At 39.7% G+C, this 72089-nt stretch overlaps 1 protein-coding gene across 1 annotated transcript; it reads left to right on the top strand.

Annotated features, from left to right (window-relative positions):
- The first annotated feature begins 32564 nt into the window (after positions 1 to 32564).
- Positions 32565 to 67721, top strand: ARL8B (ARF like GTPase 8B). Its single transcript, XM_088134324.1, has 7 exons — positions 32565 to 32844; positions 53537 to 53617; positions 56626 to 56699; positions 59570 to 59663; positions 62957 to 63024; positions 63732 to 63802; positions 65477 to 67721. Exons 1-7 carry the CDS (start codon positions 32722 to 32724, stop codon positions 65524 to 65526), a joined length of 561 nt encoding a protein of 186 aa, XP_087990450.1. The 5' UTR covers positions 32565 to 32721; the 3' UTR covers positions 65527 to 67721.
- The last annotated feature ends 4368 nt before the right edge of the window (positions 67722 to 72089 follow it).

The raw sequence follows: 72089 nt of genomic DNA, 5'->3' as shown, positions 1-72089 counted from the left end.
AATAAATAATCTAGACAAGCAAAAACATGTAGTTCTTCACATGGTGTAAATCTAAACTATTAGACTTACCGCCACAAGCCACCAGCATAAATGGCTTTGCAGTAGGCCAATGAGCTTCCAGTTACTTCCTTTCAAAGAGAACCCCATCCGGAATGGTTTTCCTGGGCTTTCTTATTGCTTGAAGAAGGTACTAATAATTCTAGCTTCAAATGTATTTGAACCATTTTGGTATAAAAATATTGTTAGTTTTGATTTGTTCTAGAGTTCTAAAATATTTGGCGGTACTGTAGGTTGCAGTATTAGTTTAAACCTTTTTGCTACAAAAGGAGATTTCTGTTTTTGAAAAAATGAAAGTCTATCACTTATACTAAGATGCTATTGAAAAACAATTTAAAAAATCATAGAGTTGAAAGGGACCACCTTTCAGGGTAGGATTCACTAGCACATCTCTGCAAGATGACCATCCGGTCTCTGTTTGAAGACGTCTAGCAGGAAAACTCACCGTATCATGTGGCAGCCTCTTTCATCGGTTGACAGCTCATACTGTCAGGAACTTCTGCCTGGTGTCTAGCTTGACATTCCTTTCTTATAGTTTTAATATAGTTTAACCCACTGGCTCTGGTCCTGTCCTCTGGGACAACATAAAATAAATCCACTCCCTTTTCTTTGTGACAACCCTTCAGATATCTGAAGACTGTGGTCATATCTGCCTTTAGTTGTCCTTTTTGCAGACTAATCATACCCAAATCCTTTAATAATTCCACATAGTTTCCAGATCCTTCATCTTGGTAGTCCTCCTCTGAACTTGCTTCAACTAATCACTGATCTTCTAATCTGTGATACCCAGAACTGGATACGGTATTCCAAGTAAGGCCTGAGTCAGGCAGAGTAAAGTAGAAAAATTACCTCCCATGGATCTAGACTCTGTGCTCCTATTAATGTAATCCAAGATAACATCTGCCTTTTTAGCAGCTGCATCACACAGCTGACTTGTATTTAACTTGAGATCATCAAGGCCATTCATATCCCTTTCATATGGACTACTGATAAGCCAGATCCTCTTCATTTTATACTTGTGTCTTATATTTTTCTTTCCTACATGGAGAACTTTCATTTCTCTCTATTAACTTCCATCTTATTCATTTTAGCCCACTGCTGAAGCCTGTCTAGATTTTTTTAATCTTCTCTCTTGCTTCTAAAGTAATAGTAACCCCTATCAAGTTTGTATCCTCTGCAAACCTTATAATTGTACCCTTAATTTCCTTATCCAAAATATTGATGAAAATGTTGAATAGTACAGGGCCAGGACAAAGTTCTGTGGCACTCCACTCAATACTTCACAAGCTGAAGTGGAACCTTTAATGAGCACTCTTGGGGTGTGGTCATTCAGCCAATTGCAAGACCATCTAACAGTAGTATCACCTAGCCCATAGTTTACCATTTTATTTTTGGTATCTCTCACAAGCCTCAACTCATTCTGAGCTTTAGCTTTTCTGACCGTTTCTGGACATTACCTTGTATTGTTCTTTGGCTACATTCCCCTCCTTCCATTCCCGTATATATCTCTTTTTGTCTTCTGTGTTTTAGGGAGCTTTGCTTGTGTCCACGCTGGTCCCTTTAGATTTCTCCCATTTTTCTTTCTTGGGTTGACTGTTTCTGACTTCAGTATCTCATTTCATAGAGTTTCCTATCCTCCTTGGGCACTTTCTTCCTTCAGGATTTCAAGCCATTGGATTTGACCTACTTTCCCTCAGAGTTCTTTAAAATCTGCTATTTCAAAAGTCCAGTATGCAGGTCTCAATGCCTTCTCCTCTGGATTTCACAAATTCAAGGATAACTCTATCACTTTCCCCTAGGGTGCGAGTCACTAAACTTGCTAATCTTGTTATAAAAAATGTTGCCTCTCTTGAATGTCACTCTGAACCCAAGACCACTATGCCTACTTCTCAGAATGAGATCGGACTTATTATCCAGCAAGAATGGCTCAGTACTGAAGGTTTTCCAAACTGACAGACAGTGGTCTTTTCCATCACATGCCACCTATTCCTTTTCTTTTTTTAGCTGAATGCCATGGAGTAAATCCATGACCTTCTGCGTGCAAATGATGTCTTAGTACACTAAGATCTCTCCCTCCCTCCCTCCCTCTTTCTTTCTTTCTTTCTTTCTTTCTTTCTTTCTTTCTTTCTTTCTTTCTTTCTTTCTTTCTTTCTTTCTTTCTTTCTCAGGGAGGTTCTCATTGTTGCTTTCATTTTCTCATTTCCTCCTTTCTCATCTCAGTTACCTATTCCAAACTGCATGCCTTAAATGCAGATAATTTTGTTCCTATTAAAATCAGTAGCACTGGCCATGATCATCTGCTAATTCTTACCCATTTCTCTTTGCCAGAGTCAGTGCTAAGGGTCAGCATTTGGGGGAACTTAATTAGTTGTATACCCCAGCTGAGGCAGCCCTGCTTAATCCTGACAAGACCCCCAGGAAATGTGTTAGATTTGTTTCCTGCCTTTTTTTTTTTTTCAGGTAGGAAAGGAGGGATGGAGATCTCGCTTTATTTTTTTTTAATCATCACAGAATCAACCCTGTGTCTGTGTGACAGAGAGAGTGGCCCAGTGAGTTTCCCAGGCAAGTGGACCTGAACCTGGTTTCTACAATCTTACTGCAACAACTTAACCACTACAATGTACTAGATTCTTCCACTGTCTATGCACCTGCTGTCTACAAATCTACATGTAGCAACAAAATCAAGGAGAATGACCAATAGCCTCCAGTGATTTTGTCCTTACCTTCTAGAGGGCCAGTATAGACCAGGCATAGACAGGTAGAAAGTGTAGGCAGTATTAAGAAATGGTCTTGCTCCAAGGAAAATATGCTGAGAGTACTCCTCTGTTTAGTGCCTTGATATTCTCAAGAATAAATAAGTAACAATAGGTGCTAGCTGCAATACAATAATGATATCAGAACTTCTTATCAGTAATTGCTTTGATATGAGAGACCACAAAGATTTACATTTTGGCAGAGCCAGAACAGAGTGGTACAACCATTCTTCTTGATCTCTCAGTGGCTTTTTATACCATTGATCACAATATTCTTCTGGGTTGGCTATAGGGTTTGGGAGTTGTGCTGGTTCTTCTTTATTGTAGCCAGTTTCAGTTAGAGTTGACAGGCAGCAAGAAGTCCAGCCTGAACCCCCTGATTTTTGAGGTGTCTTAGGGCTTGACACTCTTGCTTCTCTTGCTTAACATTCACATGAAACTGCTAAGTGAGGTCACCTGTTGACATGGGACCATAGGTATGCTGATGATACTCAACTCTATATCTTGACCCCTGGTTGACCAAGTGATACTGTTGAGGTGACATATCAGTGCCTGAAGGCTGGGGAAGAACAGATTCAACCTTTATCCTTACAAGACTCATCGGCTAGGGGTGATGATACTTCTGCTCCCGATAATCTTCCACATTTGATTCTGAATGGAGTTGCAGTTCTTTGTTCAGAGCTGGTGCCCAATTTGGATGTCCTCCTGGACTCCTACTCTATAAGAAAGTTGCAGCTGTGGTCAGGAGAGTTTTTGCACAAATTCATCAGATGCACCAGTTGTGCCCTTTCCTGGATCAGAAGTACCTTCTCTTGGTCACTCAGGCCTTGGTCACCTCAGATGTAGATTAACTGGTGCAGAATGCAGAGCACAAGCAGTTATTGGTGCACTTCAGTATGCCCTTATAGCACTTCTAGTTACCAGTGAGATTCCAGGTGCAATTGAAAGTCTGGTCATCACTTATAAAGCTGTTAATAGCATAGAACCTGGTTATCTGAGGAGCCACCTCTCTCCCATCATTTCTGCTTGCTCTGTAAGATTTGACAGTGTGGATACTTCATGTCCCATCCATTAAGCATTATTATCTAATGGGACTTAGGAAGTGTGCCTTTCTGTTGCAGCATTTGCCCTTTGGAATAGTACCCTCCTCCTAGAGTTTTGAGCACCCTGACTCTGGAAGCCTTAGGTGATCTTTAAAAACTTGCTTTCCCCCCAAGCTCTGGGATAGTTCAATCGTGTGCCCATTTTATGTATATTGCTTATTTTGGTTATAATATGTCTTTACCCCTGTTATGTAAGATTTCTTTTTTGTTCATTTTGTCTCCTTTTTAAGGTAGTATACAGTGGAACCTCGGGTTACGAATTTAATTCGTTCCGTGACTCTGGTCGCACCCCGAATTGGTCGGAACCCGAAGGAAATTTCCCCATAAGGTTCAATGTAATTACCGTTAATCCGTTCTGGCATGGAGGACAGGGAGGTGGCTATTGCTTGGAGGGAGAGTCCCCCTCCCTATGACCATGTGTCAGGGGCGGAAAATGGCCGTGGACCACGTGTCAGGGGCAGAAAATGGCCGCGGACCACGTGTCAGGGGCGGAAAATGGCTGCGGACCACGTGTCAGGGGTGGAAAAATGGCTGCGGACCACATGTCAGGGGTGGAAAAATGGCTGCGGACCACATGTCAGGGGTGGAAAAATGGCTGCGTATCCTGCTCGTACCCCGAGTTTGCAAATCGAGGTAAATTTTTGCGGCTGGAGCTGGTCATATCCCGAAAAGTTCGTTAACAGAGGCATTCGTAACCCAGAGGTACCACTGTATTAGTTTTTAACTGCATGCCATCCAGAGTCATCTTGAGTTCAGGCAGCTTTATAAACTAAAATTATAAATAAATATAAATAAAGAAATGATATAAATAATGGTGGCCTAAGTCACAATGATGGACAAATATCAGTCTTCATCTAAAGAGCCTGATGAGTCTGATTAGCAAGCTTGTCAAACACAGTATGGTCCTGAAATGGATATGTACTGGTTACCTGGAAGTCCTATTTCAAGGGGCCATTTATGCTTTGAGTCCAACTCCCTGCTCCATGCAGGAATTTAAACTATCTCCAACAAATACAGTAGCTATCCAGCTTCTCCTTGAACACATCCAGTTGAAGATGAGCCAATCACTTCTCCAGGTAATTCATTTCACTGGCAAGCTCTTTTTACTTTTTAGGAATTGTTTTTCTAGTATTCAATTGGAATTTACTTTTTTGAAACTTAAATCTGTTCTTTTGTGTCCTGCCATCTGGAATGAGAAGGGTTTTGATATTTTTTGTGATACTTTTTCAAGTATTTGAAGAGTGATACCTATTCCCCTCTCAGTTGTCTCTTCTCAAGGTTCCCATCCCTTCACTCTGATAATCATTTTTGGTTTCCTGATCATCCTTTTTGCTCTTCAGTGAACCTGTTCAAGGTTGCTAGATTGCTTAAAGTGTGTTATCCACAACTGGACCCCATACCTGAGGTGGAGTCTGAAATATAGAGAATAAATAGATTGATTACTTCCCATGTTTTAGAAATAATATGTCTGTTGATTAAGCCTAAAACTGTATTTACAATTTTGCAACTGCATTGGCCTTTTTCATGCTCATTGCTGACTCATATTCAGTTTTTAATCAAGTACTGTTCTTTGTGGCACCCATTTGATTCTTCCATGTATTTTAATGAGAAACTGTTAATGAGTACTCTGAGTACAATTTTCAAGCCAGCGATTTGTCTGTTTAATTGTCATTCCATCCATCCCTGCTAAACTACTTTGCTAATTAATGGAGCTCTTTGTCATATGCTTTGCTGAAATCAAGATATATTATATTTACAGCATTCCCATGATTTATTTTATTACCTGATCAAAATTAGATAAGGTTAGGCAAGTATGACTTGTTCTTGACACATCCATGCTGACTTCCAGAAATCACTGCATTATTTTAAAAGTGCTGTCAGATCAATCACTTTATGCTCTAGAATCTTCCCAGGTATTAGTGTCAGTTTGATTGGTCTATAGCTCCTTTGATTCTCCTCTTCCCTCTTTTTAAAAATAAGGACAACTGTTGCCCTTCTCTAATCATTTGATACTTCAACTGTTCTCCAGAATTTTTTAAAGAGAATACATAGTTAATATATGGAATTCATTTGGTCCTGGAGATTTAAATTTGCTGAATGTAAATATGTATTTTCTGACTGCATTTCTGTTAATCTCATGATTTAATTCTGCCCTTTCACACTTAGTGTTCAAAGTTACCAGTTGGAACATATACTCTCTTGTTGGAGAAAACTGAGCCAAAATAGGTGTTGAGAAGCTCTGCCTTTTCTTGGTTATGTATTACTGCTTTTCATCTTCTCTGAAATGCTGATCTACTGATTCTTTTATTTTGTGAAAGTTTTTTCTTTTTCTTAGCATCTTCCATCAACCTCTACTGGTTGCTAACTTCAGCAACAGAGTCTGGAGAGAGATGGAGGATGGGGCAGTGGGATAGATTGATGGATGGATAATTTCTTTTGCACAAGCATATGTCATTAAGTCTCCTGCATTATGGATTTTGTGGTTTGCATACTTTTATAAACAGTAAACGAAGCAGCCCACAGTCTGAATTCTGCTACCCTACCTCTTAATTTGTGCAATTTAATCTGCTCCATCTGTTAACAAGTCCTACAAGGCACTGAAATCTGGATGCTCAGGTACTACTGGAAAATGTTTTCCTACAACTTCACTGGCTTACTTACTTATTATTTATTACATGTTCTACCCAATTTCCTCCATGGCGTTCACAATGGCATTAAGTATGGTTCCTTGTTTTCTTCCCACTTTATCCTCATCAAAATCTAGAATGTGACTGAATGTTAGAAAATAACTTCTAACAGTAAGAGCAATTTGGCAGTGGAGCCAATTACCCAGAAAAATGGTGAGCTCTCCTTCACTGGCTATGTTTAAACAGGAGAGAAAAAAAATGTGATTAAGGTGTAGAGCATTTTACATGGGGTGCAAAACTTGGGTAGGATGATTTTTTTCCTTTCCCTCCTTGAAATATTAGGCCCCAGGATCATAAAATGAAAAGGAAATGTGAGAGATTCTGACTAGAAAAAAGGAAATAATTCTTTATACCACATATAATTAAATTATGGAATGTGCTCATACAAGATGTAATGATGGCTGCCAACTTAGATGGCTTTAAAAGGAAACAGGATAGAGGTGCAATTCAGGACTACTACTTATATTGGCTATATAGTTCTCTAGTATCCATTTTCCATGCCATTTGCAAAAAAATGTGAATGAATGAGAGTTGTTCTATTCATACCTTTAAGGATCTGGTTAACTGCAGACCAGAAGACTGGCCCAGACAAGTCCTTGATCAGATCAGAACAGCTGTTTGGGGGTTATTCTTGGGTGTGATCCTCAAACCAGCTGCTGAATTGTCTGCCTCACTCTGTCCTGGGACCTTTTTTCTTCACACCATTTTGCCAATGGGATTATCTTCCACCTAGGAAGCCTCTATATGAATATAGAGGCTTGCTGACATAAAAACAAGGGATCTTGTTTTCGATGTTTAATCAATTATTTCCTCCATATTTAAGAATCCCTATCAGCCCTCATCTTAGGATTCAGTACAAATGTGGGAAGAAATGTTTGGTTAATGCAAACATGAAATATTCGTCAGCAAGCAGAGCTGACACACTGGGAGCAACAACAGAGAACAAATTCTTTGACGTATGCCAATTAGTTTGGATTTCCAGTTAGCACATGCTCTGAAATGAAGATTCTTTGATGTTATGCAAATTAAACCCTCTGGTAGTTAACACAAAGAGTCTAGTTTCCTTTCTTTTTTGGGCTGTCCCTGTTAGTCAAAGGGTGAAGCAGAGGTCACATGGGGGATTTTAAGAATTGTTCTGATGGTTTTGATCTCTGTCTAATCCTCTGTATTGTAGCTAATTAGGCACAGCAGCTCCAAGGTGGACTTAGAAAACCAGGGTTTTTGATCAAGTCATGCCAGTCAAATGGAGCTTTCCGTCCAGTGAAATGAAGTGCTACTAATTAGTCTGTTACTAAATGCACTCATTGACTTCAGACTCTCAGCAGTGGGGAGATTTTCTCAATTTAGGTCACTCCATCTTGGGCAACCAGAGCTGAGAATAAATTATTTTGATGGTGGCTGACCTATGTCTTAAGAATGGGTTGCTACCTACCTTCCTGGAGAGGGGGCAATTTGAAGCACAACCTGAGTTGTGGGAAACTTATTGCATAGTGCTCCCCTAATACATCCCTCTTCCAGTAATTACACAAGTTGACAACAGTTTTAAAACATTACAGAAAGGGCTTTTTTAGCATTTCTTGTCAGCTAAACTGTAGTGAATTGTAACAATTTCATTCTGTTTTAAATTCTTGTCTTCAGTCTTCAATAATTTGGTTTAGCCATAGAAGCATGTACATTTTTTTAGAAAGCTATCAGACTTTGAATCTTAAAATACTCTGCATGAGGGAAAAGGAAAATTATAGAAATGCAGTTCTGGAGGAAAATGTAGACAGAGAAAAGATTCAATAATTTGCTATTCCATCTCCCCACCTCACTCCACCCACCCCAAGGTAGAAACTCCTTCAAACTGAGTGACTCCTGGTAGCTTCATGAAAATCTATAAATCCAGATTGTTTTCTTGGCAATCATAGAGATGTGGCAATATCCAGTTTTCACTACTACATTCAGGAAAGCATGGACAGGAGGGATCTGATTGGCTGCAGTAGAAACAGGCTATTGGGCTGATTAGGGCAGCATTTCTTGGGACATTCTTGGTTTGACCCCCAAAGCCATTGCCTGACTTGCCTGCTATACTCCATCCGGAGATCCATTTGCTTCACATCAGGAATTTATGGAGTCCAGAAAAATGTTATTTTGCTACTGGAAAAAAAGCAATGGCTTTGTGTCTGTGGAATAAAAATGGGTCATTTGTGGCTTCATGCATAATACACGAAGCTAGAATTTTGAAAATGGAGGGCAGAGGAGGCTGAAATAACAGGGTACCTGTTCAGGTAACTGTACATGGAGTTTTGCACACGTACTGGATGAGTTTGATGATATTGTAATTCTGAGGCTTCAAGATGGAGCTACCACTAAAGAAATGGCATAATCTGGTGCACTGTAGGCTGCTGTGGATTATTTCTGCATTGGAAATTGTGGTGTTGCAGAATGAGATAGCATGATGAGAAACGGGCATTGATTGACTACTGTACATTATAATCAATCTATTTCAATTAGCTTTGCCAGCCTGGGACCATCAGGATGAGCTGAGACACAATTCTAATCATCTGTTGGCACATCATCTAAAGGTCACCAAATGGCATTATATGTTTTTTCTTCCTCTTTGATGTACAAGTGATTGGGAAAACAAAATGACCTTAGAAAGATGGTGAGGTGCTAGACAGAAGGCCCATGATGCATTTTTAAATGCCCTGATGTGCTGGAAACCAAAGAAGGAAAGGTGTTCTTTAATATGTTCCTTAACCAATCCTGTCATAATCACCCTGTTGTAAATGTGTAGGATCCAGGTCTATGTACAATAGGTGGAAAAATGAAGAATTGGTAGCTGAAACTATGGCTTCCACACCTTCTATTGTAATGTTCCCAATGTGAAGAATTATAGGTGATTCAACACAAGCTTCATGGAGAAAATTGCCTATTTTTAGCTAGACAGATTATATATCGGGTGATCTGAAAGACTGTCTATGAGTCAGGATGAATAGGTCATTGTTGTGTAAGGCACCTACTTGTATGAAGCTTTGAATTTGGGTGCCAAATCTGGCCTATCCACTTCTTTCAGTCCATCTGCCCCCACTTATAATCCTGCTGTTAGACTGTATTGTCTTCCAAGCCATGTGGACTGTTGATGGGTTTGCTATGATTCAAGAGGTACAAGTGTACAGTAGTTGTGTAGTACAAGTAATACTCATTTCACCAGACATGGACATGCCCAGCCGATGCACCTTATAAGAGCCCAGAAGTTGCAGCATTTGTAAATGATTGTTCTTTCCCTGGAAATCAAAGGGGCTGAGGAGGATTACTGTTGTAATGCAAAGGCACTTGGGATAAAACCACAGTGCAGTGATGTGTTCTGGTGGTGCAATGAGCTGCCAAAGTTGATTGAATTCATGTTGTATTTGGGACAGGAGATGAAAACCATAGAACCACACAGGCTTTAGTTCTTTACAAGTGTGCTCTGCAAGGATATCCCTATGGGGAAAGGGGACAAAGAAGAGTTCCCCCCTTTTCTCCTTTCCCATACTCTTACTCTGAATGATATTTATTGTCTCTCCTATTGCTTTCACACATATTTCTCTAATTCTCTATGACACCCATGCATATATTCTATTTTTAGATACCCACATTTGTCCCATGGATAGAAATGCTTCCCTCCCATTTTGCAGATACACAAAATAAAATATGTTATCAAATTCATAAAAGAGAAAGAAAGAATGTAATAATTTGGCATTTCTTTGTAATAATTCTAAAGCACCATAAATATTGTATTGTTATCAATACTGTTTCACTGTCAGAGGCTTTTTAAAAAATGGTACAGCGTCAATGTAGCTTGGGAATTTTTGGGAATTTCCTTTTTGACATGAAGTGATAAAGAGGGGTATTTTGCTGCCCCAGGTTCTCTACTCCTACATGACCAATTTTTTAGTCTTCTTTTAGGTACTCAGAGGGAACCTTGGTCTATGACAATCTCTATATCATCATCATGTCTGAAGGTAGGTAGCACTAACGCTAATCTCATGGCTGGCTTCAGAACAGCTTGGAAAGATGAAGAAATTACCAAATGGAAGTGCCCCCTGGGTAGTTTATCACAAATTTTCCAAAACATTCTGAAATTCTGAGATTAGACCTTTGTTGAGTTTAACAGCAGGCCTCTGTGGACATTGATCTTATGGTACATGTGAATTGTGCTAAGCTGCTAATATATTTGGCACCCAAACTGTGTGAGGACTGCTGTTTTACAAGGAGAATAGTTTCCACTGAGGAGTGGACATTCTTCTTAGTCTGAGTTACAACAGAGATAACTTTCGTCATAGGAATTTGAAACAAAGTGATGGATAGATCTATGATCTAAGCAAGATAAGATACTGACCCAAGTCAACCCAACAGTAACAAAGAAGGTTTCAGTTGAGTACAACTACAATGAGTAGTTGTAAAATTGGCACTTGGGGATATTTTTGTGTTTGGGTTTATAAGGACAAGGTGGGACAAATATAGATCAGCATTACCTTCACTGGAGGTTATGTACGGAGGAAATGGGTGGTTGGGAGTCTTGGACATATAAAAAAGAGTGCAGTTTCTACAGGCACTCAAAGAGTCTTGGACATACAGTATAAGAAAACAGTGCAGTTTCTACAGGCTTTTTGGCTCTTGAGCCAACCTCTCCACGAACCAATGTTTTGGGGATAAATACAATAATTATTATGCATTTAAAACTTGAAAATCCCTGTTGCTTTTATTAAGTTTATTGCATCTACAGTGAACCCAACCACCCATTTCCTCCGTACATAACCTCCAGTGAAGGTAATGCTGATCTATATTTGTCCCACCTTGTCCTTATAAACCCAAACACAAAAATATTCCCAAGTGCCAATTTTACAACTACTCATTTTTTTGTGCATGGTGAAGCACTTCCCGTCATAAAAATATATTTTTTGAAATTACCATCAGAAGGAAATCTCTTCTTCTCCAAATGCCAGATCAACAAAGCCTGCGAAATGCCTGATTGGGAATAAAGGCACAGCTGATACTGAAACCCTAGGATGTGGGTTTAATAGGATCAGGAGGTCAAATGGGACAGTATGACAAAGACTAGTGATTTTGTCTGTTTTTACGTTCAAGAAGTGTAGTTTTTTACACATTAGTAGACAAAAATTGTCTTATAGCATATCTGCATAAATATTCCTATATAGTTATTCACTTTGATTCTTTTCCTCCTCCAGGAATTTCCACATGATTGCAAATGATTCTTCCCCTGCTTTACTGCTGTAATAACCCTGTACAAAAGGATAAGGAGAAAAATAGTTGTTGGGGCAAAGTGAACTTCAGGGCTAAATAGGAATTTTCATTATCCAAATCAAAGAATAAAACCTCTGTAACACCCTGGCTTTCAATATCTACATGTACATATCAAACTAAATCATAGAGCTGTTTGGCTTAGCCTGTTGTTTTAAACCAAACCAAGCCTTTGCCCCAATCTGAAATCATGGCATGTTCTTGGCATTCAGACTTGCATAAATAAGCATTGATGGGCTTGGGCTTGGGACAAGGAGAGAAATGACAAAGCACATGGCATGACATTGTGATGCAAACTCGACCCCTTCCATATTTGCATGTGACATCAGGACACTGATACAAAAAGGCAGAGCTTGGGTCATGACATCATGATTCACATTTTGGCATTTTGGCATCATTGTGGCTAGTGTGGACACCTATGTCTACATACTGTTTGAACTCCATTAGTTGAATGGCTTTTTTAAAGTAGCTTTTAGAAGGGGTTGCAGGAATGGGTTACAAAGCAGGGCTGTTTCAGCAACAGCATCTTTACTGTTCTGTCTTACTTTTTCATACACAGCACAAAAGAGCAAACAAAGATTGATAGGAGGTATAGCCTTCCCTACCTTTACCCTCCAATCTGCCTTCTGTATACCTACTTTTGAATTTTAGTTTGGATGTTCCCACTAGCCAGCAGCTACAACATATCTGCTGTGTTTTCTGGCCTAACAGTGATGGTTGAGTCTCTTACCAAAGATTAATGCTAAACATGGCTTAGAATGCTGGGCGAGCATGGTAAATGAACAAATACTTCATTTCTGAGATTTTGGAAGCAGCATATACGCTCATGAAATGTGTAAAGATAATGAGCTGTGCAGACCATTCTTTGCAAGCCATGATCTACCTCCACTTTTACATGCCTTTGCTTACCTGGTTAATAGATGATATAGTCAGTTTCTGAACGTGCTTGCTCCATTTTTAAGTCAAATGTTAAAATTACATTCATATTCAAATTGTCTGCACTTATTATACTATACGGAAAGCATTTGGAAATAACACATTCCAAACTGAAAGGCATTCAAGTTGGGCAAATTACATGTGATGGTGGCATACATTTGTGTCAGAATTTCATTTTTTTCTATAGAGGGCTGGGGTAGGAGAGTTCATAAAACCTTCCACTTTTCATTCTTGTTCCTAAAAAACTGCTTCTCTTCTACTGCTTTTATGTCTCAAAAAAGGAAGTAGTTCTTGCTGAGTGAAAAGGCTTTGTGAAGACAACAGAGAGAACAGGCAAAATAATGATTTTACTTAATTATTTGCTTCCATCCACTCATTATGTGAATTATTTTCATTCCCTGATTCTCATGGCAAAATTAGAACAATCCACGATTTGGTACATCAATTCTACCACAATAATATCTGTGAGGGCTCTTTAAGGATCTTATTTATTTATTTATTTCCAAATGTATACCTGCATGCTCATTGCAAGCCAGCCTGTGCCATTTTATAATATAACAACAGCATTAAACAAGAATGATTAATATCAATTAAAACAGCATCATAAGAATTAAAACATACATAAAATCCAAACTATGATAAAGCCAAAAAAATACTAAGAGTTAAGGAGTAAATGCTTGTTCATACATATAGATGTTTAGATTTCTCTTGAAAGCAGATATGAGAGTGAAGTCCATACCCACAGAAGGAGCAAGTTGCACAATATTGATGCCACCCTGGAGAATGCCATGGTCTAATTGTTTATAGCTGAGCTTCCTTTCTAGGTGGCACCTACACAATAAATCCATGAGGACGAACTACCATATTGTCCATAGATGCCATTAAGATAGGAGTGAAACCGAATCACAATTGTGCTTTTAACCTCATTTCCTTGTAGAGTCCAGGAGGATATCATAATGGATGGTATCAAAGCCACTGAGAGAGGAGACAAGACAAGCACCAGTCCCCTTGTTGCATTCCCTCCATAAATGATCAAAATCATATCGGTGCCATGTCTGAACTTGAAACTGGCCTGACATGGATCTGGATAATCAGGGTCATCAGTGGGTCATGCTCTTCTGAGAACCTTGTCCACAGAGTGAAGGGAAACCAGTAAAAACTACTATCTTCTCTAATTTCAATGTCAAATGACTTGGTAGATATAAGTGACTTTGAGAAAACATCTACAAAGCTGTTGCCAAGAACCAAAGGAGGCCTTTCACAACCCTTCTGGGCTGCATCAACCCTGGCATCACCTAGAATAGCTTGTTAGGGTGATTTTAGCAGACAAACCTCTTATGTTCCACTCTCAAAGCCAAGGTGTTATATATCTCAATGCACTGTAAGCTGTGCTTGATCATATTTGCTTTTGGATTTCTACCACCTATGTTGTTTGTGTGCCCATTTTGTACCGTACAGCTGTTTGGTTAAAAAAAGAACAAGATCTTGGAAGAGGTTTTATTACTCTAGGAGTAGCCATAGCTCAGAAGCCAAGGCACTGATTGAACAAATTTTTGCACTTTCCTACTGGTCAACCGGAGGGAGCATTTTTTGGCTTCTGGTGCCTCCATGGTTAGCAGAAGGGAAGACAATCCTTGTCAGTCACTGTAAGAACTGGGGAGTAGAAATAGTGATGATGTGGAAATGTCCACAGAGCAACATTCTTGCCACTTCTCCATTCAATAAACTCAACTTCTGAGGAACCATAAACTTTTTAAAAAGTTTTAGCTAGGCTGACAAGAACATTGACCACTGCCATTAGTGCGTTTTCATTACTGACAGGAAAAAATCCATCACAAGATCTTGCTCATATTTTCCTCTTCTTCTCCTTCAAAGCAATAGGAGTGAGCAATCAATTCTGCCAGAGATTTTCCCACAAAATCTCACCCTTTTTTCAAAAATTAAATGATCCTTCCTTTTGTTGGAAATTTGTCTGATCATTTATCCCTTGAGACAAATAGCAACTTCAGGAAGTAGTTTTCAATTTCAGTTAGGAAATAGCATAGGGTAAAATGGCATTGGATTTGAGGAGGGTATGGGTAGGGTTTCCCATAGTTGCTTTGAATGTCAATAAAACAAATCAAAGCCACACAGAACTTCATGCTAGATCCCATCATAGATTATTTGTGATTGGTGTGAATAAGGCTTGACTTAGTTCCCAGGCTGTTTAATCAAGGAGAAAATATTCATGGGTTCTTGGGAGTTTATTTTAATGATTGTGGGAGCTGTTTTAAAAAAGATATTATAGAGAAACCTGAGCAATTTACAATAAGAACTACCATGAAGTTACTTAAAACCTGTTACTTGACATTCTACCACAAAGGAAATGGATTTCATAAGTAATGACTTCATTGGAAAGGGCGGTGAAGTAAAATAACCATAAGCATAAATGGGATACTAAAAACTTTTGCCCCCGTATTTTTCTTGAATCTTGCAATGGGAAAAATTGTGAATGGGTGGGAACATTGTATTGATTAAGGAGAGTCCATGGTGGAACAGTGTTGCTCTGGCACTGTAGGTGCCCTCCTTAGGGTGAAAGCTGGGGGCTGGGAGAGGGGGTGGAAGCAGCAGCCTGTCACTCACCTTTGGATGAGGGTGTGCATCCCTAGGGAAATGGTGAGAACAGATGCAGAACGCAGATTGTGTATGGAGATGTCTGGATGCCTGGCTGTGGGTGGGTATTTGCTTGGAGGGTGCTGGCTTGGAAGCTGGAGTTGCTGAGTGCCAAGTGCATCCCAGGGACCCAGGCTAGCTCAGATGGGTTAGTGATTGGTTTGGAGGTAGATGGGGCCCCTGGGTCCAGTGATGAGCCAACACAGGTTGGGGAGGGGGAGGTTTTCAGGGGATAGGAGCATATAGAAACATTGTAGAGGGTGGTATGGTAGGAGGTAGGAGGTGGGGAGTTCTTGGGGATCATAGTGTCTAGTACCAATTCTGCATTCTTGCCCCCTGTTCTCTGCCCCAGTGCCTATACATTGGACCTTCCAGGCCAGGTTTTCGGGAATGCCAGGTCAGCCTGTAATAATACCTCATCCGTCATCTAATCATGGATGAGAGAGATGACCTGGTGTGTATTATCAGGATGAGTGCAGAGGGAGGGGCTGCCCACTTAGAAATATGCCCATCTGGATTTTGAGTGTGGCATCAACTTAGACACCAGAGCAGGGATATGGAGTAGCTTTAGTTACATGGGATACTCTGGTGGTTTTCAGATATGTTGCCCCACAGATAACAGATGTGAGACTCTGTTAAGTTGGGGTCTATGGATCAATTAAGATGATTGCTACTGTATCAGGCTCCCTGCTGTGTAACAGCTTCCCTGCCTGAACATCCTGACTCCTTGCCTGGACTGGTGGTGGAGCTTCTGGGGCTTATCTGCTTTGAATCTGGTCTCTGGGGAATAGTCAGAGGGATCTTGGGAGTTTATGGCCACCATGATAATGATGGACCTGATTCACATAACTGAGGGCCCGGCACATAGTGGTGGTCACACACTGGATCTGGTTTTCTGTTGGGACAATTGTGATGTGATCTGTACTTGTGGGAGATTACCATTACTTCTTTGACATAGTCAGATCACTTTCTGATTGCCATAGAACGGCTTCCTGCAATGTGGTCTTCATGGGGCTGTTCTTGAAGAACATCTGGAAGTTTCAGCAATGCCAGCAGTTATGGGTGTACTTCAGCATGCCCTGTTATACCTGAGCTTGCAAGCTGCACTGGTTTTCAGTGTGCTCCTGGGTGCAATTCAAGATGCTGGTTGTCACATGTAAAGCCCTTTATGGCCTGGGGCTGGGTTTTTCATGGGACGGCCTCTCCCTGGCTGTCTCTACCTGCCCCATTAGGTCCAATAGAAGGGGCATGCTCTGGCCCCATTTATCAGAGAATATCATCTGGCAGACCTAGGAAATGAGCTTCTTTTGTTGCAGCTACTGCCCTCTGGAACAGCATAACCCCCATGATCTGGTTGGTTCCAACAATGTTGGCATTCTGTAAAGCCTTAAAAACATGGCTATTCTCCTGGGCATGGGAGTTGGGTGGTTAATGGGGCCCATAACCACCCATCTCGTGGTTATTCTTGTCCTCTGTTGCCATTATATATCATCATCATCATCATCATCATCATCATCATCATCATCATCATCTCCTATGCAAGCTGCCCAGAGTTGTATAATTTTAAACAAACAAACAAACAAACAGAGTGCATAGTGTTCCCAACTGCAGTCCTTCTGGTCTCCAGTTGGTCTGGAAAAGACTTCTGCTTAATATATTTGAACTTGGCTACTAGGCAGTGTAGATATAGAGAGGAATGGCTTTTCTCTGCTGCTTCTGAACCTCAAAGGTTTACTTGCACAGGGCTAAGAAAGCTATAAGCAAATGCTAAGCCTGTTTGGTATAATTTAATTTCAATTATGAATGATTGATGATATGCCATCAAGTTGGTGTCAACTCTTAGCAACTACTTAGATAGACCTTCTCCAGGATGATCTGTCTCCAACCTGGCCCTTCAGGTCTCCCAAGGGTACACTCAATAGGGACACTGTATCTGGAGGGCAAAAATCCAGACAACCTCTAAATTGCAGAAAAGGGTTATAGTTTTCATATCTCTTTATCACTTTCTAGTGGCCATCCAGATTTTTGTGGATCAGATATGGTAGCCTTGAGGGGAGTCTCCCCAACATTTTGCAAGTCTGGAACAATTAAGGGTTGCAGAGAATAAGTGCGATTTGGTTTCTTTGTTGCTAATCTAGGCTAGGGTAACTATTCAGGTTTATTTTTTTCCTGCTTGCCTTTGCAGAATTACAAAACTCTCAGAGGTGTCTCAAAAATTTCAAAATGGCACAGAGAATATGGCTTTTAGATCAGTAATCATATGGAGCCATTTTACCAAACCTGTTTATATGAGCATCACGTCAGCATGAGATAAAATCTACAGAAAAGATTGAGATCTTTTCACAACCAATCCTGCCTTGTTTAAAAATGAAAAACTCCCACCTTGGTAACTACAATTTGATCTCCAGGCTTTGGTTCCCTGAGCCAGTTAGAGCCAGGTGAGGCATGGATGATATCATATATTAGGGTTGGGCAACCACTTTTCCTATGGGTCACCAAGACTTTAAGCATTGTGATTGATGATCTGCGTTGGTGGAGATAGGGAGACTGATCAGGGAGTAGATGTGCCAAGCCATTCATTGCGTATGGCAGACAGAATCAGACAAAGGAAAGAAAAAACACCAAACCAAACCACCAAACACAATTTCAGTGAATGACTGGCAATCCTGATGAAGTGTGGTGAGTCTACTTGGCAGCGTGCTCTGATAAGGCTAGATTAGCAAGTGTAGCTGTTATGCTCAGGTTTCTTGCATGCAAGCACATGCCGTGATTCTCCAACTCTGTGTTTATATGGTACCAACTTCCAATTGCTCTTCTTGGTATGCTGCTTGGGACAGAACTCACGCAATACCTGGACAACCAGAAAGTTATCTTTGATGATTTGTTGGACTCTGTTTTTTATAGATTCCAATCAGGAATAGGCCACAATCATTTGGTGTCTAGGACTTGATCCTGAATTCAGCAATATATAAATTTAATGAAGAAACGAAGTAAAGAGGGAAAATACAGAAAATGTATCCCAATTCAATAACTATTTCCTGGTTTTTAATAGAGAGGATTGCCTGAGGTGCCTAGCTGTATCCCCAGGACGGCCATTTCTCAGATTGTTCCAAAGATTGCAGGTAAAATGTCCGTGTGGCAGGTATGGACATGCTGTTTTTTGGCCTTATTTCAAAAGCTCCTTCCAAGGGACCAGTTCAGACTCCTAGCAAGAATCAGTGAGTCCATTATTCCCTAGCAGCACCCTGGGTGGGAAAAAAGGGACTGAGAGAAATGAACACAGAAGGGAGTGGCAAAGAGAGAGAGAAAGCGTGACAGAGAGAAGGATGGCAGAGAACAAAGAAGTGGCTTCAGCTTCTTTTGGCTTAGGCCCCACCCACAGCTCCACAGTTGTTGGGGCAATGGAGTCCTAATCAGGGAAAGGGACTTCCCACCTCTGCCGTAAGGAGTTTCGCCTGCACAAACCCTATACCCTTCAATTAAAAAATAATAATAAATAAAACACTGTACACTTCAAAGTAGCGTATACAAATCTTCAAAGCAACTACTAAATTGGAGATATCCTCCAAGCCATGTCTGACTTGGACAGTGTCAACTGGTTTTAATTTCTACACTTTTGTAATTGATGGGTTGTTCATATGTATTCAAATATTAATTTCTGACATGCTGGAGTATGGGAGGGAGGTTCAGTAAAGGAGGAAAAGTAGATGTGGATTTGGGAGACCTGTCAACTCAAAATGTGCTTTTTTGTGACGGGAGATGTAGGAAACTTCATTGTTTCACAAAACTCAAATGTTCTCTGGTGGATAATACTGCATGCTGATAACAGGGATTTACTGAATTTGTATACAACAATGGATTATAATCTTCAAACAGATTTATTTGTCAGCTGGAGAAGTTCAGTTTTCTTGTCTGACTGTCCAGACTTTGCAATGGACTCAGTTGTATCTGTGCTAAGACTGTCTTGCATCACATAGGTAAATTATTTTAGTACAAGTGGATTTTTGTTATTTCAAAATTCTGCAAGTTATTGTTTCAGGAAGCTCATCTTAATTCATGCTTGCAGGTATATAACTCTGTTGTATGCAGTTTCTGAATGCTAAGACAAAATTGAATTCTTCAAGGAGTATTTATGAGCAGCTCCACCATTGACTGAATCATCAACTGGATTACATGATCACTGTTCACAAATGAGGCTTCTCTCATTGTAAAGGTCATCCTGCTCCCAGGTACTTTGGAGAGAGGATTTTCCAAAATACTTGCTTAATTTGGAAAGTATATAGTTGCACTGTAATAATAGGTAGAAAAGTAGAAAAAGGGATTGTTTGCAAGTGACCAAAACAAATAAAACATAACCCATCTGAAACTGAAATGATCAGCCATGCTGATGGCTCCTTTCCTATTTATTAAAACTAATTTCTTTCCATTATGTGGAAACTAACAGGTAGTCCACTGCAGCAACAGGATACTTGTATATGTGTGTGTGTAAAAGTGTCTTATCTTCTTGTTTGTCATCTGGGGTCACCACCATCTCTTTTGCAGAGACATTAGTTTTAAAAATAATATCCTGGGTCCGGAAGTTGGAACTGAGCTGTCAACAAAGGGTCCCTGCTCTGTTCATTCATCATTTGTTACCAGCTATTGATCAGAGTTGTTGGCTTTGGATTATTATGTGAGCTGGGAGATAAGATTTGCTCAGGCACATGCTGGCTGCATTAGGCAGGACAGGAGGCCCCAGATCACGAGGAAACCACGTTTCCTGCTGGCGGTGGCCTGATTAGCTTGTGAACCACTTTATGGGGGAAAAGACTATTTTCATGGGATCACAGCCCCCTCTGCTGGATGAGGGGGAGACAGAAAGGGAGAGGCAGGAAGCCATAATGCAGCATCAGAAATTCCCTGGGAAAGGGAGCAGAGAGATGTAAATGTCCTTCAGGGTCTATGATTTAATGGATAAACAGTAATTTTTTCATGTTGCTAACATGCATCTAATATTCTCTTAAGACTGCAGTCTTTACAAGGTGGTTTCTAATGGGTAAGATACAATCCTATCAGTATTACAAAGTTCACAGTGTCATAACATTAATGTTAAACACATATCAAAATGAATAAGTAGGTATATATATATGTATATATATGAATACGTACTGGAAATAGCCGACACACACACACACACACACACACACACACACACACACACTTCCATTAAAAGCCAAACTGAAGCCGACACAACAGGAGATCTAACCACCACTGAGAAACCCGTATCTCAGTATCCCCAGCTAACAGACAAATGCTCTGACTGGTTTGAAAAACAGTAATTTTCAAAATATAGTAAGCATATTTTAAAATCTACGGACAATATATTATATAAATCAGAGGTGTACAAGCTGAAGCACGAAGGCTGTATGCAATCCCCTAACACCTCAGAGACATCTAAACGCTGTTATCAAATGGAATGTTTAATGTGACAGAATGGGAGCATGAATACTTCTTAGGGAAAAGGAATATAGTCCATGATTTCCATGGACTGTTGCAGGCCATATTTTTTTTTCCTAAATAGTTGATTGCTTTCTCCATATTTGCTGTTATTGTTTCATTCAGCAATAAAATAGATGAGATAAAAACAAAACAAGTTTAATGTTTTCAATTTAATTCCTTTGAATTATTTGCTTATTTTCTGCCACTGAAGATTGGTCCTTCTGTCTTCGAAGAAGTTTTAATTCTGAGGAATCTTGTACAACTGATAGTAAGTTTCATCTGAATATATTAGAATGTCTCTTTTCAAATCCGAGATGCATGTATAGTGAATCTCACAGCAAACAGCATAGGTAAGGCTTTCAGTGCAATAGGTGGGCTAAAACATTTTGAATTCAAAATATTTCAAGGCTGAAACAGCTATTTGAGATTCAAAGCAGGTGTTTTCAGTTTGAATGGGATTGTGTCAAACTTAGAATACTCACAGACTGGTCAGACCAAACAGCTTCCAACCTAAAACAACAGTTTCAAATTCAAAATGGAGCACTGCAAACTGAGACCATCTCAAATGTGAAACTTATAACTGCCTCCCAGCCTCTTTTTTGTTGAATAAGTCAGGGCTGAAAGTTGGAACCTCTGGGCAGTGGCAATTCTTCCTCAGTGACCCAGGTCTTTTGGTGTCAATGGATACCAAGTGCATGATGAATTTAACGTAAGTTTTCAAGATGCATGTTGATCCCTTTTGCGTGTGCTGTTGTGTCCTTGCTTGCTTGCTTATGTACCATCAAGTTGGTGTCACCTCTTAGTGACCACAAAGATAGATCTACCCCCAATCTGGTCCTTCAGATCTTCCAATGGTGCACCCATTACTGCTATAATTGAATTGCCTTTATTAAGTATCTGAGAATCACTGTATTAATTCCAGAGAAATGGTTGCAATGGTTTAACAAGAAGACATGTGAGCGCTTCAAACCGTCTGGTTTTTGTCAACTGTCTTAATGCAAGACTTTATGGAAACATAGAAGGCTGGCTTTAAACCAAGTCGGATTGGTAGCCCAGCATTGTCTGCACTAAGTGACACTTGTTCCCTAGGAAATTTCCCAGGAAATTTGAAGGGGCAGCAGAAACTGCCCCTTTTGCTTGCAAAGCAGTTACCCCACCATGGAGTTACGACAGTGGCGAAATGCGTAATTTGAGGCTGTGGCCTACTTTTAGGAATGTGCTCTTCACTGTGAGTGTTTCAGTATTTATATTATGGCCACATTAATAGCCCATAATGAACTAGAATGAAACCTAAAATGTGAGTAATTATAGGTCTTGGGGCCTATAAGACAGTAATCTGCTGAAGTTAAGCAGGTCTGTGTCTAGTCAGTACCAGAAACAAGAGATTGTCAAAGAACACAACTTATATATCTTTGAGTTCCATGATGGGGAAAAAAAGGAATACAAATGAATTTAAATAAATGAAACACTAAACACATTTTCCTCTAAATAGCCTGAGCAGCTGAACACAAGATCGACATGTAGACTATATTTCTGTATGCTGTAACATATCTTATTACTATTATAAGGTGATGCAAGAACTCTGTGGGTCAGGAAGGTGTACATTTTAATAATGAATACAGGATAACTGTTTTAGTCTTCTGCTAAAAGGAAATGTTGTAGCACCTGAAAAAACTGTATTAGTAACCATGAAAAATTAAATCAATGGAACTCCTTTCAGAATCACAGTTTCAAATATTACAAATACGGTATTAAAAATTCGGTTGCAGGCAGCTAAAGGTAAGTCTTGAAGTGTCTGTGAGTGCAGCAATTTCCTTAAGAGAAAATTAAACTTTTTGTCAAACTTAGAACACAGGTACCATCTGGTGGCCATAAGGAGAAGTTGTTTTAGAAATGCAGAAAATGCATGGCACTTCAGATAACTTCAGATGTGAAGCCAGTGTGGAAAGGAACCTCACTGTATTTGGGGTAGATATGCAATCTTATGTCAGGATCAAACTCTGGAGAAAGCTGTTCCTTTGTCTGGAGGCAAGGGAGATCACACACTGGACCTTGTGATTGGGAAGGAGGGCAGAAAAATTGGTGCTCTGGCCAGCAACCTCCCTCCCTCTGTGTTTTCTTCATTTCTTTCACATGGAGAAAGAAAACACCAGTGGCTGTGGGAGGAGAGGGGAAAAACACGACAGCGCCTTCATTTGAGAAGAGAGGGAGAAATCCCAGGGGCTGGGAGCTGGCACAAGGCAGGAGTTCCAGCCACTGGAAGTAATTGCTTGCTCTGCAGCTGCAAGGGAAATGCTGCAAAATCCTCTTTGCAGCGTTTGCTCTGGAGCAGTAGCTGAGTGTATACTTCCAGAGACCCATGCAAGCCCCATGGTGTCATCATGGGGACAAGAGGATGGTGTCAGAGCTTTTATGTGCCATAGCTTCAAGTCGTCATAGTTGCGTATGGCATATATTAGGTGACTTTGGGCTAGTTGTTATCTTTCAGCCAACTTACCTCACAGGAGTTTTGTTATGAGAAAATATGCCCCTATGCATAGAGAGAGAAGGACTAGATTTTTTTTAAAAAAGAGTTTTAAAAAGAGAAATCCATGCTAGATAACTTGTGCCATCAGCTTCTGAAGACACCTTCAATGGGAGATCTCTTCTAATTTATTATAGTTGTGGTTGTTGTTAACATCTGTTTTAATATTCTATATTTGTAAACTTCCTGAGTTCTCTCACAGAGAAAGAAAAGCATTTATACAAGCATAAAAATGTCCATATGTGCAGTGAGAGGTTTTATTTTTATTTTCCCAATTAGGCTACCCACGTACCCTATGCAAAACCATGGGGGACAAATGGCTTATGATCTCATCGCAGAAATGTCACAACTTACATAATAGCTACACTTGTGTGATGATATAGGTTCAGATATGAAACTGTCACCTATGTGACTTACATTCATTGTTATAATTATTGTTTCATAATCAGGACAAATTGCCTACTTTTAAAAGAGAAAAAATTCAGTGGGGGGAGAATACTGGACTTGGAACAGCCAAGTCTATATTTTCCTGCTATCATCCCCACAGTCCCTTACCACGAGTGGTGCTAGCTTGGGTTGATGGAGTCTGACTGCAGCATTTACTGTTGTTTTCTCAGCTATTTTAACATATACTTGCTAGGAACATCTGTGATATTTTTATCTCTAAAAAAGTTGATTCCATTTTAAACAAAATGCTAAACTTGCTGTATTTCAGTTCTGATAAAACAATCTGCATTATGCTTTTGAAAAATCTTTATCTCCAGCTTCTTTTCTAAATAAGATATCTGATCTCAGTGGTGCTTGAAGATCCTACCCCATTTGATTCAGCCTTTTAATTCAGCTGCTCTATTTTACTTGAAAGGGTGAGGGTTAGAGTTGGAGCCTGAAGCTTAACTGTAACCTTAGTTTTTTTTGGTTTTTTTCCCCTGAAATAATTTACCTTGCAAGTGGGAAGGTCATCAGAGAGTCATTGAGAATATAATAAAGGAAACAGACAAGTTCCTCCCCTGGCCAAGTCCTGTAATCTTTCTTTTTTGTTGTGGTGATGTGGAGCACTTTTAATACAGGAACATCTTTCTTTCAAGATAAATAAGTTATTATGGGTATCAGCCCACCTGCAGTTTTATGGCCCAAGCTTATCCATAGAGTATTGTTGAGCTCCATGTGGCTACTTCTCATCTTCCCATTTTGGTCTCTTCTTATCTTGAAACAAATGTTGTCTAACATAACACTGAGATGATGACAGTACAGGTAATCCTCACTTAACAAACACAATTGGGACCAGAATTTTTGTCGCTAAGCGATGTGGTCGTAAAGCAAGACATCACAAGACATTGCTTAGTGACCACTATCCTGACAATTCCCCTTGCTATTGTTAACTGAAAATCACAGGTCATTAAATGAAGGGGGGTCCCAGGTAGAGAGCATGGGGTACTGCAGGGGAGTGGGGGAGGCCCTAGGAGGCCCAGCGCAGGCTGTGTGCAAGTTGAGGGGTGCTGCAGTGTAGTGCAAAACCGCAGCTGCCCTGGAAGCCTCGGCCACCTCAGCAATGCTTACAACTCCCCCCACCAGCAACTCCCCCCACCAGCCTATCTCCCTCCCCATCTATGTCCTTTTGGCCACCTGCACAGTGGCACTCGGTGGCAGCAGCACTAGAGCTGGGGCTGAAGTAGAGGCCCAGGGCCTTCAGCAGTCTCAGCCAGCTGCCACCATCCCCAGGTCTCTATTTCAGCCCCCGCACCGCCTTTGCCATGGAGGAATGCTGCCTCAAGCCCCACACAGCAGCCACCCACCCCAGCACCATTGCACAAAGCCCCAGTTGCCTCTGCTGCCCTGCGCTCCACAGGCTCTGCTGCCCCCAGCTGACCTTCGCTGTTTTCCTCTCTCTACTGACAAGGCGCCTGGCCTAACCCTACTGTATGCGAGGCAGCTGCTGGTTGTCCCTGGCTGTCAGGCCTAGCCCAAAGAACTCCTGGAGCCCATGCAGGTTCAATCAGCAAGGTTTATTAGCCAGCGCCTGTTTACAGAAATCTTCTCAGACTGACCACTAGTTCCCAGGCACAGCTATTCACTATCTTCTGCAATGTTTAGGGATGCGCCAGTTTCCTCCGCTTATCTCCAGAGCGTTGCTCTGGAGACGAGAGCACCATTTTCACCCCCCTTCCTCCATTCCAGTCCATCACACAGGCCTTCTTCCTGAGGCCACTTGCGCCATTCTCCAATCCACTCGCACCATTCCTTCTCCAAACTACATACCAAATTTTCATGATCCTTTAGAAACCTTCTGGTCTTCCCCAGGTCTCACAAGAATGGGCATGCGATTTGGAGAATAAGGTCTTCTAACCACCACAAGAATGGGGGGCATGAATGGGGCATTGCGAGAACAGGGGTTTCCAAAGGATCGCAAGATCCACTTCAGACACACTGAGGGCGGTGAGAGCTGGCTGCTAAAGGCCCAGGCCTCTACTTCAGCCCCAGTCCTGGTGCTGCCACTGATGATTGCCACTGTGCAGGGCAGCCAAAAGGACATAGATTTTTGGGGGCGGGAGATAGGCAGGTGGGGGGAGCGCCCTTGCAGTTGTAAGTGTGGGTGGGCTGCCAAGTGCCTGAATTTTGGTCACGTGACTATGGAGGTGCTGCAATGACTGTAACTTTGAGCACAGGTTATAAGTCCATTTGTTCAGCACCATAGGAATTTCAAATGGCCACTGAACGAATGGTCGTTAAACAAGGACTACCTGTATAAACATCTTACATTCATGGATTATTTTTTGTAATGCACTGCTTCAACAAAGCAACCATAGTTGACTGAGTAATCTTTCTCTGACCAGGGCTTCTTCTCACAAAAATGGATTTGGGGTAGGTGGTGACTGGGGAAGCATGGGACCGTCATGGTGACATCACTGGAGAGAGCGTAGGTGAAACCAGGATTTGTGCCCAAGACTGGTCATAGATTACAAGTCCCAGTTTTTGTAAATCCAGAATGGAAACTGCTTCAAGTTTGGATGACTAGTAAGCCACAAAGCTTTGTTAAAAAGCAGTTTACAATGGGGAGTAAAATAGTGCTGGACATAACCTGAGCTTTTTATTTACATACTGTTATTCAGCAAGTTTATATTAGTTTACCTCAAGACTGATAAAATAATAAAAATGCAAGCTTCTAATCAAAATTGCTCTCTCATTTTAATGTTCAGACTCAAATCTTTTCTAGAGCAGATCAATACTTGTTTGCATCTGAAGAGTTAATCTGATAGTTTATTTTGAAAAAGTAATTTCAAATAGAAATGCTAACCTGAGATGAAACTCCAGTAAAATTAGTAGGGTTTACTTCTGAACAGATTTGTACAAACTTGGGCTAAATGTATACTTATTTGTACCCATGTCCCACTTTGCATTGTTAGTTTTACTAAGTCATAAAATGGCATTGCTAGAAACTTAAAACAGCTTGGGTGTGCAACCATAGACATTTATCCTGAAATTCATTCATGCATATTTATATGTCTAAATCAAACTTCAGTGAACTTTAAGTAAAAGATAAGCGAACTTGCCGCTAAGGTTTAATCTAGGGCAGTGTTTTTCAAACCTGGCAACTTTAAGCTGTGTGGGCTTCAACTCCTAGAATTCCCTAGCCAGCATGGTGGCTGGGGAATTCTAGGAGTTGAAGCCCACACAGCTTAAAGTTGCCAAATTTGAAAAACACTGATCTAGGGGATGCCAACAGGGTTTTTGTTGTTGTTGTTGTTGTTGAATATGTGGAATTGCCTAGGCTGCTGCTCTAGACAGAAATGGGCATTCTGTGGCTCTGGAAACTTTTTTGTGGCTCTTGCAATCCCTTCAAACTGTCATTGCTCAAAACTAGTGGCTTAACATAGTTAAAAACAAAGACACAGGAAAGGGAGAAAATTGCTGGTTCCCATTTACCCCATCCCTGGAATTAAAGAATGTCTACATCTTCTGTGGCTGAATATGCACATGTACTATTAAGCTTTAGTTTGAAGAATGAGCTAGAATTGTTGGCTTCATACATCATAGGAAATAATAGGCCATGTTTAATAAATAATGGCTAGATTTGCACAATATGATGAGTCTCAATAAGGATGAAATGGTTTCCTGGTAGTCAAATAATGTGTAAAACTACAGGAAATGATACTGAAATAGTCTCCCCTGTAGGGTGGTGGAGTCACGGAACCTCTAGTGTGAGGGCAGGACAGAAGATAACAGCTCCATCTTTCTAATGTGAGAATAAGTAAGGTATACAGTGTCAGGCCTAGCCCAAGGAACTCCAAGAGACCATACAAATTCAGTCCAATTATGTTTATTAGCTACAACCTCTAGCAAGAATCTTCCCAGACTAAAACCCCAGTTCCCAAAGTCCTCCAGCCACAACAGTGTGAATTCCTCAGGGAGGTGTCAGTCTCATCCTTTTGTTCCTCTCACGTGGTTCCGGTGAGCTAAGAAAATGCTTATCTCCCTGAGCCTGGCCTTCATAATTCCATTCCATCACATACAGGTAGTCCTCGCTTACCAACTGCCTCATTTAGTGACCATTAGAAGTTACGACAGTGAAAAAAACAGCTTTGTGACCAGTCCTCACATTTACGACCATCACAGTGTCCCACAGTTACCTGATCGCCATTCAGGCACTTCAAAACCAGCATATTTTTATGACTGTTGCAGTGTCCCATTGTCACGTGATCACCATTTGCATGCTTCCCAACTGGCTTGCGACAAGTAGAGTTAATGAAGAACACAGAAATAAAATCGCAAGTTGTGATCATATGGTGTCTCACTTAACAACCATGGTGATTCGCTTAATGACCACATGGGAAGTAACATCATAAGCCCATTGCAGTCATGTGATTTTCCACTTAGTGACTGTGGCGCTTAGTGACAGTTTCCAGCCCCAATTGTGGTCTCTAAGCGAGGACTACCTGTATATCACCAAAATTAAGCTGTAAATCAATGTGTGAGCCCCCAAAGTGATTCTTGAATGTTTACTTCTGATACAACTCCCAGACAAAATATGGGCTATGAAGACAGAGGCTGGCAATGGGTCTGCTGGACAGCATGGCTCCCACCAATTGCCCATCATGATGACTACTACTATTGCTTCTGTTGGGTAAACTATATTATGTGTTTATACAGTAGTTTTGCATTCTTCTTTCTCATAAGCATTATCTAGTTCCCCAAATACATATACCCGAATGTTTCCTCCTGAATGGTTGCAAATTGCATAGAAAACCATTTTTCATCAGTCAGAGTCCATCATCCTACTATAGAACAAAACAAATTTTTAAAAAGGGCTCACTTTCTGAAGAAATGTAAGTATACTAATAATGGATCAGCCCCTCCTAGATCTTCTACAGAATTAGACTCAACTGTGTTATGGCACTGCCTGTGGATATGGCTGCATCACTGCCAGCCTGGACAGATTTACCTAGAAATAAAGTCAAGTGGAGTTCCTGGGCAGGTCCTTGTAGGAACTTGGTAACAACACCAAAGTGGTTCGCAACTGCCTTCTTCTGATCTAGGATGGCTCTTTATTTTATTTCCTAGCCTAGGCTACAGTCCTGGGCTACAATTCCTGATGGTTTCCAATCTAAATGATAAACACTTCCAACCTTGCTTAGCTTTTTGAGACCAGCCAAGTTCAACTAGGTGCTGCCATTTAATAGGAGCTGAGAACCTAGGAGTTAAGTCTCATTACAATCAGTAAAACTACTTTCTTTAATATAGAGATTTTAAGATTGATTATATGAATGTGTTCATTTCTTAATTTACATTTAATTTATTTTGAGGTCCATTTTTTTGTTGAATTTTCAGTGCCATTATTTATTTATTTTATTTATTTACCAAATTTATATGGCTGTGCATCTCACAAGAAGTGACTCTGGGCAGTGTGAAACATTAGCAACAGTAAATATTATCTGCAACAAAATGTTGTATCATAAGATGCTTTTTTTCTAGACTCCAGACAACCAATCATGGTCACTTTCAGGAAATTCTTCTTTTTCCCTCCAAGTCTCAAACCTGCTTCAAGTTGGCTGCAACTCCTGTTGACCTCACAAGTGCTTATGTAAGCAGAAAAGCAGAATATAAACCGACTAAATAAAACATTTTTCTTGGCCACAATGCAGCCATGGTTTTCTGTTGCCTGCTTTGGGGGCTTTTCCAGCTACCTAGCCTAGCCTACAGCTCTTGGATTTCCATCCAAGTACTACCCAGACCCAATTATGCACAGCTTCCAAGCCCAGAGAAGATAAGCCAGATGCTGCTATCTAGCTGGAGAAGATGAGGAAAAGAAAAAAAAAAGTTATAGTGTTAAAAGCAATTAAACTGCAGTGACAGAATATTAAATAGGATACGAATGAAAGTCAGTGATAGAACACGTGAAGTCCTGCCTTATCTTTTATCAAACATGTTAATATTGGCAATGCTTATTAGATACAAGACAGCCACTCTTTCAAGTGGGGCATTTCTTTTAATATTTATATACTGTCAACTTAGTAATGGCACCAGGCTGCCAAAGGAGGGAAGGAAGGCTATTCCACCAGTTCTTGAAAATGCCTCTGAACTATTTGGATCCAAGTCAATTGGCATAAGAGTAATGGTATTTAAAAAATACTTGAGTGCTCTCTTTTTTTCATCCCCTCTCCCCAGACCATTTTGCTTTTGTGCTGTTTATTTATACAAATATGTAATATGGCACAAAAAGACTCAGGGTGGCTTACAGTTTAACAAAAAAGATAAAAACAAGTATAGTAGAAGTAATCAATATAACCAAAACCACAGAAATCAAATTGCTATCAAGTCCACTGCCCCCAAAGTCCACAGGAATAGAAGGAGCAAGCAAGGTGGGCCTTCTTGCATCTCAGAGGCAAGGTATTCCAGCTGCCACCAAGGAGGCATGTCTGTGCGTCTCTGCTCCTTTCCCCTCATGCATGGTAGAGACTCCCAGGAGCCCCTCTCATGATAGATGCACAAGACAAGTTTGGTGAGAGAGACAGTCCAGAGCCTTGTACAGCTTTATAGGTTAAAGCCAGCATCTTGAACTGGGCCCAGAAGCCTACTGGTTATTACATCTTATTGTCTCTGCTAGGAATCAGACCACTGCATTTTGCATCAATTGCAGCTTTCAAGTTGTTTTCAAGGACAGCCTAAGCACAAGATGATGAGGGCATGAGTCACAGTTGTAAGTGCTTCCCAGTCCAGAAAGGCTCACAACTAGCATGCTAGCAAAAATTGGGCTGAGGCTTCCTGGCCATGACTTTCCCCACCTGTTGATCCAGAGGAGCTGTCAATCCAGGAGGACCCAAGTCACAGACCTCTTCCTGCCTTCTCCAAAACGAACCTTGTGACTGGGGTTGAGCCAGTTGCATCGGCTAAAACAGGGGTATTGGGTTTAATCTGAGCCTGTTTTATCCATCAGTCCCTTTTAGTTCCTCCTGACTGGAAAGTATTCAGACAATCTATTTCCTTTAGAGTCCTCTTTAGCTGAAGCCCCACCAGCATGTCTCTAATCTTCTCCCAAAGTGGGAGGTTTGAGATAGGGCAGAGGTTGCCCAATACAGCTTAATGAAGAGAGACTCCTTTCAGGGCAGGTAGCACTTCTTCCTCTTTCAAAGAAGCTTTAACCACCTCCCAAACTGAGCCACCCCACTCCCCCACTTGGCCACTTAAAGATGCAAGATGGACCATGGCTCCAGCCTACAGATAGTGCTCATATCACAGATAAACCTATCTAGTTCCTTGATTGTTACAAGACCAGAAGAATGTTGATTGTCTCACAAGGTATTATTTATTTTGCAAGATTTCCCATCTAACTCTGAGCAAATGTGTTCTGCAAAGCATCTTGTAGATATGTCACAGTGGCCCAGGGCAATCTTCACCTCTGACTTTCCCAAAATGGCATGGGTAACTCCCACAAAGGTTGCTGGATGCCAGTCTGCAGAAGCAGTAAGAATGGAGAAGTAGGAGTGCTTTGCTACTCCTATTGCCATAGTATATTCCTGTGATCACATTCAGTTGATTCAATTGGTTTTCTGCCACTATTGTTCTAGGTGCCAAGGAGCCCCTGGTATCCGGCACAAAAAAATTCCTAGTTACTAAGAGTGCAGTGGGATACCATGCTTGATCCCGGGAAAAAATTCCAAGCAGCCTCAGGAAACCGCCAGGATTCATCAGGTGCCTCAGCCAATTATTTTAACCCGTCTGTCATTCCTGCAGTTCGTGTGAGACAACAGTATGCATGTGCATCAGAGTGATGGGACCAGGGCAAAAGACTGGTAACTTGTCCCCCATCTTCTGAACACATTACAGCTGTTCCAATGTAAACACCAAGTCTTGCATGGGATCCCTTGTCTGGGTCAGGCCACAGAATGCTCGGGGCAAACCAGTGGTGCTATACATCCTAAATGAAACTTAAAAAAAATCACCTTGAAGACAGAAGGTTTCATGTTCTACACCCAAGTACATCAAATGCTTATGTATCCTGAGACAGAAACAACGCAATCAGATGAGACAGCCAATTAACACTGCAATTTAGTTGTTAGGAACTGGGACACCAGGAGTTCTAGTCCTGCCTTAGGCACAAAGCCAGCTGGGTGACCTTGGGCCAGTCCCTCTCTCTCAGCCCTAGGAAGGACGCAGTGGGAAACCACTTCCGAAATCTTGCCAAGAAAACTGCAAGGACTTGTCCAGCCGGTCGCCAGGACTCAAGACTGAGTCGAAGGCACGCGCGCCCACACAAAATAATAGCCATCCAGGGACAAGGTTTCACTGAAAATAAGTTTAAAGTGAATTCTGGCTCAAACTTCTTCCTGATCCAGGCTAGGCAGAAACTGCATCCAAGCAACGGGGGAAGAGAGCAGAAATCTTTAACCCACCACTAGCTCTGCCTCCAACCCTCCCCGCCTCTTCTTTTTGTTGCCTCGCCATAAGGCGGAGTTACGGAAGCCGCCCTGCCTGGCTGCCTCTGCCTCCTTTAGTCCTCCACAGGTGTGCACCATCCCGCTGCCGGCAGAGGCCGCTGTGAAGCCAAGCTTCAGGAAGCTGAAGGGACGGGGCCGTTCTTGTCCTACGGCACGCCAAGCCGTCATATGACCACGACGCGAGGAGCGAGAGGGAATAGCTGCAGCCGTCGGAGTCGTGGTGACGGAGGCGAAGCGGAACGAGACCGGCGAGGAAGACGCGGGGAGAGGCGGAGGAGGTAGAGACGCGGCTGGACTGCTGTCGCTGCCACCATGCTGGCCTTGTTGTCTCGGCTGCTGGACTGGTTCCGGTCGCTCTTCTGGAAGGAGGAGATGGAGCTGACGCTGGTCGGGCTGCAGTACTCGGGCAAGACCACCTTCGTCAACGTCATCGCGGTGAGAGGCTTCGGAGCGCCCCCGCCCCGCCTGGGCTCCTCTGCCCGGCCGGAGTTGGGGAGGGGAGGGGTTGCTCTGGGGCGGTTCGCAGTTTGCCCGGGAGTCCAGCGGGACCAGAAACCCGGCAGTCCCCTCGCTGAAAGGTGCCACAGCGGGAGGATGTGTCCGCGCAGTCTGGGAGGGGTGAAGGCGTTTGGTCTGCGCGTGCTGGGCGAAATGCTGCCTTACGATTGCTGTTTTGCAATAGTATCACGTACGAAAATGGCTTGTAAAGAGGGACGATCGACCTCCCCGCCCCCGCCCCCGCCCCCAAACTGCCTCCCCACGAGCGGTGATGGTTTCTTTTCTGGGCAGAACGGAGACGCAGATATCTGGACCCGATGTTTGCATGATTACGGTGCAGGTAAAGCTTCATGGCGTGGTGATGCTGCTGCGTGTGTGGACGGAGCCTTCGTCCCGGGCATGGGTGGGGCTGAAGATTTTTACCCAATTGTTCTTACTTCAACGGCTCTTGAGAAGAGCAGACTGGTGTCTTGCCTGGCAGACCTGGGCTTCCTGCGTAGTAGGCGCTCCTTGGGATGAGGAAGGTCAGGAGCTCTGAATACCCTCCCGTCCTTGTAGCTGTTGTCATCCTGAGTCTTTGTGGGTGTGGCGTTCCCAAAAGGAATCTTCCTCTTGGTGGAGGGTAGATACTCCCAGGGTAGCGAGACAAAAGGTTTGGCCTTATTGCACTCTGCCTTGCTTTCGAGATGGGTTCCTCTGCCTGTCCCTCTTTTGAAGAAATTGGGCACAAGGTTTAGTCTTGACACTAGATCACTTATTCCTAGAGAAAGGCCTCATTATGTAGAACTGAATATTGCTGGCTCAACCAGACAACCTGGGACTGTCCTGGAACCCTGTGTGTATCTGGGCTTTTCCAGGAAGGATGAAACATACAGATTCATAGGCTCATTCATATACCAAAAGTTGGCTACAAACATACAAAATTTATTGTAAGTTTTAACCACTGCCTGTAGTCTTGCTTTCCTAAGTGAGAACTGAGGCTACCTACGTCATGTGGGACTAGCAATCTTTTTACTTCCTTGCAGATACTTTTCTTTGTGATTGTCTTTATTTTACCGTGATGCTAATTTTCTTTTCAGATTGTATCAAACAATTAGGTCTGCAAACTTAAGTATATATATTTAAAAGTAATTCTTAATTAAATTCAGTGGAATAATTCTCAAACAAGTTTTGTAGGTTGCAGTTCTACATGCAAAGGTACCTGGTATGCCTTGGATTTAGGAATATAATATGAATCTTTTTCAGAGATGCCTTGTGTTAAAAATTATGATGAGATAGATATGTTGTATTTTAATAGACTTTTCATCCATACAGCCTCTTAGAAAAACAGTGCTTTCTTTCTTTGATTTGATTTGATTTGATTTTTTTATTTTATTTGATTGGTTTGATTTGATTGCTTTGATACTGGAATATGCTATGGTGAATTTGTTTTTATGGAGTACTTAATAAAGACTGAGGGGGGTTGGAAAGATAAGAGTTAGGTGAGTAACATCTAGTTAAGTCATATGATAGGATAAAGTGGCCTTTTACTTAAAGCAGCAACAATAGGAGGGTGGGGTCAAATTGCTGATGGAAACTGGTTGGGATAGATTAAGAAATGCTTGTGCCATGGTACAGTTTAGGACATGCCTTCTTTAATTTAGCTGTTGACTTGATTATGCATGCTGAAATTAGCTCAAAAGATTTTATTGGTATCTTTTTAAATGGCTGAGTTTGATCAAACAAGATATTGTGTATCTATGTTGTGTGTCTCAGGTAACATAATATTGTTCTGGAATCATCATTTTGGTATATTTAAGGTATTTGTACTGTTGTAGTTTACAGTTACAGTTCTATAGCTTGACATATTTGGCTGTAATAACAGTACAGCTTCATCATGTGCCTAAAAAGTACTTCTTGTTCTTGTTCTCTTCAATATAATGAACTTTGTATATATATGTATTTATAGGTCTCTTTTTGTTTATGAAATTTAGGAATGGATTTGGTTTGGCTTTTATTATCTCTGCATCACTCATGTTTATAAAAAAGAATAAGCAAGGTAGTTTACAAACTAAACTATGCTTTGTAGATAGTACCATTTAGCCTTGCCCTGACCTTTGACAAGTTTGCATTTGTAAGTATATTTAAGGGATTTGAATTATTTAAATATTATTAAGTGAATCAGCAGTTATCACTTTTACAAGCAAAATGTGTAATACGCTATCTGAGATTGAAGCAGGCTATCATCTTAAAATTAATTGATATAAATATTGTGTTTTTATGTTATTTAAGTATATTACATATAGACCTTAATTCTGACAAGATTTTCATGTGCTTTCCTAAGGAGGTATTTAAATGAAGGTATCCTTTATTCTTTGGTGGATGACTCTTTTATTTAGGAGATGAGCATATTGTGTTTTTATTTTATTTATTTATTTATTATTAAATTTATATGCTGCCCATCTCCCCCAGTGTTTGTTGTTTTTAATTTGGTTGGTGTGTGCAGAAGAGCCTTAGGTAAGAGAGGTTCCTATGATAGATCCCTGATCATTGTTTGATGGGTTCTTGATGGGTTCTCTAGTAGCAAAATACTATTTATTTTGAGGAAGAATGTAACTCATATCTATAGGTTGTTGTGTAGGTTCTTGAAGATCCTACTCTGTTTGATTCAGCCTTTTATTTCAGCCTTGTATTTTATTTGAACAGGTATGGGTTAGAGTTGGGATTTGCAGCTTAACTAACCTTAGTTTTTTTCCTGAAATAACTTACTTTTAAAGCGGGAAGATCATTGTAGGTTCTTTGAGAATATGATAAAGGAAACAGACAAATTCCTTCCCCCCAATTTCTGTATAATCTTTCTTTTTTAAGTGATATGTTGTGGTGTTGGAGACTATGTTTAGAAATGGTGCTTTAGGCATGGGCATTGCTAGAAATTCAAAAGAGCTTGCGTGTGCAACCATAGACAAGGTTTGCCCTGAAATTAAGAGTTTCTGAGTATGCATTCCTGCTTTAAATTTAAAATATATTGATGATTTCTGCAGCTGATGAAAGGGGAGAAGTAAATTAAACAAGGCTGAAGGCAGTCCACTTCTTGTCATGGCAGAAAAAAATAACAGGAAAACTGAAAAATTTTTATGGAATATATTTCTATGAACAGCACTCAAGCGCTAAACTATTATTATTTATTAAACTTGTATGCTGTCCACTTCTACCAGACTTATGGTGATTCATAATGCAGTATACAGTACAATAAATGTCCATGGAACAAAACTCATAATAGATAAAAATATCACCAACAATAGTATGAAATGACAATCTTCTGCTTTGGTATTGTTTTATTACAGTCCTTTACCAAAAGTTGTAGCAGAATGCTTAACTTAAAATATTGCAAAATTAAACTAATAAAATATGATTTATGGTCCTGAATATCTGGTTCTTTGAAAACTGTATACTACCTTTTTTGAGGATTACAGAGCACATATGCTGTTATTTTTAAGTGAGCTAGTTATTGAATTATAATGGTGAAGCCAAAAGACCATATTGGCAATGCTCTATGCTAGTTTCTTGCTCCAATTATTTTTTGAGGGGAGAAGGCTTATTCCTTTCAAAATAATCTTCAGAGTAAACATGCCCTCTTGTAACCTCTTGTAACCTTTCAGATGAGTTGTCAGCTATCTTTAACTTGGCATATGTAGTTGTATTTGTATAGATGAAATAAGATTTTGTTTTTATTGATGAGTCATATTATTAGAAAGAAATCTTCCTATCAACTGAGTTGCTACTGATAACATAATTTTCATTTTATGAGAAGGAACTGCCTTTTTTAATTGAATAAAAATAGTTTATCAGTCTAAAGTGGAATAACATAAAACAGATTGAGATACAAAAATCTATGTGGAAAGAAGGAAGGCTTTTGTACAAAAAATTTTAAACCTGAAATTCTTAAAACTGAAATAGAAATCACTAGAAGGGATGGGCAGTTATTTGTTACTTCAGTTTGCTTAGTTGTAGGACTACCAGATCTGAACTGCAAAAATCCAGATAACTACAAGATAGCAATATACAGAAAGCCCTAATTCTTTGCTGTCATCCAGTGGTTGATTGATTTTTTTCTAAGCCCCAGTTACATAGCCCTATTAGGTTATTGTTTATTTCTCATTTGAGTAAAAAAATGACTAAAAATGTATCTTTAAGTTTGTTGATTAGCTTTAATGATTAGTTTATCATTTATATAATGCTTTCTTCCAGGGGTCAACTAGGCTCATAAGGGTCCCAAATAATAATTGGTTTATCTATAGGTCATGACCAATATTTTGAATGGTGTCCAGAAACACTTTGATGGTAACCAGTATAGCTGGTTAACAGGTGAATTATGAGCTTATAACTCAGTTTGGTTGCAGCGTGATGGCCTTGTTGTTGTCATTTGAATCATAACTTATTGAAGGCAAAGCTCTTTGCCATACAGTAAATGCTACAGTGTTTTAGATGGTATTACAAACCTGGAATTTGCTTTACCTTTGTATTGGTGTTTCATTGATAAGAATAATCTCTCTCCCAAAACTGGTTTAAATTAAGTTCATAATTTGCCAAACCTTAGGCTCAGGTATCTGTGGCCTATTTTGTATGGGTGTTCTGATACCCTTTTAATGTTTAGTAAATGTTAAAAGACAGTAAAAATATAGTTGATGCTTGCTTAATGTTATTACGCCATCATAATTTCTGTGTTGCAAGTTTTGTTTAAGAACTAAAGGGAACATAATGGCTAGATAGCTGTGATGAGTAAAAACTGCTGCTGGCTAAAGAAGATGATTTTTCTTTTATTGGGGAGTGAATTAGACTGCAATTTTATATACCTTTTCTTTTGAGTAGTAAAGTATAGGATAGCATTATAAATTGTATATGGTATTATAAAAGGTATATTTGTATTTACGTGCAGGCATCATTGTAGCAAGGGCCTCTAGAACAATTTCCCTTGTATTAATGATAATACTATACAACCTTTGAATACAAAGAAAAAACTTATGCACAGTATAGTTTCTTATGCAGTCATCAGTCAAACTGGACCATGACTCATTTTCCAAACAGATATAACATTAGTATTACTCATGAAATATGATGTAACAAAGCAGGACTTACTACAAAAGAATGCCCAGCCCATCTAAATTCAGAATATTTAATAAAGCTGAAATCATCTTCTATTACAAAGCAAAGCATGCCACTACACTGAATGTATTAAAGCAAAGGTTATGTAGTTGTATCTGTTCTTCTTCTAATCTGATGGAATAATATTCCTGATGGTTAGTGGTTGCTGACATGGTCACAGGTGTTTTGCTAATTTATGGCAATTGTGGCTAAGACTAGTGGACACACTCCATGACTGATTTTGATGTATGAAGGATTAGCAGTGACCTTTGCTAAATCTTCCTTGCGAACTTTATTAAAGCCTTCAGATGACGTATGCAAAACACAAACGTGTTGCAGCTATGAGTAGGAAAAGGAATGTTGAAAAAAATAATGAAATGGCTTTTGTGGGAATAGATTGACAAGTATATCACAAGTGAAAAGGAAATGACAGCTGCATTTCAGTTAAAGTATGCTTGCAAATAAGGCAATCAGTAGATAACTCCCCCCCCCCATTAAAACAGTTGTATCTCTCCAGATGTCACTATGTTGATTTGTGTAGCATATTGGCAATAGAGGGAAGATGAGGGGAAATGTTTCTGTTTTAATTTAAATGGAGATGTTGATTTTCCTCATGCAGTCAGGTAAAAAAAGTTTCTCGAGGCCTAAAAATCATGTATCTGTTATTGGTAATACATACACCACTTTCATGGTAAGAATGATGTCAGTTTATTTATTTATACAATTATTTATAGACCATTCACTTCCTAAAGGATTCTAGGTGGTTTGAAAAACAATACAGTGTTTAAAACCATAATTGATCTAGCCTAATTAATTAAGTCAGCCCTCTGCCATTGGTGCATCCATTCATTCTGTGGAAGATAAAGGTTTTAAAGATTATTTTGAAGACTAGAAGGTGGAGGCATTTGTTATCTCAGATGATTAGGTGTTTGGGGGGGAGGGGAAGCCACTTGGAAGGTGTGCCAGTGTTCCACTGCCCTTACCTCCCAAGGGGCGGTTACTCTTAGCATTGATTGATTATATGCCATCAAGTCATTTTTGACTCCTTGTGACCACATAGATAGATTTTCTCCATGACAATCTATCTCTAACCTGTTCTTTCAAGTCTCCCAATGGTGCACTCATCGCCATTGTAACTGAGTCTGTCCACCTTGCTGCTGGTTGTCCTCTTCTTCTCTTTCCTTCTACCTTTCCCAGTATTACAGTGTTTTCCAGAGAGCAAGGTCTTCGCATAATGTGTCCGAAGCAGGATAATTTGAGCCTGGTCATTTGTGCCTTGAATTAAAACTCTGAGTTGATTTGTTCAGTGACCCATCAGTTTGTTTTCTTTGCTGTCCACAGTATTCTCAGGAGTCTTCTCCAACACCAAAATTCAAAGGCATCAATGTTCTTCCTATCCTGCTTCTTTAAAGTCGAACTTTTGCTTCCATGGAATGTCACAGAAAGTACCATGGCTTGTGTGATTCTGATCTTTAACATACTTGACCCTCAAAGGTTGCACAGGGCAAGCTGAATCTGGGTGGGATACAGTAGTTGGTTTTAGGTACCAGCATGTCAAGCCATGTAGTGCTTTAATGTAGCACCTTGACTTGGACTAGAAACAAACCAGTAGACAATGTAGCAGCTTAACATAGGCCTTATGCAGCTAAACATTCTGTGTTCATTTAGCAAATGAGCACTTCATTTTCATTCTTCAAAGGCAGCTCCTTATAATGCATGCTACAAGTCTTATTCCCACCTAGTCTGAATATTTAATGGCAATTTACAATATGATAGTCATAAAATCATAATTGAAAGCAAAGAAAACATCCCAATAAAAAGCATATGCAAAAAATTTAGTTTTTGTTGCTTCAATTGCAATTGATTCTAAGTGGTGAACCAGCTAATATAGCTAATAAATACCAATGAAGTAATAAACAACAATAGATCGTGCCTCATCTCACTAAGACAACAGTACTATTCCCTGAAGGCCTTCCAGTTCAAATACAGGGGGTCCTCGGTTAATGACTACTGGTTCAGCAACCATTTGAATTTATGATGGCACTGATTGAGTAGTACTTATGACTGGTTCTCGAAGTTCTGGCTGTTGCAGTGTCCCCACAGTTACGTGACCATGATCTGGATGCTTGGCAACTGGTACACATTTCCGACCATTGCAGCATCCTGCAGTCACATGATTGCAATTTGTAACCTTTGCTGGCTTCTCACAAGCAAAGTCAATAGAGAGGCCAACAGGAAGTCGGAAGTCGTGGTCACGTGAGGTCCTTGCTTAAGGACCCGCAGTGATTAGCTTAACAACAGTAATTAGGGATTGTTGGAACTGTTGTTGCTAAGCAGTGCAATCATGTGACATTGCACTTTATGACCACGTCACTTAGCAATGGAAATTTGGTTCCCAATTACTGTTGTTAAGTGAGGGCTACCTGTAGTTTTAATAGATTTCCAAAGGATGATAAAGAAAAGGGCTATTCATATCTCCTACAAAGAATGCTTGTTTCTGTGTCCAATCCTGCCAGATATGTAGATAGAAGCGAACCCTTAAGAGGCACTCTGTATGCATTGGAAGGGTAGAAAAGATGGTCTCAAAGATACCCAGACCCCAAGCTATATGGGGCTTTATAGATGATAACCAGTACTGTGAACTGCACTCAGAAACATACTGTTAGCTAGTTCAACTCCGGTATTAATAGTGTGACCTGCTAACACATGGAAAACTGTGTTTTGCAGCAGCTGAAGTTTCCATGTGGTCCCTGGCCATGGCTTTTATCTGCTGTTCCAGAAGTAGCCATGAACTCAAGAAGATCCACAAATTGCAAGCCTGTTGTTCAGAGTAGTGTGACCCCTTCCAGAGACAAAGCTTGTTGAACCCTAGAAGTGGTAGACTTCTGAACTAGCAGTCACTGTTTTGCAAGGATTGTCTGAGTGTCTTTCTCCCTATCCAGTCCCTGATAGCCTCTACATACTAGGTTAGAACTGTTGCCACTACATCACTCAATTGGCTCTGGGTGGTTATATATATGCAACTGGGCATCCCCAGCATGAGAACATGAGACTAGCCTTGTTGGATCAAGCCTAGGACAATCTAGCCAGCTTTCTATCTCACACGGTGGATCAAGATGCATCTGGAAAGCCCACAGATAGAAGATCAAAGCAACCCTTATCTAGAGGTAGATTGACTCTGTGCCTGGAGGCAACACCCGCTCATTTAGGGTAGTAGCTATTGATAGATTTGTCTTCTAGAAATTTGAAGCTATCTAAACTGGTGGCCACCACTGTATTTAGTGGCAGTATATTCCACATGCTGCTTATACATTATGTGATGAAATATTTCTTGCCAGTTTTAAATCTTATCAGTTTCCTTGGATAACCTATAGTTCCAGTATTATAGGAGATAGAGAAAAGCTATTTCATATTATTTTTCTTTACTGGGCATAATTTTATAAACCTCAATGATAACTCTTCATAAATGTCTTTGTAGGCTAAGCAGCCTTATACACAAGGTTTTCATCTATCCTGATCATCTTAGTTGTCTTTTTCTGTACTTTCTCCATCTCCATGGTATGATTTTTGAGTTGTGGAGACCAGACCCATACACAGTATTCTGGATGTGGCCACACCATATATTTGCATAAAGGTATTAAAGTATCAGCTGTTTTGTTTTCTAATAGCCTAGTGTGGAATTTGCTTTCTTCACAATTGCTACACACTATGTAGATGACTTAACTGAACTATATACAATGACCCCAAGATCTCTTTCTTGTTTGGCCACTGATAGTTCAGTGCCCATCATTTTATAAGTAAAACATGGATTCCTAGCTCTGATATACATCATTTTGTACTTGCTGATACTGAATTGCATTTACCTATTACTGGCCCAGCAATTACATTTTGGAAAGAACTCTTTGGAGCTCTTCGTTCTCCATTTGTGCCTTCGTTACATTAAATAATTTTGTTTCATCTGGAAATATTCCTAATTTACCGAATATCCCTGGCTCTAAATAGTTTGTGAGCAGCTCGAATAGTGCTGGCTCCAAAACCGATCCCACTTTTTACTTCTGTTGTGTAAATTGCCCATTTATTCCTTCTGTTTGTTTTTTGTTGCTCAGCAAGATACCAATCTATTGGAGGACCACCTCTGCAATCCCATGATTGCTCAACTTCTCAAGAGTCTTCAAAGAGAAACTTTGTCAAAAGCTTTTTGAAAGTTCAGGTATACAGTATCAGTAGGATTGCCTCCATCCACACGTTTTTTGACACTTTCAGAGAACTCAAGCAGGTTAATGAAGCAGAACCTACCCCTGTAGAAGTCATGCTAACTCTCCCTCAGCAAGGTGTGCTGTTCTATATGCTTCATGATCTTAACTTTGATTACATATTCTGCCAGTTTGCTCAGTAAGCTAACTGACCTGTGCTTTGTGTAGACCTTAAGCAAATGGGGGTGAAGGAGGGTCAAGCCCTTGAACACCCTGTATAGAGATACCTGAAAGCTTAACCTTTCTTCCACAACCTCCTGAAATCAGCCACTTGGGAAGGAATGGAACAGAACAGTGCCCTTCCCAGACAACACAGAAAGATACTGCGGTTGATGGTATTAAAGGCCACTGGCCCTTGTATGGACCAGAATGCTGCATTAGGAGGATCATGTTTCAGTTAAATATTTTTCAGTCTTTGTGATTATAGACATAAGTTTGAAAAAATCATGGCCAAAATGTTTCAAATAAGATTCTTCTACAGATATAATTGTATATCATGCCATCAAATTTAAATAAAAACATTCAGGGTAAATGTTTACAACTCAGCAGTTGCCTCCATTTGTGATGAATACATTATTAGGTATATTCTGTCAGTGCTTATAAAGTTGTTGGCCGATCTTAGAATGTTTCATATAAATATTCTGTACTGAAACATGTTCCCTTTCTTGTAGTGTTTTGTTTTATGTTACTTGTAACTCAAGAGTGTGAAGAAAGCAAAAGAAAAAAGCTTTTAAGAATGGCAAGACCGTAGGGCACAGTCAGATCATTTCCAGTCAAAAAGTCTTAGCTAATTAGAAATACACTATTGAAAAGGATTGATACATGTAGGCTTTAATGAAGTACAAGATGTTTATGTGGTGAAACTTTCAAGAGTGCTGAACACTAATTCTGATGTGCTTAGTCTCAGTTGGTCAAATGACATGACTCATCAGTGTCATGAACAGCACGTGTATTGGCAGCTGTGGGTTTTGTGCTTATTAATTTAAAATCTCATGTATGCATGGGTGTGTTGATAGCTGATCTTTCAGCAAGCGAGACTATACTAACCTATTTTTTAGGGGTGTAGGGGCTTCCACCGCATCATTATATGTCAGTTGCAGCAAATGAACTAATTAAATCAGCACATGGAGACTATCAAGAACAAGAGCAGTAATGCATAATGACAGTTTTTGCAAGTGTTTGGATATGTTGCAGGCATAGCTGTGTTAAAATTTGATTACTCAAACATTCCAGAATCCCATTATGATATAAGATGTCCAGATTGTGAGGATATATCTATATCTATATATCTATATATATATATAGAGAGAGAGAATTTGGTATATTTAAAAACCATGTCACACTGTGGAATGTGCTTAGGAAAATGGGAATATCAGAACATCTCACTGTCCTCATCTGAAATCAATACACAGGTCAGGAAGTCACAGTTAAGATGGAACATGGTGAAACAGGTCGACTCAAGGTTGAGGCTGTATACTCTTCTCCTTATTTATTCGACCTATTTGCTGAATATATATTGAGGGAAGCTGGATTGGAAGAGGATAAGTGGGGTTTTAAATTTGGAACAAGAAACATAAATAATCTGCACTATGCTAATGACATTGTTCTGGTAGCTGAAAATGCAAATGATCTGCAAGCTCTGGTAATGAAAGTCTAGGAGCACAGTGAACACATTGGTCTAAGATTAAATATAAAGAAAACCAAACTAATGACAACATGTACAGCAACCAGCCTTAGAATTAACAGTGATGATGTTGAAGAAGTGGATAGCTTCTGCCTTTCAGGATCAACCATCAACAGTAAAGGAACCAGCAGTCAAGAAATACACCACAGACCAGCACCTGGTAGAATAGCAATGAAGTCCTTGGAAAAGATATTCAGATGCTATGATGTGTCGATACCTACAAAGATCAGAATCATGCAGGCAATGGTTTCCTTGTGACACTTTATGGAAGCAAAAGTTGGACTTCGAAAAAACAGGATAGAAAGAGTATTAACACTTTTGAACATTGGTATTGGAGAAAACTCATGAGAATGCCATGGATTGCCAAAAACAAAAATGAATCATAGAACAAATCTATTCAGAGATCTCACTGGAGGCACAAATAACTAGGCTCAAGTTATCATATTTTGGACATTATGTGAAGACATCTTATCTTGTAAAGTCTATAATGGTGGGAAAGATAAAAAGAAAAGAAAAAAGAGGAAGACCAACAGCAAGATGGACTCAATTACAGTGGCAATGGATGCACCATTGCAAGATTGGAAGGACTAGGTTGAGGCAGATCATCATGGGGAAGTCTATTTATGTGGTTCTTATGGACCAATACTGATTTAGTGTCACATAATCAATATTTAAAGAGCACAAAACGAATGACCCTGTAAAACTGAAATCCGAACAGGTGATATTAATTAAAAAGCCAACCAGATGCAATACCTTCCCTTGAGTTACATGTCTTCAAGAATAACTGAGAAAACTAGATTTTCAAAGCAATGTACTTACTATCGGTGAACCAGTGTGCATTTCTGCATTTTGTTGGTGTATCCCAGATGGATGGATTAGTCTGTTGTGTTTTCACTTCAAATACCATTCTAGACAAAAATTAGGATCTATTAAATATGTAGTAAATACATTTTCTTACTTAGAGATCACCAATACTTAACAACCTTTGTGTTAGATGAGAGATATATGCTTTACAGTAAGGTTTTATTAAATGACTAAGGCAACACTTATCCTGTATTAACCTTTAGGAATAGAAGCCTGGCAAGTTCTTAGCCCTTGTAAATTGCTAAGTAAACTCCAAAGAGTGTGTAAAGGTCAGGATGTCCTAAGTTCTCACTGGCGTTCCTCTTGCTGGAACAATTATCTTATGGTAGAAGAATTTAAAAACTAGTTATTGCATAATCCAATTTTGTAGTGGCATTACTCTTTGTCCTGATACTGATTCTCGGTGTGGAAAATTAGAACGTTACAACTATATGAAACACTCCATGTACACACTTTTAGAACTTCCAAAGCAAACTTTGAAGTTGGACTGCCCAACCATCTAAAAAACTGGCTCTCAGTAGCATAGCAGATGTTATCTTTAGTTACTGTTTTGTAGTATGCAAGAATGGCTTTCATGGTACTTTCTGACTGCAGTTCCCCTTATTATTGGCCATGCTGGATAAGGCTGATGGGAATTGGGATATAACACCTGGAAAGTCTATCACTGCATTAACAGTTCAGACTTTAGTTTCACTGTTTAATACACTTACCATTCTAGATAGCTACGGCATCCTTTATGTTTGAGTTTTAAGCAAAGTATGTATACAGTCTAGAAAGTAATTTCAGAACTGCCTTGTTTTTCACAGAGGTGGTTGGATTATTATATTTTTACTAACATACAGGCAGTTCAGTGGCTGACCGTGGAAGTTCACTCGATGACTGTGTGAAAGCTGTCAACTCCTAATCTCCATCTGAGAAGAAAACTCCTTTATGCTGTCCTGAGCCTCCTGCACTTAAGGCCGTAGTATAGTATGAAGGAGGGTTGTGCAGTGAACTGGATTTGAAACAGAAAATGTGATTTAGAGCATGTGGGGCATTCAAGTAGTACTTGTCAAGCAACTCCTAAAGAAGATGTCCGTTTTTCTAGGCTGGTGTGGCAGGAGTCATGGAATCCCAAGAAAAAAATACATTTAGTTTAAGGGGATGCCAAAAGTGCTTGGCATCTTTGAAGTGAAAAGTGAACCACCTTTTCACTTTAAGGTCTAAGTGAGCAGCCCTCGGACAAATTAGAGTAACATGTAACAGTGTCAAAGTTTAGAATTACTGCTTGTAAGATACACAGTTTTCAGATCAGGCAAATATATCTAACATTTGTCATGGTTTAGAGACTAAACTTCTTAAAATTAGGCAGAGAAGCAGGATCTCTTCACTATATCCCCTACCACACAGTGCCTATTCCATCAGTGCTATTCATAAAGGGATTTCTGGTTCAGTTCAAAATGCTCAGCATGATCTTTTAAAAAACAGGGCAGTTTAGGACATTTTAGAAGCTTGTATACCACTACACAGAGCTGGATCTGGAGAAGTACTCCTTCATGCTAATTTCTTATACAAGTGAGAGTTGCTATACCTCTTGTGGAGTTCTCTACCAATGTAAATGCACTTACCTACTAATTGCTATTGGGGAGGATTGAATATGATTGGGATAGAGTTCTTTTATGTTGCAAATTTTAGGTGCAGGGCAGTAGGTAAGTCTGTGTAAATAAATGAATGTCTTTTGACATATAGGGTTTTACGTGGGCTGAGGTTAGTATTAGGGTTAGAGTGTATATCCTGTGTGTTGTATATCCCGAATATGTCCCGGTGATCATTGTAATTGTATTCTAACTGTGTTATTCTAGCTCTAACTCTCTTACTATAGATGGAGAACATGCCTATGTTTACTTATTTTGGCTATGTTAGGGCTCAATCTGACTCTAAAATAATAGGTGAATATATATGTCAATTAATTATAGAAGCCATCAAACCTTGGTGATGAAAAGGGCCTGCTGAAGCTGCTGTGCAACCACCTTTTCCACAACTTTCCTTAGAAAAGGGAGGTTAGACACTGGATGAAAATTGCCCAGCATGGTGGGATTCAGTGATGGGTTCTTGAGGAGGGGGCAAACCAATTCCTCCTTAGGGGGTGGTGGAACAACCCCTCTCTCAAAGAAGATTTAACCGCCACTAGGATCCAACCACACAACACCCCCAGGCAGCCTTAGCTAACCAGGAGGGGCATGGATCTAAGGAGCAGGTAGTTGAGGTCACAGTCTTAAGGACCCTGTCCACTTCCTCAGGCCCAATGGGATCAAACCATTCCCAGATAACAGGGCAAGAGTGTGCTCTGGGCATCTCCATTGGACCTGTATCAAAGCTGGCATCCCACTTGGAATGAATTCCAGCTTTTTTTCTCTGACAGATGCTCTGCAAATTCCTCTGCCTACCTAGTAGGGAAACTTCTGGCTCCTTCTTTCCCAAAAGGTTTCATGTCACTTAAACAAGGCCTCCAGATGGCTATCTGCAGAAGCAATAAGGGCAGAGAAGTATTGTCACATTGTTTCTCTTACCACCACAAGATAGGACTTAATAGCATCTCTCATCCGTGTTCAGTCAAGTTCATCCCTCGCTGTTCTCCAGTAGTGCTCTAGACATCTCTTCTCCTGTTTCATCTCCCTAAGCTCTTCTATAAACCTCAGAGAGTGACTGGATCCACAAGAGAGGAGAGTTCACATGGATGTGATCCAGTCCCAAACCTCAGCTGCCCTCTCATTCCAAGCAATGGTGAAGGCCTCAGTCAAACCATGCAGTGGATAATCAGGAATAACCCCCAGTTCCTTTTGGAACCTATCCAGGTCTATTGTTGCCAGGGGTAGACCAATCTAATAGGGCCAGCCTCCCTGTGGTGGGGGAAGTGCCAGAGGATCTCATGATTACCTGGGCAAGATCTGACCATGACAGGAGACACCGAGAGCTCCCCCAATTCCAGATCACATTGCTCCGACAAGAAAACTAGATTGGGGTATGACCGCTGTCCTGGGCCAGGCTCTGGATGACCTGGGATAGGCCCATGGGTGTCATGTTGGCCATGAACTCCTGAGCCACCTCAGACCACACTTCCAGGGAAGGCAGATTGAAGTTCTCCAGGACCATAAGCTGGGGAACTCCACTGCCAACCCCAAGACAGAGTCGAGGAGCTCAGGTAGGGAGGTTGCTATGCAGTAGGGGGGCTGGTACAATAGCAATAATCCCAATGGATTCCTAGAGCCCAGCTTCAGGAACAGGGTCTCACATCTGCCAACTTGTGGAGCAGTGCCCCTGAAAGCTGTAAGAGACTCTTGGATGACAACTGTCACACCCCTGTCCCTGCCATGGAGTCTCAGCTGATGCCACACCCAAAACCCATCTGGGCACATTTCCGAGAGGGGAACTCCCCCCTCTGAACCCAGCCAAGTCTTGGTAATGCACGCCAGGTCAGCCCTCTCATCTGTGATTAAATCACAGATGAGGGAGACCTTATTACAGGCCAACATAGTGTTTAGCAGCAGCAGCCGAAAGCCAAGGCCTCTGAAGGTCGGCTGATCAGAGAATGGGGTTGAGTCATTTATGTAATGATGCCGTTATGCAAATGATGCACATTTTATTATTTCAATCATTTGGGTAATGTCATTAAGTGGTATAAATCATTGCAATGACATAATTGTGTATTTAATAGATATTTGGGAAGAATGGACACCCCTTATATTGCAGAATGAACGTTCTGTTAAATTGAGATGTTATTTGTATACAGTATTCATTCCTTTGCCATGTGTACAGATGAAGAGACTTATATTTAAACTACATATTCAAAGCAAACAGGTCTTATTATAAGTTATATCTTATTCTAATTCATTCAACTGTCCCTGAATGGTCCAGTTGCTTTTCCTGTATTCTCTTCTCTTATTCTAACCCCTCCATGCATGTCACCTAGCAGAACAATTTTTGCCTTGTATTGTGTTCATTTGGAATATTGCAGTTTTCCCACAATTCATAATCTGGTTCTTCCATTATCACAATTCAACTATCGCTAATGCAATATGTGTCCACAATAACAATTGTCCACTAGACAATATCACTTCACCCTTCCTGACATCCATTTCAGCCATTTCATTTGTAATTAACTCTACACTGAAGCCTTGAATGTATTTATGGACTCCACAAAATCAGATCACTTTTATTCATATGTATGACATCCTTCCCCCTTTTCTTAGTTTCACAATATATTCTTTTACTTTCTTTTATTTCACTTATTGCTTCATGCTCTTTATCATTTACTCCTCTTATAATCCAACAGTTGTAATCTTCCATATGCTGTGGTCATCACAAAATTGGACCATAGATATTGACCATTGTTGCCCATCAAGGCTTTGATCAACTGAGGTTTTCACATAATGCTTTTTGTTAAGGTAGAAAAGATAATAGACTAGGTTGCCAGCATTAGTAGTTCCCATGTCACATTCTCTGTTAATGGCAAGAACATTTTAGTTAATATGCCACAACTACAACCAAAGCCCAGTTTTACTCCAAACCACACTCATGCTAGTTTATGCAGACTAGGATCTCTTATATAGAGACTGTCTTGTAGACCAACATTTCCTTTATTTATTGATTGATTGATTGATTAAATTTATGTAGCTGCCCATCTCACAAAAAGTGACTCTGAGTGGCATACAACAATAAAGGCTTTTCCTCAAAATTCATAATCTGGTTCTTCTATTATCACAATTCAACTTATCCAATAACTAGGAAGTATATGCAGTGTGGTGGCATACACTGAGGAAGAAAATAAAAATATTCTTTTGCTATCCATAGTCTAATTTGTGAAATCAGTTGATCTTCCTTGCTAGTTATATAATGATAAACTTATTCTGTTTCACAATATGAATAATGTGAAATCTTACTTTATATATTCTAGAGATGCATTGTTTAGTACTGCTTAACATTTTTTATTTCTAAATTAAGTTAAGGAAACATGGTTCAGCTAGCTCAGCTAGTTCTTTTCTTATCCTTGTTCCATTTTCTTAACAAATGGCTAATGTTCTAAGGTTGAACCATAATTTTGGAATTTGCTAGAAAATTAATTGTTCAACCTTAATAATTTTGAGTATCACTTTCACTTAAGAATTTTACAGCTTGAGAAATTATCAGGATTATAGAAAAATAAAGGGTTAAAAGAATTACTGAAACTTTAGTGATATCTGTGTTCTCATAAAATATGTTACAACTCAGAGGTGTATAGGGGATGGATTGTAATCAATGTACCTCCTTTACTGAATCCAGTTATAGGTTCATTGTTATCTGTACAGGTAGTCCTCCCTTACCATCCATTCATTCAGCAACTTTTCAAATTTAAGCTGGCACTGAAAAAGTCGACTTACAACTGGTCCTTGAAGTTGCAGCCGTTGCAGAGTCCCTGCAGTCATGTGATTGTGATTCAGGCACTTGGCAACCGGCAAGCATTTACAATGGTTGCAGCATCCTGCGGTCACATGATCATGATTGGCAACCTTCACAGCGGGCTTCCAACAAGCAAAGTCAATGGGGAAGCCAGCAGGAAGTTGCAAATTGTGGTCATGTGACATCATGCCTAACAACCTGTGGTGATTTGCTAAATGACTGCAGCAGGAACTGATGAACTGACGACATAAGTCGGGTTTGGTCATGTGATTTTCACTTTAGGACTGTGTCGCTTAGTGACGGAGTTGCCAGTCCCGATTGCAGTTGGTAATAACTTTTTGAGACATGAATGTTAAAAAATATATGCCAGTAACCAAGGTCAGATATCTGGCTTAATTATGCTGGCTGTCTGCTACTAAATTATCCAATGATAGTAACGTCTTGATAATGGCTTTTAAACTTATGGCAACCCTTGGCTGGTTACATTTATTAAATAGGATTGGGTGGCAGTTGGTAATGTGAACTTAAATAGGACTCAAAGCAAGAGATAACAAAAATGTAGAGTGAGGAATGGAAAGAAATTCATTACTATTTTCATAGTGGAATAAAGACTGATTTGTTGTATATAGTCAGGCAGCTTGTGTTTTTGCCAATCCTATTCTTGTAAATGCTTCCAGAAGTACAATGCATAAGAATTTGTGTTTGTCTTTGAGAATTCTAGAAATATATTTCAGATTTGTGATTTAATATATAAACATAACTAGGGTAATCAGGCTTTATTGTTTCACTTCTTATTCCTTATTTTCTTTTGAAGAGTGAAGTATCTAGGTAACTGATAGTTGGCACTAAATCCTTAGTCATCTAAACTGAACACATCTTGCAAGTACATGTTGACATTTTGACAAGTGGATTCAGCCTAGTAAAATAAACTGAATCCAACAGAGAAAATACAGCATAGGAAAGGTTAAACTAGTTTTTGTTCTGCAACTGACTGCAAGCTTTAGCCAGTAATGTTTACCATACCCATAACAATACTCACGTGATGTGTGAAGATGGGAAGCAGCTGGTAAAGATGTGGCTATCTAGCTCTGTTCTGGGAAATACTATACAATGTACATAGTAATACTTTACTACCTTAGTTCCCACAGTCACTGTGCTGCATATTGCGAATTGAGAAGCTGTAGACAGAACGTATCCCTAGGACTATGATTGCTCTCAGGCTTGGATACGTTCTGCAAATGTTACAGAGCAGCTACATAAGATTTGGGCCACAGCAACTGAAAGTAGCTGGACTTCCTGTAGGACAGGTGCTAAGGAATTGTGGGCTGCAGTGTGGCCTCCGAGCACCCTTTGTGCAGCTCTTAGCAGCTCCAAAATTGTTTTAGTGGATTTCCATGAAGTTTAGAAAATACCCTGCTATTTCCTGCTATTTTTTAAATGAAAAATAAGAAAATATGCAAATAATTGGATTGGTTTAACACACCTGAGTAGCTTCTTTTAAACAAGCAATAATTGGAAATACAAAACAAAAAAAAAGCTGGAAGATCAAAGCTTGTCCAGTTTATATGATATCATGACTTCATTGTCCTACCTACTGTGAACCTGGGTGGCTGACAAGAAGAAAGAATCACCCACCCTTGCCATGAGGTATTTGTCCTGTTGCCCAATCAGTCTTCAGTCATGTGCTGTCAGTTACTTTTACATACAGGTAGTTCCCAGTTTAAGAATGAGTTCCACTCCCAAGCTCTGTCCTTAAGTCGAATTTGTATGTAAGCCGGAGCAGTATTACTATATAAGTAGTACTGGGTAATTAACTCAAATCATTGTGTATTTAGTTCAAATTTTGCTACAGTAGGCTCCTTTCTTAACTATGGATCACCCTTAAACTGGGCGTTCTTAACCTGGGGACTACCTATATTAGGAAGCTGTGTTTCAATCTAATTGCATAGCATGATTAGGCTTTATGATATACTGTGAATGTTTGCATTGCTGTTCCATAAGTCATCATGAGTCTGTGGATTTGTTGGAATAAAAATAAAATAAATAAATATTAAGATTTAATCACTTGGGAAGAGATCTCAGATATATTTTGCCCCCTTCAGCATAGCAAATTCCTACCCCTTTTGTTTTTTGCATAATAGAGTGAAAGGTCACTGTCCCAAAGCTTAGCCAACACTCATTCCAACCCTATATGGAGTTCTAATGTTGATAGTAAATCTAGCTAGACAGAATCCCCTAGAAACAGGAGCAGCAAAGATGCCAAGTGGTGCCTTTAATTCAAGCTGGAGGAAATACTAAGTAGAACACACATTATAGTGTTGCCCACTGCTTTTCTCAGCAGATCCTAACATAGCAGTATGAGGCCAGCTTTAAATTGTCCTTCTAGTCTGCCACTGAGCTTGCCTAGGCAAGTACTTCAGGAATTCAAGGGAGACACATAAACATGCTTTTGCATTTACTGACATTTTATATTTTGAGGTGTTTTATCCATATTTTATTTACGGTCAATTTAAACAAAAAAGATATTGACTGTATCCCACCTTGGAATCTACTGTATTGAAATAAGTAGCAATACATTTCTTTAATAAAGAAATATAAACAGCTGAAATTTCATTTTACAGTATAATATTAGATGTAATTTTTCAAAATTCATTTAACATATTTTACAGGTGTTTCAAGCCTGGGCACATCCTTAAGTAAACTTTCAGGTTTTATGCTTGGGAATAAAGTTGTTTGACGCCTTATACTTTCCCATGAAGTGCATAAGCTCTTCAGGTTCTTCCAGATGCTATTGTGTTGCCTTGGGGAGTTGGAAGGATTGCTTTTTGAGCTGATACCCAATTTAAAAAAAAGAGAGACATTCTGAATTGGCCAATACTGTTTCCTAACACCATTGCAGGAAAACTATTCCAGGGAGTGGCCTTCTTGATTTAATAGGGTATAGTGGAAAGCTTGAATATTTTCTGTACAATCTTTCTAAACCAACAAGGTATTTTTGAGTCACTTACATATGACTTGGTATACGCTTGTTCCTTTCCATCTCTTTTCCTTCCACTTCATGGTTTTTCTGGCCTCACTCACATGTGATACATGCTCATTGCCTGTCCTAATTGCAAATTTTAACCTTCTCAGAAGGATGGGCAAGAAAAATAATGCTAACTTAGGCTTAGTGTTATAAATGTTCTCTGTTATATCCAGCAATAATCCTTGCATCTAAAAGCAACTGAGTAAAAAAAAGATGACTCAGTTGCTTGAGAAATCTTACTAAGGACTATCTCTTTTCTGTCTTCAGTCAGGTCAGTTCAGTGAAGACATGATTCCCACAGTGGGCTTCAATATGCGGAAAGTTACCAAGGGTAATGTTACAATAAAGGTATGTATCCTGCTTGTGAAGGTAATTATATTTTGCTAATGAGAAGAGCATGGGAAGAGTGACTAGTCTGTCTTAATATAATTATTCACTATGTTGTTGTGGTTCCCTGAGCTGCTATGTTCATATATGGGAGGAAGGCATTACATATAGCAGTTTACTAAATCTCAGGAGAGAGTATATATGTAGTCCTGCCCATGAGAAGCAAACTCTTGTTGTTGTTGTTTAGTCGTTAAGTCGTGTCCGACTCTTCGTGACCCCATGAACCATATTGCGCCAGGCCTTCCTGTCCTTCACTGCCTCCCTGAGTTTGCTCAGTTTCATGCTCATTGCTTCAGTGATGCTATCTAACCATCTCATCCTCTGCCGTCCTCTTCTCCTTTTGCCTTCAATCTTTCCCAGCATCAGGGTCTTCTCCAAAGAGATCTCTCTTCGCATTAGGTGACCAAAGTATCTGAGCTTGAGCTTCATTATCGATCCTTCCAATGAGCAATCAGGGTTGATTTCCTTTAAGATTGACTGGTTTGACCTCCTAGCAGTCCAGGGGACTCTCAAGAGTCTTCTCCAGCACCACAGTTCAAAGGCATCAATTCTTTGGCGCTCAGCCTTCTTTATGGTCCAGCTCTCACAGCCATACATTACTACTGGAAAAACCATAGCTTTGACTATGCGGATCTTTGTCAGCAAGGTGACGTCTCTGCTTTTTAATATGCTATCTAGGCTTGCCATAGCTTTCCTCCCAAGGAGCAAGCGTCTTTTAATTTCATGGCTGCAGTCTCCATCTGCGGTGATCTTGGAGCCCAAATAAATGAAGTCTGTTACTGCTTCCAATTCTACCCCTTCTATTTGCCAGGAAGTGATGGGTCCAGATGCCATGATCTTAGTTTTTTTAATGTTGAGTTTCAAGCCAGCTTTTGCACTCTCCTCTTTCACCCTCATCAAGAGGCTCTTTAGTTCTTCTTCACTTTCTGCCATTAGGGTGGTATCGTCCACATATCTGAGGTTGTTGATGATTCTCCCTGCAATCTTAATTCTGGCTTGTGATTCTTCCAGCCTGGCATTTCTCATGATGTACTCTGCATATAGGTTAAATAAGCAGGGTGACAGTATACAGCCTTGTCGTACACCTTTCCCTATTTTGAACCAATTGGTTGTTCCATGACCGGTTCTAACTGTTGCTTCTTGTCCCACATACAGATTTCTCAGGAGACAGGTAAGGTGGTCTGGTATTCCCATCTCTTTAAGAATTTGCCACAGTTTGTTGTGATCGACACAAGGCTTTTGCATAGTCAATGAAGCAGAAGTAGATATTTTTCTGGAACTCTCGTGCTTTCTCCATGATCCAGCGAATGTTGGCGATTTGATCTCTAGTTCCTCTGCCTCTTCGAAACCCAGCTTGTACATCCGGTAGTTCTCGGTTCATGTATTGCTGAAGCCTAGCTTGTAGGATTTTGAGCATAACCTTGCTAGCATGTGAAATGAGTGCAATTGTGCGATAGTTTGAGCATTCTTTGGCATTGCCCTTCTTTGGAACTGGAACATAAACTGACTTTTTCCAATCCCGTGGCCACTGTTGCGTTTTCCAAACTTGCTGGCATATTGAGTACAGCACTTTAACACCATCATCTTTTAGTATTTTAAATAACTCAGCTGGAATACTATCATCTCCACTAGCTTTGTTGTTAGCAATGCTTCCTAAGGCCCACTTGACTTCACTCTTTAGGATGTCTGGCTCAAGGTCAGTGACCACACCAGTATGGACATCGGGGACATTAAGATCTTTCTTGTATAGTTCTTCTGTGTATTCTTGCCACCTCTTCTTAATCTCTTCTGCTTCTGTTAGGTCCCTGCCTTTTTTGTCCTTTATCATGCCCATCTTTGCACTAAACATTCCTTTCATATCTCCAATTTTCTTGTAGAGATCTCTAGTCTTCCCCATTCTACTGTTTTCCTCGATTTCTTTGCATTGTTCATTTAAGAAGGCCTTCTTATCTCTCCTTGCTATTCTCTGGAAATCTGCATTCAGTTGCTTATATCTTTCCCTTTCACCCTTGTTTTTCACATTCCTTCTTTCCACAGCTATTTGTAAAGCCTCATCAGACAGCCATTTTGCTTTCTTGCATTTCTTTTTCTTTGGGATGGTTTTAGTTGCTGCCTCCTGTACAATGTTATGGACCTCCGTCCATAGTTCTTCAGGCACCCTGTCTACCAAATCTAATCCTCTAAATCTATTCATCACCTTCACTGTGTACTCACAAGGAATATGATCTAAGTCATACCTGAGTGGTCTAGTGGTTTTCCCTACATTTCAAATGATCTCTTTAGAGGCAAGTCTTTCAGGCTTCAGAACTATTGTACCCACCATGCTGTATTGCAGGGTTTCAAGTTCACAAGCTGTGTCCTGGGCCTGGTTAGTCTCTGGTATAAGAGTACAACCAGACCACTGAATGAGATTGCCTCTGTGAGCTTCTCATCCAAACCAGCTCCCACTGGTTTTCAGAGGAGCAGTGGGAGATGAAAAGGTGGTGGCAAAAGACCAGAAGTGAATTTGACCAAACGCTGGCCTACACAGTAGTAATAACAACAGCAAAGCATTTGTACTTCTTTGTTCTTATTGCAGTCACAAATTTCTGCCCAGTGGACCTATTCAGGGTGACCCAGTTCCTTTTGGGGAAGTACATGAGGGACAAGGTGGCCGCAGGCCTTGTGATGTTTTGTAGGGGATTCTTTGGGGATAGAGGCAAGCTGATGAAATCTGTACAATTTGTAGCATCCAGTTCAGACTGAATAGGAGCTGTGCTGTTCTGCATACAGTGTTTAGGGACAAGTCACCTTGTCTGCATTGTTTGGATTGTTCAGAACTCTACTGATCTTTAACCAGCACCTTTTATATTGCAGTAGTATTAGAAGAGGTGTTTGGTTGCTCTTCCTGGCAAATGAACATTCTGAGCTATAGTGCTCCATGACTGGCAAAAGCCTTCAGGTATAATTCTTTTTTTATCCCTTAAAAGATCTGGGATATAGGAGGACAGCCACGGTTCCGAAGTATGTGGGAACGCTACTGCAGAGGAGTTAATGCTATTGTGTAAGTATTTTTCTTTTGGTTACTTTAAATGTTTTTGTTTTCTGTTGTGTTTTGCTACATGTTACTCCCAACTGTTTAGTAGGAAGTCTGAACTACAAAAATGTGGACTTCTCTAAAACAGGGTTTGGTAGCCTCATCCCAACCCCTTCTTTGTAGCCCCAAGATCCTATTATAGAAATTTAGTAACAAAATCCCACAAGATGATGGCATAAATTTATTTATTTATTTAACAAAGGAAGAAGCAAAATAGGTGCATTAAGGCTTAGCTAAGCTTAGTGCACCTAGTTTACTTAAAACTCTCCCTTTCAAAAAGCACAAAATAAAAATTGTTGACCCTTTTTGGTGATGTAATTGTAGTGTGTCTTTCACTTCTCAGAAGCTGATTTTATACAGGTAGTCCTCAAGTTATGACCACTCATTCAGCGACCGTTCAAAATTATGATGGCATTGAATGAAGGGGACTTATGACTAGTCCACAAAGTTGCAGCCGTCACAGTGTCCCTGCAATCGCACGATCGCGATCCAGTGCTTGGGTGCCTGGCTGATGATTACATTGCAGCAAGCTGCGGTCATGTGATTGCCATTTGCAACCTTCTGTACCAGCTTCCAACAAGCAAAGTCAGTGGGGAAGCTGGCAGGGAAGGTTGCAAGTTGCTCCTGCCACTTTTTCTCTTGAGGAGCCAGCTATGGAGTATGAGATCCCAGGACTCTCATACTCCAAAGTGCCTGCGCCCACCTGGACCTACTTGCATGGAGCCGCAGCACCCACTGTCCCACCTGGCCATACTGCTCACCCTCCTGCTGTCCCCAGTGTCCTTCCCAACGCCCTCCGGCCATCGCCCGCCTGCCCACGCTCCTTACCTGGGACTCCTGCCTCTTTCTCCTTAATGACCCGCATGGTCCTGGGGTTATGACAGCAACCAGGACTGCTGGGATTGCTGTCGCTAAGTGATGCAGTCATGTGATGTCATGCTTTAGCACCACTTTGCTTAGTGATGGCAGTCCCAGTCCCAATTGCAATTGTAACCTGAGGGCTACCTATATGTCTTTCTTCTAGCAAAATGGGTACTTTGCTCCTGTTGGAAATGCTAAATGCTTCTATCTCAGGAGAGTGAAAGAAGGCTTGAGGCTATAATAAGATTACCAGACTGAGGCTGCAAAAATCCAGATGACCACTAAATGGTGACAAACAGATACAGAAAACTCTAATCCTTTCCTGCCATCTAGTGGTCATCAAATTTTTGCAGCTCAGCTAGTCTGGTAGCACTAACCTGTAGCACTTTGTAATCTCAAATTCTACTTAGCAAATATGAGACTGGGACAGACAGGCAAAAAACTAACAGAGCGCATCCATGAACACCAACTAGCAGTCAGAAGACACAGTGAAAACTCTTTAATCTCACAACACACGGACAGAGTCAACCATAGTTTCAACTGGGAAACTGTGAGCATCCTAGACCAAGCTAAATCCAAAAACGCAAGAGAATTCCTGGAAGCTTGGTATTCAGGCAAGTCAGCCATCAACAGGCACATAGAGATAAACAAAATTTATACACCATTCAAAAGAGACAATAAAAAGCTGAAAAGGAAACAAAAAGATCAGACTACCTCCTCGCCAGCAATTAACACCCAGATAAGCAGGAATTAACACCAGGATTAACACCAGACAAACAATCAAGCAGTAAACAACAGCCTAATCAAGGAACTACCAAGGAGAAAACCACACCCCCCACCAACACTGACAGGGCAAGCTGCTATATATAAACAGAGCAAAACCCACTCCCTTCTAGCACTGAAGATATTACTTAGATGGGTAATGAAACGTTTGCAAGAAAACAGTCAAGCTCGGAGAACTCCAATGACTCCACAAATATGAGACTATCATGGTTTTCTAAAAGAATAGGCCTGTATTTGGGCATTATGGTGAACCAAAACTTGATGAATACAGGTTTCTAATGTCATGTTGTCTTGGTATAAACAGGAAAAGTTAACATTAGAACCTTTGTTTCTTGGCCCAGACAAAACAATGAATTGCAATGTAGTTTGTTTATTTTCTGTATTTCTAAAGCACTACACTCCCTAAGGACTCGTGGTAACTTACAACATAATGACATGACAAAGCATTCCAAACAAGGAATATTAAAAAACAGTATTACAAAAATGAAATTATAATTAATTAATTAATTAATTAATGAACGCTTCCAAATGTATCTTGGGGTTGGGAAAGTGGAGGAGATAGCATATTAGCCTAAGATTTGCTGAAGCTTTTTCTTGTATTACTGTATCAATAAAATTCTGAATGTAAATATTTGAGTTAAATATGGCTCTCTAATTTACATGAGATTACATTATTGTTAGATGAAGTCTGTTTAAAAGGAAGTGTTTCTAATGTTTGCAATATAAATGAAAATTCTGAAGTCAGATTGGAACTCTTCAGTGCCATAGAATAGAATTAAAATGTTGAAACTCTGCATTACAAAACCAGGTATAGAAGTATTTAAAATGCAGCATGGGGAAAGAGTTTCATACTGTTTCCTTACCTCCTCTTGAATCTCATTCCTTGTCTATAATGAGTGATTGTCTATAATTCATTATGAGAAAGAATTCTGAAAAGTTTCAACATACTTTAATAGTTTTTTAACCATGCTGTGCCATAACCTAAGGCTTTGATGAGTGCTGTGGAGTCCTATTACCCAGTTTTTAGTCACCGAATGAGATTGGCTTGCAATTTTCTGATATCTTTTATAGTATTTAGTTGAAATTCCTAGCTATTTCAGATTCTGTTGGGAGGGGAGTGGTGGTAATATTGCCAGGCTGGGCTGGTATACCTTGCATTACACAAACTGGTTCAAACTAATTCCTTTTAACAGCTATATGGTAGATGCTGCAGATCGTGAAAAAATAGAAGCTTCTAGAAATGAGTTGCACAATCTTCTAGACAAACCACAGCTACAAGGAATTCCTGTGAGTAGTCAACATATTAGCCCTGCCTCCCATATAAAATTGTAAAGTGAAAATTTTGAAGGAATTGATGAGGAAATTTGTTTGAAATTTTAATTTGTTTAGAAAGTAATTGCATTGTTTCCTGTGGATAGCTTTTTTGAAGTTAATATATTGCTTGTTGAGCCCATCTTTATCATGTAAATCTTTCTTATATTAATTTTTTTTAGTTTCATATATAATGCAAGTTGAAATAGGCCTTCAACTTGCATTACATAAGATATACTCTGGCAATAGACCATAGAAATATACTAAAAATGTAGACCAGTGTACAAGTCACTAAAAGGAGAAGTGGTTTAAAATATCTTGAAGTATTGGGTAAATTATTAAACAGGACAGGAACATCTTGCTTTGCAAGAGAAAGTAAAAGGCTCTGGACTATCAGTGCAGAAAAAGACTGAACTGAAATGATTAACTATTAGCTAATTATTTCTGTCTTGTACTATTCAGCTTCTTGTCTACTATGCCAAATTTTCCTTTTGATTTTTTAAAAATATGTTTATTAGAGTTTTACATACTTAAAAGCTAATGCAGAATTAGAAAAGATATAAAAACAAAAAAGAAAAAGAACAAGAGAAAAAAAGAAAAGAAAATGAAAGGCATATAAAAAGTGATCCCCCCCCCCCTCCAAACAAGTATAAGCATTTACAGTAACTTAGGATCTTCTCTAATATTATAGAAATTTAAAAAATCCTCTTCTTCCTATTTCTCATCACTAAACAAATTATAGAAAGACTCCTCAATTAGTCTTACTCAGCAAAAGCATTAAGAGTACCAGTAGTAATAACCTATGTTTTAAGCTTAGACAAATAAATCTATTTTGCATTTTGACTTATAATTCTCTCTAATAAGTAAGATATAAAAGATTTATCCCCGTAAGTATAAAGAGTATCAATAATAGTAATATAGATATTTTAAACTAGATCCAATAGGTCCCTTTTACATTCTAACCCCTAACTTTCTCTAACAAGTAGGAGACAGAAAATTTATCCCCATATGAAAAAACGTTTACATCGTCTTGCAATCTTGGTCAAAGAAAAGATTCCAATAATAACAACCCACAGTCAAAATTTATACAATTTAACCCTGGTCAGATAAGTCCACTTTGAATTCCCTTTTCTGCTTCTTAAGAGGCTTGATCTTCAGTTGCTTCTTCAAATAAAGTCCCACACGGTGATTTCTTATCATTTTCTCCCTTCTTGGTTTTCAGTAGCAACTTCAGAGATTTAATACTTCCCTTCTGTGGATCCAAAATAAGATCAGTCTTCAAGCCACTCTTCTGATTTATAATCAGAATATCCCTTTTAGTTATTAAAACATCAGCCAGCATAGTTTGTATATCCGTTACAATTTCTTTTTCCATGTCATTCTCGTAGTCTAATATTTTTAAGTCCATTTTCAAATCCACAACATCTTTTTCCATATCTTCCACACCTCTTTTATGGTCTGGCAATTCTTTACAGTCCATTTTAAAATTCCTATTCAAATCATCCCCAGGTTCTGTTTAATCCAGTAGAATCTTTTCTTCTTCTATAACCTCTGTTAGATCCAATTTTAAAAATAAGTCCTGAACAGATTGTTTTACTATAGAAGAATTTAAATCTTTTTGGGAACAGTGTTCCTCCATTATGTAAGGAAGAATCTTTTCCTTTAATTGCTCTCTGGTTCCCTCTAGTTAACCTTCAAAGCCCAGTCTTATCTTTCGTTTATTTTCAGAGCCAAAACTTTCCCACAGTAAGTTTTCTTACAGTTAATTCCAAAATCATCTGCTGTATTTTTATAAAATTTAAAATAATAAAAGAGCCAGGTTGGTCTAGTGGTTAAGGCACCAGGCTAGAGGAGGCTGTGAGTTCTAGTCCTGCCTTGGGCATGAAAGCCAGTTGGATGACTTTGGACCAGTCCCTCTCTCTCAGCCCAACTCATCTCACAGGGTTGTTGTTGAGGGGAAAATAGGAGGAGGAAGGAGCATTAGATATGTTTGCTGCCTTGACTTATTTGTAAAAATAAGAAAGGTATGATAACTTAAAAATAAAAAAACCCTATTCTTTCAAATCCATCTGGCCCCTTAACTATCCACAGCCAACATTCTTAACTCCTTTTCACTGTTTTCCAAAAGTTAAAAATTTTCTTTTTCATCTTTAAACTTACTGAAATCTTCTTTCTCCCAGGATAGAAGGAAATTCTCCTGGTGTACAGCAACTTGCCTTTCAGGAGGCTTTTAATTGCCAAGTAAATCGCTAATAAGTAATTTCCAATGTTCATTAAAAGAGGGAGTGAAAGCAAATCTAGTGTCTCTTTAGAGCCTCTGAACCATGATTTGGGCTCGATGTTTCCCGCGACTCCCAGAGCGCTCAACCCACTGGAGATCACTAAATTGTGATCTCTTCACAAGGAGCCTCTGTAAGGAGTCCTTGTGGGTGATCCGGTCATATCTTTTGTCTGGAGATGGTTCTGAAGAGCTGGACTTTTTGCTGGCTCCACTTAACCATTGTGGTCGTCAGCTCCATGAAAACGGAACCATCTTCAATCTGCCATTACTCCCCCAGAAGTCCCTTCCAAATTTTCCCTTTGAAAGGGGTTTCCTTGCAGCTTCTGTGTGCTTCTGATAAGGCCTATGGCTTATCTGGCCATGATACTGTCAGGCTAGCCCATCCTGTTCCATTCCCTCCTGCTTTGTGTATTGCTGTCTGCTCCATGGCCAAGACAGCAATAACATATAAAATTATAAGAGGCAATATTTGTGAAGGTGTGAGCTACATATGAATATAATGCTGCTTAGAGCAGAGCTGGGCAATCAGTGCCCCCTAGAATCATGCCACCAGATGAGATCAGTATGATTTTCTGCTATTTTTAAACATAAAATATTATGTTCATCTTTTGATAAGTTTAATGTATCCTTTTTATTTTTAAAAAATGAAGGAAGGACTGAAAATTCTGCCTCTCTGATATTATGGTCATGCCACTGGTAGCCCAACTGGGGTGGGGGGTGGGGGGAGTGTTCTCCTAGCTCTGAAAAGCATGTCTGTCCCTTGCCTAGAGGAACATCTGATATTTGTCACTCATCAGTAATACATTTTCAAAAAAGATTGGCTATTCCTGTCAGGGAATAAATGCTGCAACTTTAGTTCCTTTATATGAGCACTTTATTTCCTCTATGCTCTGCGTTATGAAAAATTGATGTCTTGTTGAAACAATATTTAATTGCTTCCCTCCTAAAAGAAGGTAAGTGTTAAAATCAGTACATTTTCTGTTTTCAGGTTCTAGTACTTGGAAACAAGAGAGATCTTGCTAATGCACTGGATGAGAAGCAGCTTATTGAAAAAATGTAAGTGAGCAAGCAAGCCTATCTTAAGTAAGGTGAAAAAACATGTTCTACAGATTAGCTTTGTACTAGCTCTGCTCACATGGCTCAGTAGCCCATGCCATTATTTCTTAACAGGCCTCCTTCCAGGTTCAGAAGTCACATGGCTAAAGTAAACCATGGGTCAAATCATTGATTCAGAATGTAAGCTCTCTGCCTTAAATCAGGGTGGATTAAACTCATGTTTTGGATGACATGCTAAATCAAACTGCAGAGTGGCTTAGGATGGGTAGGGATTCTTTCTCAGAGGGTTGATTTTTGAGGGCATCAGGGGCATGGAACTTGCATAACAAATGCCTTCTTTCTACAATATGGGTGGTAAGAAGAAATGAGGTCATGTGATGATATGTTATTTCTTCAGCCTCACAGGGGCCTTTGGGATATTGTCCATCAGTGGTAAATAAGGGTATGTCTAGTATATATCACAGATTTTTTTTAAAAAAGAACAGTCTATTTGCTGGTCTGTAAAATTGTCTGGGCTTTCTTAATAGCGGTTTATTTTAGTTATGGTTTATTTTGATGAGCAAATATGTCTGTCATAGGAGAAAGCTTCCAATAAATTGCCTTGATGATTAAGAATAATTCATATTTTAATGTGAATCACAGTTATATCAAGTTTAGTAGGATGTTGCTGTGGATTTTCACCAAATTATGAGCTGCTTCTCTTCCAGGAACCTGGCTGCTATTCAAGACAGAGAAATCTGCTGCTACTCTATTTCCTGCAAAGAAAAGGACAATATAGGTAATAACAATTCAGTAACACTAGCTTTGGAGTACTCAGCATGTTGCCTGTGAGTACCACAGTTCAAAAAGGGCAATGACAAATTGAAACTAGTTTAGAGGAAGGCTACTAAGATGGTGAAGGCTCTGGGAACCAAGCCTATGAGGAACAGTTAAAGGATCTGGGTATGTTTAGTCCATAGAAAAGAGGACTCAGAGGAGATACGATAGCAATCTTCAGGTATCTGAAGGGTTTCCACAAGATGGAGTGGATTTATTCTGTGTTGCCCAGTGGTAGTAATAGAACTAAAGAAAGCAGGTTCAGGCTACACATCAAGCTGTCAGCCAGTGGAACAGGCTGTTACATGAAGTTGTGAGTTTTCCTTTGTTAGATATTTTTAAACAAGGCTGGATGGTCGGTCATCTGTGAAAGATGCTGTAGTAGATCCTGTGCTGAGCAGTGGATAGGACTAGATGACCTCTGAGGTCAATTCCAACCATGATTCTATGACCAGTGTGCCTGTAGAACTTCCTTAATATCTGCTGATCTCCCTGCACTTCCTGATTCCTTCAGATGTTTCATGTTAATTAAAAATCAGAAAGTTAGTATGTGTTAAAATAAAGCACTTGCCTCTAGTGTCATTCTTATTTCCAAGAATGCATTTGATATCCAGAGGTATTTTTCAAAAATAAAATAAGTAGTTTGCTGCAGCCCAGTGCTTTGTTTTGAAGAAAGTTTAATTGCACAGAAAAAGAGAGTCACAGGTTGTGTGTGTGTGTGTGTGTGTATGCGCACGTGTGCATATTAGAGTTAGCGGAAGGGAATGTCCTAGGGGTCAGAAGTGATGGCAGGGGTTAACGTGTCTTTGCTGTGTGCGCACCAGCTGATGGGTTCGGTAAGTTGGTTTGGGCTCTTATTTTAGCTGCCTTGCCTCTGCCTTGGAATGCTACATATATCTGAGGCTCATCCATTTTCATACAAAGATCATTAGAAGAGAAGGAACTATGGGTCCAGAGGTTTTGCATTTGGGAATCTGAAACCTGTTACATCTTTGAACTTAGGTTTTAGGACAGGTTCCTTTTTCCCTTACAATTTGGTGGTGTTACCCATAGCAGCTATTTGCATTTGCATCCATTCCAAATGAATCCATTTTTTCAGCCAGATGCTGAAGACTTCTACTGCTTGTTCCAGAAAGTTTATCTGAAGCACTCCACTTCTAAATGTGTAAACTTCTCCACTTTCAGATATTTAACATGTCCCTGCTAGTACATTTTCTACTGTTTCTGTGTTAAAAATTGTAAATTATAGTTGGCATAGATTGGATGGAACTCATCAATCTAGATCTCTACAAAAAGTCAGTATAGGATGTACAGGCAATATTTGGTGCCTCAGTCTGCTCTCTAGCCTGCAACACTGGAATTGGACCATGCCATGTTCTCACTGGATCTTTTTATTTTACCAAAAGAAAATAAAAAACTTTTCAAAAAGATAGACATTGCATTGATTAAAACAGACTTCAGTTAAAATTTGAAATAGGCCACTTTATTCAGTAATAAAGAATATTTATTTAAAAGAATGTTTCTGGAATCGGGAAAAGAGAATTCTTGTGCACTCTAGTCTAAATGCTGATTTTTAAGGATGATTAGGTACAGCAATTATCTTGAAAACCAATTGCCATGTTTTTCTTTTTCTTAGATATCACACTTCAGTGGCTTATTCAGCACTCAAAGTCTCGAAGAAGCTGAAAACATTCAGATAACTACTCATTTGGCCATATTCTCAATTGTCTACTCCCTCCGTGATGAATTGTTATCCAGGATAGTCCTCCTGTGTCCAAGGAATTGCCTTTTTTCACAGTTCATGCCTCCATGTGCACTGCTGAATGACTTATAATCCTACTTCTGTCAAAGAGTTGGCTAGAGTTGTCATAAGTCGTGCAAATGTTTTTTATTCATTTCATCTAGACAGTGGCAGTGGGTACCTCTTCTCCAGAACTTATTAAGCTTTTTGCTCTGGTCTTCCTGATCCAGATTTTTATATTAGATTTTCCACACAATTATTTCATTCTTGTATTTAGCAGCTCATTGGAAATGCTGGCACATGGCAGCACAGGGATTATGTCACTTCTTATTATACTTAAAAAGCTTTTCCAACACTGTTTAATTTTCCTCTCAGATGCATGTTATGTATATCGTAAAATGGTTTCAATGGAAAGTGCCAGGCACTAGATATTAAATCACTAAATTATCATAAATTCTCAGCTTGTATTCCTCCCAATGAATAAAAAATGTCAGGTTGTCAGCATTTTTTTTTTGTATTGTGCAGGGCATTGCTAATTTCTTTATATCTGCTAAAGTTCTCTTAAGTGGAGCAAGGAATAAAATACTTCAGAATCAACCTCTCAGAAAATTGAGTATACAAACAGGTATAATGTAACGCTGAATTAGATGGAACAATCGCAGCTTTCTTCTAGAAATGCTTTGCACAGACTGTATTGCTGTACGACACTCTGGATGTCATGTTGATTTCCAGCACAAAAATATATGTCACTGTCTAGCTTATTCTTCTATTAATGGAGTAGTTGTGCACAGTTGCACTTGGTGCTAAATACCTAGGCTATTGTGACAACACTAGGTTTGCCTGCTTCTCACTGTGTAATCATGTATAAAGTTCATAGGCTATGAAACATTAAATTGTGTCTTGAAGCACAAGAAAATGTATCAAGTGATCCTCTTTCTCAGTTAGCTTCTGCAGTATAGAGACATCAACTGGAAAAACTGTAACACTACTTTCATATTTCTTGGTAGTGTCAATATTTTAAAAAAAGATTTGTTAAAGCTGAAGTTATTTGTGCAGTAATGTTGAGGTAGGCCACGGTATGCAAATACACAGTACAGGTTTCTGTTGCCCCTCACTGTATCATTATTTTAAGGAGCACCTGCATGTATTTAAATGCTGTTCAGAGTCCTTGTTCAATATATGTTTGGTCATCCATAGTTACCTTCTTATGTGCTTGTTCAAGTACAAATTGTTTCTCAAAAAATGAACATTTTATATTGGATCAAGTACTGCTATTAGCTATAGTATGTTTTCTTTTGTTACTTGCATGCATGGCAAAACTCCTCTGGTCTTATCTAGACATTCTGTGTTATTTTGAAGGATTCTTTGCCAAAAGGCATAGATGGTTCCTTTACAGTAATACATGAAATATTTGTATAAGCCTGTCATAGTTCTGTTAGATCATATAGAGAAAGTAAAACAAGAAACTACAGTGGCAGCAAACCTAGACTAGTGTGATGTGTGCTTAAAGCATTACAGGTGTAATGTACACATACTATACTAAATTACACCATTTTTGCCATAAAGATTGGACCAAGGTTACAAACCTAGAGATGTGCCCCTGCACAATCAATTTTGAGTTATAACTGCCATGGCCTTATTGTTCCCATACAAATTACCGCATTGTTGCAAGACACAAGTATTGTCTCCATTTACAAATTGAGCTTGTAATTTTAACTTCTGTATGCTTCAATAAAATCCTATATTGTTGGTGCTGTAGAGAAGGTTCACTAACTCGCTATTGTATATGTAGCTCACTATGGACTGCTATACTCAACAAGAGCAATTCTGCTTGTGCCTAAAAAATAAGGAAACTGAATTAGAACATGTCAGCCTTTCCTGCAGGAACTGAATTATTGTTTAGGTAACTGGCCTTTTGCTGAATTCAATATATTTGGGATTTTAGTGTATACCACACAGCTTTCAGTGTTTTGACATCCCCAAACCACTACCAACTTTTTAATCTGTGCATTAATCTTGGCATGTGAACAACTTACACATTTATGAAATTCTGTAAATATGTGAATTTTTTATTTAGGTGGAATGCATTTTGTTTGTTTACTGCTGTTTAGCTTTATCCAATAAACTTAAGTTTTCAGGGTCATGTTGATATTTATATAACTTGATTCCTCAAGAACTCTTGTCTAGCTGAACTATGTAACAATACAGATCTACTCCAGTTACTTCACTCAAACTTGAGGGTCTGCTTTATATGCTAGGTCTAGCTTAAGTGCATGAGTTAGAAACCATATTCTGTCCATTGTATAGTCTAAAATAAGTGCATATGAACCAGTTTTGGTGTAATGGTTAAAGGCATTAGGCTAGAAACCAGGAAGTTTCTAGCTTGATGCCTTTTGGCATGAAACCAGCTGGGTGCCTCTGGGCCAGTCACTCTCAGAAGAAGGCAAGGGCAACCCATTTCCAAAATCTTGTCAAGAAAACTGCAGGAGTCAAGACTGGCTTGAAGGCTTAGAGCCAGTTTGGTCTAGTGGTTCAGGCACCGGGCTAGAAAGCAGGAGGCTAAGTTCTAGTTCCACCTTCGGCATGAAAGCCGGCTGGGTGACTCTGGGCCAGTCACACTCTAGCCCAATTCACCTCACAGGGTTGTTGTTGTGAGGAAAACAGGAGGAGGAAGGAGTATTACGTATGTTTGCTGCCTTGAGTTATTTATAAAAATAATAAAGGGATAAAAAATAAAGGTAAAAAAAATCTAACATAAATGCAAAGACCTCCATGTCACAAGAGGATTCTCACCAAAATTGTCACATCTGATTTACTCTATTTAATATTTTGTTATATTCTAACTTTAAAGTGGAACAGGTAAGGGATAGTGCTAGCCTACTTTCACTTAAGCATAAGGCCTGCTGATAAGGCCAAGGTCCCACTTACAGCAACTTTTTCCTGTAGTGGTCAACCAGATATCTTTGGGGTGTTTGCAAGCAGGAGGCAGAGACACCTCTCTGCTGTCATTGTTCCCTTGCTGTTGAAGAGTGCTGCCCAATCCAGGGGTAACATCAAATCTTTAAGACCAATGGCCCTTGAGAGATGTCTCCCATGATCTATCTACAACCTCAGAGCCATCCAAATTAGTAGCCATCATAACTTGTAATGAATTCCATATGTGCCATGTGAGAAATGTCTTATTTTGTTCCAGAATGCCTTCCAATTGGCTTCGTTGGATGGTTGCTAGTTGCCCGGCTTTGAAATTACAGGAAAAACTCCTCCTCCACTTTTTCCATGCCACAAATGACTTTATACACCTCAGTTGTGTCTCTCCCCCCAACCCTGTTTTGGTTTGCACACCTTTTTCAGTTCTGTCTTACCCTTTTCACTTGTGGAGACTAGAACTGTACACACTGTAGTAGCTGTCCCACCAATCCAATTTATTCTGATCCAAGATCAGACACTATCAGCACATTTCTCTACAGAAACGAAGCAGCATTTTAATGCCAGTGATGAAAAACTTGCCTAAAAAGTCCCAGATTAGCATTTTGCTCAGTGCAACCTAAGATCAGTTGTTTGCAGATATTGACAGCAGGCATACAAAGATTTACACCATTATGGTATATATGGCAAAGATTTTCTTATCACGCGTATCATAGATTTGTATAAAGTCATTAGTTTTTTTTTTTCAATTTATCCCTTTCTTAATGATCCCTAGCATGAATTTGCCTTTTTCATATCTGCTGCTGCACATTGAGTCCATTGACAATGAGCTGTCCATGATGAATCTGGGATGAGTTTTGTGGTTAAGTACTGATAGCCCAATCCCCATCACAGGAGTGTGAACGTGGTGGGGGGGGCATTTTCTCCAAGTGTATCAGTTTACTTTGACTCAAATGGAACAGCACTTACCATAAGGTTGAGTCAGTTTAAAGAAAACAATTACTTTTACCATCCTGAATAGTTTAGTATCATCCACAAACTTCAACAGCTTATTGCTTACCCTTGGATTGTTTATAAGCAAAGTAAAAAGCACTATAGTAGTCTGAAGACAGATACTTGAGGGACTCCATTTCTTTTCCTTCACTGAGAAAATTGCCATCTGCTCCAATTCTTTGCTTTCTGTTTTTTAATCTGTAAAAGGACAGAGCCTCTTATTTTAAGATTGCTATGTTTAGTGAAGAGCCTTTGGTGAGGAACTTCTGTTAAAGGATTCTGGAAAATCCAGATATACGGTATCAACAAGGTCATCTGCAAGCCTGTTGATGGTGTTGAGGCAAAACCTAACTTCTGCAAAATGTATGCTTATTTTCCTTCCTTCCTTGGTTTATTTTATTGTTTCTACCAATCTGCCTGGAACAGATTTGGGCTGATTAGCTATTAATTTCCTGGCTCTGTCCTGGGACCCTTTTTAAAAATGGGCCTCATTAAGAGAGGATTTGTCAAACTCTCTCCTGCAAATCCCTAGGGTTCCATCAGAACTTGATGGGATTCTATGAGAGATTTAAGAGCAGAAAAAAGTTCATTTGAACATAACCAAATTCTAATCACTAGAGCTTTGCCTCTTGACCAGGGATTCCAGATTTTTTTAAAGGTTCCACAGCCTGAAAATTTTTGAAAAAAAAAATAGACTTTTAAGGAAAAAGGAGATGTTTACCATTTTCTCCAGACTTGCATGCTACCAGATTAATGTGAGGATTTTAAAATTCTATATGTTATTGCCGTAGAAGGATTTTAGATCAACAGTATTCCCAATAATTTCTCTACTTATTTCCAGTTAGCTGCTGAAAGTCACCATTGAGTCAGGCAGCATCTAAATCCAACAAAATAAATAAATCTGATTATTATTATAAATATGTGACTACAGGGATGCATCGAAATCATGTAAAAACTTATGCAATGGGATCCCTATTGCATATGCTCTTGTTACTTGCATATACACCAAACTCAACATATAGCAATGCACACACACTTTTCTTAGATATGCTTTGCTTCCTAGGAAGCAAAATCTTCTAAAGCCCCCTTGATTGCTGATTATATAAAGTTTTTCCTTGAGGAAGGGGATTTACCTCTAATAGTTAGGTTCTAACTCTATATGTTCTGTGGCTTTCCTAATCTCACCACTGATTTCTGCATAACTGCACAAGTGGGATTTTTAAAAATCAAGCTAGAGACTTTGAATTAAATTAGCTCTTCTCTATGCAGTGTGATCCCATAGAGTTTTGTGTACCTGAGCTGAAAATGCTGAAACATGATGCTTCCATGAAAATAGGCACATGATTTGGAGGTGGGCACTTTCTGCAAATTTAGCAGGTTCTGGCTTGTACCCCCAGTGAGTTTGTGTCTTAATACATCTTTGATATAACATGGCCATAGCCATCTGAGATTCGGGCAGCAGTTGCAGGTTTCACCTACAGAACTCATTAGTCTCTTTGAAACAGCCATGTTTAGTAAAACTATTGTGACAGACCTTGCATGGTTTATAGCATCTCATGCAAGACAGCACATGGAGTTAGATGTCTTTTGGTAAGTATTTATACTTTTCTGCTCTACAGTATCTGTTTTGGAATCAGGCTATTGCAACTGGATTTAGAAATGCCTAGTGGGCAAGCAAACACTAGTCATCATATTTAATGATATTTCTGTAAGCTACAAACAGATTTTGCAAATATGGCACCTTGTGTTTCTATCCCTAAAATGGTCCTACAAATCTCTTAAGTCACCATACATCATTCTTTGTATGAAGACAAGTGATAATAGCCATGTGAGGATTTTAGAGCTTAAGACCGGGCTTTGAGTTGGAACTGGCACATCACCATCCAATTTTCCACATTTTATACTAGAAGGTATAAAATGTGGAAGGGTCTATAAGCCTAGACCACCTTTAGAGGCAGATTTACATAAATGGGTTTTGCGATAGTCTGATATGGAGGCAACCACAGATGTTTGTGTAAAAGTTCTATTGTCTTGCAGTTTGGAAATAAAATTGGGCAGAACTGTGTGTGGTCCGCTGCTGATATTGAAGCTAAACCTTCTGAATAATTTTCCCAGAAGGTTCATAACAATGTTGCAGAACATGGAGGATAAAATAAGCTGCATGGTACTCCACAAATCAAATGCTGGGAAGTGAAACAAAATAACCCTGTACTATCTTTGGGTGCTGACTGCTGAAGAAAATCTGGAACTGCTATAATACTATTGCCTCTAAAGCATAGGCAGGATATCATGATTGATGTGACAAATGTTGCTGAGAAATCTGGTAGAAGCAGGTCATCCCCCACTCTTCAAGGTAAAGAATCCATTCGGGTGATCAAGTGATTCCCATCCTGAATAAAGTCAAAAACCTAGGCAGGAAGGGAACAGGACAGTTTTCTTCAAAGAAACCCATGGAATATTGATTTGTGATTTATTTATATGTATCATGGACTTTGTGGAACAATGACTTTTGCTTTATATATGATACAGTTTTTGTATGTAGCAGAAGCAGGTATCTCTCCCACCCATTTATGTAATAAAATGTGAATAA

The sequence above is a fragment of the Python bivittatus genome, unplaced genomic scaffold (genome assembly GCF_059951505.1).
Source record: "Python bivittatus isolate LINGU-HERP-01145 unplaced genomic scaffold, Pbiv_v1 ctg000080_np1212, whole genome shotgun sequence".
NCBI classification, from domain to species: Eukaryota; Metazoa; Chordata; class Lepidosauria; order Squamata; family Pythonidae; genus Python; species Python bivittatus.
This window is presented reverse-complemented; position numbering and strand designations above follow the sequence as displayed.

Coding starts and splice junctions, on each gene's coding strand:
- ARL8B (XM_088134324.1), top strand. CDS start 32,722: ATGCTGGCCTTGTTGTCTCGGCTGCTGGACTGGTTCCGGTCGCTCTTC. Junction 56,700..59,569: donor AGAGGAGTTAATGCTATTGT/GTAAGTATTTTT, acceptor TCCTTTTAACAG/CTATATGGTAGATGCTGCAG. Junction 59,664..62,956: donor CACAGCTACAAGGAATTCCT/GTGAGTAGTCAA, acceptor TTCTGTTTTCAG/GTTCTAGTACTTGGAAACAA.